The sequence below is a fragment of the Cynocephalus volans genome, chromosome 4, assembly GCF_027409185.1.
Source record: "Cynocephalus volans isolate mCynVol1 chromosome 4, mCynVol1.pri, whole genome shotgun sequence".
In the NCBI taxonomy this organism is placed as follows: Eukaryota; Metazoa; Chordata; class Mammalia; order Dermoptera; family Cynocephalidae; genus Cynocephalus; species Cynocephalus volans.
Window position 1 is genome coordinate 20,435,496 of NC_084463.1, and position 72,089 is coordinate 20,507,584.

The 72,089-nt window shown below is 40.0% G+C and overlaps 1 protein-coding gene and 1 pseudogene across 1 annotated transcript; both read left to right on the plus strand.

Annotated features, from left to right (window-relative positions):
• Positions 1–17,477: 17,477 nt before the first annotated feature.
• Positions 17,478–18,422, plus strand: LOC134375883 (olfactory receptor 10G9-like). The gene has a single exon (XM_063094632.1). It carries the CDS (start codon positions 17,478–17,480, stop codon positions 18,420–18,422), a length of 945 nt encoding a protein of 314 aa, XP_062950702.1.
• A 330-nt stretch (positions 18,423–18,752) lies between these two features.
• On the plus strand, positions 18,753–34,070 carry LOC134375884 (sorting nexin-19-like; annotated as a pseudogene).
• The last annotated feature ends 38,019 nt before the right edge of the window (positions 34,071–72,089 follow it).

Below are 72,089 nucleotides of genomic sequence, written 5' to 3' on the forward strand. Positions count from 1 at the left end.
CTGAGATTTGCTTTGGTGCTTAACTTAGCATCAACCTTCATTAACAAAATAGGGAAATGGAAGAATCTGTTGAGTAGAGGAGATGGCTGTGGAGTAAATGAGGAAGGGAGATACCACGTCCCTGTTATTCAGAACTACTTATTCCAGGCTCTTTATACATCATTACATTTAACACAGAACACCGTAATTTCCACACTGTAATATAGATTCCATGTGCTGTAGACCTAAAATTGAGACAGGTAATGTGTTATACGCCAGGCCGATGCCATTTAAAAGGTGACACCAACAACATCTGACATTTTGGCATTCTCGTCTCATCTACACATCACACCCCACCATCCTATTATTTCTACAATGTAAAGTTTTTAAAAAATAAACTCTACTTATTACAAATGCACAAGTCTTGGCTACAAAATATTGGGAATTGGATGTACTCACAACCCTATCACAATGTAGACTTACTCGTCTCTCCAAAAGATCCCCTCATGCCCTTTCTCAGTCAGTGACCCACGTGCCTAAAGCACTGTTGCTTCTGATTGCTTCACATGAGGTTTGTTTTGCCTGTTCAGGCACTTCGACTTATATGTGGCCATATAGGACATATTCTTTTAGGCTCAGCTTGTCAAACTCAGCGTCATTAATGTAAGATTTATCCGTGTTGCTGTGTGTATCACCAGTTTATTCTTTTCATTGCTTAATAGGATATTATGGCAGGAATACACTATCATTTGTTAGGTTCCACTTTTTGGCTGTTATGAATAAAGCTAGTGTGAACATTCTTGTGTCTTTATGTGAACAAATGTTTTAATTTCTCTTGGGAAAAAATACGTAGGGGTGGGGTTGCTAAGCAATGGAGAGACACATGTTTTGATTTATTAGAAAAGACAAAACTTCCAGTTTGGTTTTATATAACTTTACGTTTCCACTAGCAATGTATGAATGTTCCTGGTGCTCCACATTCTCTTTAATATTTTTGCCAGATTTTTAAATTTTGTTACCTCCATGGGGCTGGGTCCGTGACTGACTTCCTCAGCTGTTTTCTAAATTGTGTCTGCTGTGACTGAAATGTCCACGATGCTTTTATCCCCCCTCATATGTTTTACAGCCAAGTTGAGATGGTGGGAACACCTGAAACATTCCGATGAAAGGACAGGCATTTATTTTATCCAGTGGCCACTCCAATTGGCTTTCTTTGGCTTCCTCACCTCTAAGTACTTGGACTTCTTGTGTGGAGCTTTAATTCCCCAAGAGTAAGTGTTTCAAGGGAGAGGATGAGGTAGCTGCAGGGCATGGACCTGGAAACAAGCACAGTGTCCTTCTACCATATTCTGTTAGTTATGTCAGCGGCAGAGCTCGTCCGGATTGAGGGGACACAGGTGCTCCTGTGAGTGAAACGGGGGACGTGTACATGCCCGTCTTTAACCCTCCATGCAAGTACCTAGTTGTTCCAGCACCATTTCTCAAAAAAGACATTTCTTTCTCTATTGAATTACTTTGACACATTTTATTAAAATTAACTGAGTTATAACACTGTGCGTATTTCTGAATACTAATTTATTCCATTGATCTATGTGTCTAACCTTATGCCCAAACCACTCTATCTTGTTTACTATAGCTTTATAGTAATTCTTGAAATCAGCTTTCCTCTTTTAGCAATGATTTGTAGTATTTGGTATAGAATATTTGCACAACTTTTATTAATTTTTTGGTAATTTTTACATTGTTATGAAAATATTGTTTTAAATTTTATTTTCTAATAGATCACTGCTTAATATACAAATACAATTGAGTTTTGTATGTTAACTTGGTGTCCTGAAACAATGCTAAACTCAAGTAGTATTGTTATTTTTATTTATTTATTTTTATTTTTTAAATGACCGGTAAGGGGATCTCAACCCTTGGCTTGGTGTTGTCAGCACCACGCTCAGCCAGTGAGCTAACCGGCCATCCCTATATAGGATCCGAACCCGTGGCCTTGCTGTTATCAGCACCGCATTCTCCCGAGTGAGACACGGGCTGGCCCTAGTATTGTTATTTTGATACTTTGAATTTCCTATGGTCACAATGATGTAATCTACAAAATCAATTTTACTTTTTCTTTTACAATTCATGTGTCTTTTTGGTTTTTTTTTTTCTCTTTTCTGTGTTATTGTACTGGCTCAGATCTGGAGCACCACTCTAGCCTTGGACACACAGAAATAACTTCCAAAATCCTCTCCTGCCTGGCTGACATCAAGTATATATGACCTTCTGGGTCCCCTTATTCTAAATATGGATTCTATAGATTAACTTGGCCTTGTAGCCTATAGATTTGCAATGTTTCTCTGTCCCTAGTCTCACCTACTGCATTATCTCCCACTGAGCCTACTATCATTCCTAACACCTAACTAAAAATGGGTACCTGAGGTGTGCATCAGACACTTAACAGAGTGGGCCAGACTACCTGGAGCATGCCTTGAGTCTCAAAGGCTTTACATCACTGTTTCGGTTATCATTTAGGAAAAACCAGTGATCAAAACAGCATGTATGTACTCAAATACCAAGACAGAATTTGTCAAATTGTGTAAAAACAAGATGCAGAGATACAAATAACTGGGAAGTAAAATGATAGTACACATGGAGAGCTGGAATGACTGTATTAATATCAAACAAAATAGATTTCAGAACAAGAACTGTTACTAGGAATAAAAAAGACATTGTATAATGACAAAGGGACCAATTCTCCAATACATAAAACCATAAATGTGTATGCACATAAAAACAGAGTATCAAAATACAAAACTGGTAGAAATATAAAAGGAGAAATACACAAATCAGCAGTTACAATTTGAGACATCAACAATCTACAATTTGTAATTGACAGAACATGTACAAAGAAAATCAGTAAACACAGAAGACTTGGAAAACACTATCAAATCAACCTGACCTAATAATGAACAATAACAGAATAGTTCATATAAGATTATACATGTTCTTTTCAGAAGCACACAGAATATTTACCAAGATAGACTGTATACAGGACCATGATAATAAACCTGGCAACTTAAAAAGAATTAATATTACATAAATTATATTCTCAGAACTAAATAAATTAAAACAGAAATCAGTAAAAGTTGTTCATGGAAATTGAACAACCTCCTTCTAAATAGTACGCAGGAAAATTATCTAAATTACCTCTAATATAACTTTATTTTTAGATAGTCATAAAATATAAAAGTAATAATTTAAATTCTTAACCCAAGGATCTTCAGTTTAAGAAAAACTGGGCATTAGACTGAGAATTAATGTGCTTTATCTTTTGAATCAGTGAGAATGACCTTCTGCAAAACGTTAGTTTCCCTATATAAGAAATGCATTTTCAAATATTTTTGCTATGCCTACTTCTTACAATTCTTGGTAAAAATTAATGTGGTGATTTCCATGCCAATCAGAGTAGGCTAGTTCATGCTGAAGAAACAAGCAATTCTAATGTTGTGACCAACATAAAGAAGGGCAATCTGAGCGCTAGGAATGTAAGGCCTTGTGCTGAGGCCCAAGCAGCCAGCATTACCTATTGCACTCAGACGTGTTTACCTAAGCTTGATTTTTCAGAACTGCCAGATCCAGAGAAGAGCATGCTCCAAAAAGCAACATGAAAAATAAAAAGCAACAATGAAAAATAAAAAGCAACAATGAAACTCCTGAGCACAGACCAGTTTCCAGGGCTCCTTTCTGGCTTCAAGAACAGACAGTAAACTGTGGTCCATAGTCATTCAATCCAAACCACACAAGTTTGCATCCTGCATTTGCATAACTGGACCTAAATGAGGAGGTGGGTGGGGAGTTGGCCTGGAACTTAGTCTGTGTAGGATACTCCTTGGTTTTTTGCTCAGAGAGACACTTCAGGTACCTCAGCTGTCTCAGTGTACAGACTTGCATGGCTCCACCTGGCAGGTGCTCATTTGTGGGGGACCTTGGGTTTCTCAGGATTCTACACACCAGAATTCACAAAACTGTGAAAACTCCAGTTCCATCAGGAGCACGTGGTCAGGAAAATGCTTCCCAAACTGCAGAAGCACTTACTGAGTGAACCTTCTCCTTACCTCCTTCCCAAAGGACCTGGGTGCCCTCGGGTCAGGGGGATAGGGAAAGCCTGAGCCCTTCCTGCCATGGTGAGGGTCCTTGTCCTGACCAGAGCCTTTTCTGGAATGTGGGGTTCTCGATGGGTTTAAAGTTTGGTTTCCTTTTCCCTCACCTGGAGGGACAGAAGCACGGGGACTAGGGCCAGACTCACGCTGACCAGGGTAAGGACATTTGGCCACCCAAGGATCTGTGCAGGGGGCAGGGGATGGGGCTGGAGGGAGCCCTGGCCACCACCACCAAGTGTGTTGCCCCTTGGGAAACGGACTGCCACAGGGACCTGGAACTGGCAGCTTCTCAGGCCAGCCCAGGGGACCCTGAGCACCTGTGTTCCTTCTGTCAGGATGACCAGAGTGACCACAGAAGCGTACACAAACTGGTTCGCCCAGTGTTTTATTGAGAAGGTAAGGCTGTGCAGGGACACCCCGGACTGGAGACCCTCCTTCCGCACAGCGCCTGGCTCCCTATGCCTGGGCATTTGGCTCCCCCAGTCCAACCCAGATGACCCCCACCTCACAGGAGACACAGGCATGTCCCCGCTGGGCAGACAGGCCAGGCCCTGCAGAGTCCTGTCCCATGGGAGAAGTCAGGGCTCTAGGCCAGAATCACAGGTGGACCTAGTCGCAACCTGTCCTGGAAGAGCCCTATGAATCCCTGAGCCCTGAGGGAGCCCCTCTTTCCGGGAGACACATCCCTCTGCTATGAGTTCACCCCTTGAGAAGCTGCAGGACCGTGCCTCAGGCAGCCTCATGGAGAATCTCCTCCCCTGCTGGAGGACCCCACAGTACGAAGTGAGGCCGCAGTGGACCGACCTCAGGCCACCAGGGCTCGGCCCAGCCAGGCCTGCATCTCCCATGCCTGCTCTTCGCGAAGATCCCTTTCCACCTATGCCTCAGGATGTGGGATGTTTATGTCCTGGAGGGTGAGCCAGTGATTACAGCCATGGCCTATACCACCATGAAGGTTCATGGAAGTAAGTATGCCTGTTCCCCAGGAAACTCAGGGTGGCAAGCAGAAAGGACAGGACCTGGCTGTGCCAAGGGCAACTGTTTACACTGACCACAAGGCCACAAGACTACCCCACCCCAAAGTGAGCCAGTCATGGAGGGAGGAGAGGTCAGGCCAGGCCAAACGTGGTGGGCTGGAGACAGCAACGTGGGTTTTTCCAGACACCAAGCTCACGCCCTGACATGACACCGAGAGAAGGCAGGAGCAGGGCAGGCACTCCCATGGCCTGGTCTGCTTCTGGCTCTGGCCTCCTGTGCACAGCTGGGACCCAGGTATGGCCTAGGCAGGACCCCACAGCCACCAGGAGGAGGTGACCTGACAGGGAGCAGGATCCAGGCACTGAATCACTTGGGGACGGACCTTTTCTGGCCTGACTCCCACCCCCATGTTTAGAACTCCTCCAGAAACTGCCCCAACATGGCATCCTGGAATTTTTTACTGAAGACCTGTGCAGAGACTGGGCCCTCAGTGATGATGAGGTGCTGAGGCACCTTCGGGCTTCCATGGCAGACCTGCATGGAGCCAAGTGTGGCCTGGTCCCCTCAGGTGGGTACAGCAGTAGGTGCCCTGGTGACTAGCCATTGGGGGCAGTAAATAGTCAGGAGTCCCGGGAACCACCCGCCCTGTCCTGGGGGCTTTCTGCCTCCTCTTCCCCTCCTCTGCTCTAAGCAGCTTCCGAAAGCAAGGCCAGCTGGGCCTCAGGGCAGATGCTGGCCTCAGATGCCTCAGAGACTAGAAGGGGGATGTCGCCATCTGCCACCAGCTCCTCCCCCACACCCTCTAGTTCTTGTTCTCCAAGACCCCCTGGTGGCCACAGCAGCCTTCAGACCTATCTGTTCAAGCAGAAGACCCCACCTGAGAGCAGCAACTGCCCCCCAGAGAGCAGCAGGGCACCCCCTCCCATCCTGAACTCCCACACAACGTCGTCAGGACAACAAGCCCCGAGCCAGACACTGAAAAGAATCGTGTACCAAAGCTCAAAAGGACTCAGGGCGAGGGCACACATGGGACCCTCAGGCCTGAGGCAGTACCTAGAGTTCTGCTGAGTGTGGGAATGGTCCAGTCCTGGCAAGGAGCAGATCGCCCTAGAGAGCAGAGGGGCCAAGTGCCTGGCAGCATCTCCCCCAGTATGGGGAGAGTACCTGTAATTTCCCCAGGTGGGCTGGGCTGGACGAGGCACTGTGGGTTTTTCCAGACACCGAGCCCACCCCCTGACATGACACTGAGAGAAGGCAGGAGCGGGGCAGGCACTCCCATGGCCTGGTCTGCTTCTGCCCCTGGCCTCCTGTGCACAGCTGGGACCCAGGTATTGCCAAGGCAGGACCCCACAGCCACCCAGGAGGAGGTGACCTGACAGGAACAGGGTCCAGGCACTGAATCGCAGTACAGTACCTGTACTTTCTTTTATTTTAACCAGTAATATGCATGATAATTCTAACAAGTCTAATAATTGTCTTCTGTTAAAGTGTCATATGTACCCTTTGACCCAAAGACTTCCTGAAACCATTCAACCTCCATGACAACTTTGCTTGTGGCCATGTGATGTTGATGCTGTTGTTTGATGCCTTTTTATATGTTGTGGGTCAGGTGACAGTTACGGTGTCACCCACTTGAGTTCTGAATCAAGGCTAAAGCCCAGGCCAAGTAGCTATGGGGTGAGGACTTGATGCAGAAAGCCCAAGCCAGCCTGAATCAAATGCCGTGGTGACATCCCAGGGAGTCTGAGGTACCCTGCCAGCTCTCAAGCCTCTGGCTGACCACACCCTTTGCTTTCAGGTTATCAGTCTGCAGAAGCATCCTCAGTGTCAGGCCAGGAAGGCCACACAGCAACCAGGAGCACTCCATGGAGCCTGTCCTGGAAGGTCCAGATAGGCTGTGCATGGAAGCTGACCACGTCTGCTTTCCTTTCAGCGACATCTGAGGAGTTTCCAAGGAAGGTCCTGGGCCCAGAGCTGTTGTCCTCGGCACCCGGTCTTGGCTGACCTCCTGCAGCGTGGAGACTTGCCCCAATGATAGTGGACTGGCCCTCTCTGGCCCACCAGCACAGGTCCAGCAGCTTCAGGAGTCCAAGGCCCAGGGGCAGGAGGGGGCCAGTGCAGAGCCCAGGGCTGCAGGTCTGTCACTGGGGGCTTTGGGAAATCAGGGTCTGACCGGCCTATCCCTGCTCCAGGACAGGCCACCAATAGTATGGTTGCTCCTTTGGTGGAGCTTGTTTCCTAACCACCTCCATGGACCTGGACTTTGCGGGGCTGTGGTTCCCCTGGAACAACTTTGAGCAGGAGCGCTAGATACCTGTCACTTCCACATCAGCCATAGCCACCCCCAGGACCACAGAACAGGCCCAGTCCTGCACCCTATAGAAGCCCAATTACCAGGCCCTGCCTGGTCCACTGAAGGCACACAAGCAAGGCTCAAGTCACCACCCCAGCACGGTGGTTTCTGCATTCTACCTCCTTCTGAAGGCAGGGACACACGCAGTCCCCAAGAAGCTAGGGCAGCACCTGACAAGCTGATCTGCAGCCCCAGATGGCTCCTCAATGAACTAAATTCAATGTCATTGGGGAGGCTGGACATTTATGGGCCACTGAAGAGGAGGTAGAGCCTGGTGTCTTCCCAGCCCCAGCCACCTGGTAATGATCCCCACATTGTCATGCTGGTTGACCTGAGGGACAGATTCCCCCTTAAAGGGCACAAGTATCCCAGAAGGGCCCAGCTGGGACACCTGGGAGGGGAAGGGCACAAGGATTACTATGGGCCCCCAGCAGCCAGGATGACAAGGGGACTGAGCCCCCTGTGGCCCTGACCATTGCTGGAAATTGGGCCAAGGAAGGGCAAAGTCTGCAAGAGCACTGCATGCGTACCTGGGGCCTGCTTATACCCCGTGAGGCCAAGACAGTGTCTACAGGGGACCGGAGGAGCAACCGCCCCACTCCGAGAGGGCACGGCAGGAGGAGGTGTTTTAGTCACCAGCCTCCATCACACAAGGAGGCCCGGAAGGCCAGGCTTCAGAGGCCTGGGTGGTCACCTGGGCACCAAAGGGGAAGAGGCCTGAGGCCAAGCCCAGGGCACTGGGCCCCTGCTTCCAAAATTTGAGAACTCATTCTCCAGGAAACTGTGCAGTCTTGCACCCAGGGGTCCCGGTCCCTAGGTCTGCCTTCCTGGGCAGCTGCAATGCAAGTGCCCAAAAACTCAGGAAATGCTGCCCCATGCAGAGCTAGAAGACTGCAAGGTGGGGATCCGAGTCCCAAGTCAGCTTCACAGTCACCTAGGAAGGACTCTCTCCTGGGACAAGAGAAGCCCTTTGGCCTCATGCCCACCTTTCCTTGTTGGTTACTACAAAACAAATTGGTAGTGGTTACAATGTGCCTGTTTTTGCAGTTCCCAGAGCTCTGTAGGAAGCGCAGGACACTCTGGGGCAGGAGAATGGACAGGGTGGCACAGCCCAGGCCACAGACCAGCTTCTCCCAGCCTCCATGTAAGTGGGCACAATACAGTCTGAGAATGTTGCTTCAGAGAATAGTGAGTAAGATGATGAGAGAGGTGAAAGTCAAGGAAAGACGAACCCTTCCTCTCCACCCCATCTCTTTCCATAGTACAGTTCTGACCTTCTGGCCAAGTAGTAGTGCAACACACCATCCATGGACTGTGGCCCATCTTGTTTTTGTGTGTGTGTGGAATCAGTTCAATCCATTCATCCACAATGACTCCTATCACCAACGAGGCTATGGCCCAAAAGGAGAAGAGCAAGTTCATGGCCTGAATATTTCTACTTGACATATGCACCATTAAGACTGGGGATTTGTAGCTGAGATCACTAGAAATCCCCGCCAATACTTCATGTCTCCCCTGAAATTTGAGTAATCACAGAGAAAGGGCAAAACTGACTTTTAGTGATTGTTGAGGCATTGGCAATGGCAGAAGCTGAAGTAGCCTATGGAACAGAGAAGATAACTCCCACCTTTTGCCACTCCTATATCGGGGCCAGCCTGCTGTCAGGACTGTCAACTGCCACGGAATTATCTGTTGGCTTGACCCTTGACCCTGGGCCTAGTGCGGTGGAAGCACCAAGGGGTCAGAGGTCCTGAGAGAGCTATCAGATATGGAGGTAACTACAGGCCTTGAAAGAAGTTGGACATACATGACTAAAGAGGTCCAGTTTTAGGGTTAGAATCATACGTTCCAGGATTGGTTGACATTAGGCAGGGTTACTGAACGGCAGAAGGATTTTAGGATTCCTGAGATGAGGAGTCATCCAGCTAACTTCACAATAGGGAATGACCATCAAAATATAAGATGTTTCAAAAAACTTGGGTCCTCATTGGAAGAGCCCTGTGATGTTTATTTAGGCAGTCATCCAGGAAATAGACCAGTGCCCGGAAACCAAAGAAATGGCCTCATATACAGAGCTGTTGCTGTCCAGTATAATTTATAAGGCACAGGCGATCATTTCTTGTAAGAATTGCCTTTGAAACTTTGTAGAGAAAACATTTTAAGATTCCTTGAATAGGCAACCATGGCATACACTAGGCTCAGAGCCAGAGAACTTGTTCTGAAATCCAAAAAAATGCCTTTTACTGAACTAAGATGAAAATCACCTCCGAAGGCCTCTCTCTGCCTATTTCTTTAACCTCACACAGGCCACTTCTCTTGGGTCAAAATGGGCTTCTGTCATTGCCTCCAACATGCTATGCTGTCTCTCTTCCAGACCACTCTACACATCTTTTAATGTTATGTTTTCTTTGTCTTTTTCATTTTTTAAAACAATGCTAAACGATAGATTTAATCTTACAGGGGTTTAAATCCTGGCTCTACCACTCAGCAGCTGTGTGGTCTTCGAGATAATAATGTTTCCTACTACATAAGGGTTTTGTAAAGATTAAGTGAGTTTAGAGACATAAAGCACTTGAAAGAGTTCCTGGCACACAGTAAATGACATATAAGTTATTACTATAGTATTAATTTAGGTTATTTGGAAAAGAGATTCGTGTGGGGAGGGAGTTTATCAGGAACCACACCCATAAGTGTTTAAGGGAAACAGGTTTGAGCAGATGCTGAACTGAGATGTAGCTGCAACAGAATAAACCTGAGCTGACCCCACCAGGAGCTCTGGATCTGGGGGGTCCTTCAGAGTCATCCTGAAGAGACAAGGTTCAGTCTTTACACTGGGCAGCAGTTTGTCACTGAATTCAGGCTGCCCCTGAGTGGCATCCCCCTTCTGTCTCAAGGGCAATTCCTAAATCTCCCAGGAACTGCAAGCCCAAGCAGTCGACACTCCTGGTCACGGAGGGACTGAGCTCCCACCCTACACCACTCCTGTGTCAGGGCAGCTCGCCGTTAGTGCTGCCAACTGCCATGGAATTTTCTGTTGACTTTTGACCCTTGACCCTGGGCCTAGTGCAGTAGAAGGACCAGGAGGGGATATAGGAGGCAACTCATTATGTTCTTACATGTTGATAATTTTGTTTCTATGCCATAGACCTTAGAAGTACGATTCTTGTGTTGAAAGATTTACGTCACCTGTTAGTAGGTAGTGCAGGAAATATGCAAAGACGCAGCCATATTAGAGAAAGAGACGGGACATGAGGACACTTGAGAAACAGTCAAAGAAGATATAGTTTCCTGCTGGGAGAGCAGTGGTCAAGGTGCCATTTAATAGGATCTACAACATGGGAGGAAGCACAAGCGTGTGAGGAAGAAGCAGCAAGCACTGGTTCCAGTTAAGATTAGGGCGTCTGTAGGACACACAACCGACAGAAAAAAATTAGTTCTTGAACTTGACAACAGATTGGAAGGTTGTCAGCCTGGGGAGGGCAGTTGAAAGCTAAGTGTGCATGTCCCCATGCAGGAATATCACATAGAATGTGACAAGAGATAGAGAAGGACATTCTGGAGAACGTCAGCATTTATGAGAAAGTGCATAAAAGGAATGGCCGGAGAGATGGTGAAGGAAGCTAATGTTGCTAAGGAATTAAAAAGAGACCATGGTTTTGAGGAGCTACTGAGCCGTGATTTCTAATGCTGCAGCAAAATCAGATTAGGTAGAAGCAGAACACAGGTCACTGAATTTGGCAATTAGAATGTCATTGGTGTTTGGGGCCATAACATTTTCAGCAGAGTGGTGGGAGAAGTGGAAAGAGAAGTAGAAGGGATTTTTGTTGTTTTAAAAACAGGTGACTAGATTTAATAAATAACAATAAAAAGAAAAAGAAAAGTAGAATTTCAGCTTCAAGGGGAAATGTGTACTTTGGGGATAAAAAAAGTACAGAATAGTAAAATGAATCCCCATGTGCCCTTCATTCAGTTTAAATGATCATCCCCTGAATTATTCTGAAACAAATTGCAGACATAATTTTATCTTTAAATACTTGCATGCGTTTCTAAAAAATAAGGATTACTCTATTTCATTTTGTTTGCCATTAATTTACTTTCCCTTCTTTATCTGGCTTATTAGAGACATTAGTTTTGTTCGTCTTTTCAGGGTCCATTTACTTATGTATTTATCCATTTGAAAGTGTTATTTTCGATAACATATTTCACTATCTTAAGCTTTTATCTTCATCATTTCCCTTTTCCTTTTTATTTTATTTTATTTTATTTTTTGTTCTTGTTCTTTAAACATCTTAAAATAGTTTAAAATTCTTCTTTAATTTGCCAGAATTTAAGGCTATGTATTTTTCTCTGGGCACTGAGTGTGCCATGTCTTATACATTTCATATGACTTTTTCTGTTTCTTATAAGACAGTTTTTCATTTTAGTTTTGATTCCACTGTGGATTCATTGTTAATCTTTGAGGGAGTTCCTTATTCCACAATTTTTTTTCGGAATTAACATTTTATTTATTTATATAATCATATGGCTTTTGTTCTTGATTTTGTCTATTCAGTGTATCATGTTTATCGATTTGTGTATGTTGACTTATCTTTGCATCCCAGGCATGAATCCCACTTGACCATGGTGTATAATCTAACTGATGTGCTGCTGTATTCTTTGTTTATATTTTGTTGAGGAGTTTTGTGTCTGTGTTCATCGAGGATACTGGCCTGTAGCTTTCATTTTTTATTGTGTCTTTGTCTAATTTTCAAAACAGGATAATGCTGGCCTCAGAGAATGAGTTTGGGAGCACAGCCTGTGTTTCATTTTTTTGGAATAGGTGGCCTGCATGGATACTCGCTTCACTGAGAAGATAAACATGTGTAATAAATATCCCACCTCCATCTGAATTTCAGTGCAGATGGATGTACATTATAAAAATTCCCAACTATTTTTAGCCATGAAATTTTGTTTCAGTAACTGCATTGCTAAGTATGACATTCTTATGCCATAGGATCTGCAAAATCCAAAAACATTTTCAAAGAGATTTTCAGTTTATCTGCAGTGAATAAAGAAGTGAAAAAAAGCTTTCGAAAGAAATGAGACAACTGCCAACATGCCCAGCTTTTCTTCCCCAGTTTCTCCCTTTTCTTTACTTTTTGGCCATTAAATCATTGCATAACATATTTTATAGTTATGAAAGAAGTTAATGTGAGACCTGTCTGGTTCAGAAAGAGGACGTGTTTTCAGTGGGGGTAGGGAGGCACACAGGAGTTAAGGTCATTGCTACCTAAAAGCCAATTCACGTCTTTTATGGCACCTCACCACTTAGGCTCTTCCCTCTGTTCCAGTCCTGTCCATTTCTTTTCCCATTGCAATATATTTCCTCTGAACTTTACTGCAGCCTAAAATACTTCTGTGCACACATGCACCACACACACACACACACACACACAGTTGGAGGTGAATATAAGGGATACTTGGTAAAACTATGTGTCATTAACATATTTATTCTGCCCACAAACTAATATTTTACCATCATCTTCCTCACAGAGCCTTCTTTTCTCCTCATCAGTTATCTATGTTGGGAATTAGAGGCTGTTACCCCAAAACACGGTGCTTTGACATGCTGGAATAAAGCAGCAGCCTCAGGTCTCTCTGACCTTCCCCCACTCCCTCCTGCTTCTCAGCCCTCTGCCACTCTTCAAAACACAGGATGCAGTTGTTTGGGTCTTTCCTTAAGAGACTGTAAAAGGTGACTGGGTAGAATTCTTCAGGAAATAAGGATGAACGCAATTAGCTATGGGAGAAAATTGTTTATTTAGACCGTGAATATTTCCTCCCAAGTACAGGATAGATATAGGGGCCAAGGAAAATCTTCTTTCACCAAAGAAGAAGACAATTACCTCTGGTCCTTTCCTTGAGCTTTCATATCACAGGAGGAAAGACTGAAGTCTGTCAGCACACCTGGAAGAACTTTTGTCACAGAAAAATTGTCTTCTGTTTCAGTCCCAGTCAGTATTTTGAAGTGAATCATTTACTCATGTTTGTAAAGCAACAAAATATGATTAATAATTATACACTTGGGAAATAATTACATATTCATAGATACTTCTTTGGGAAAATGCCCCTCTAAAATTCTAAACAACAACAACAAAAAAAAAATGGGGCGGGGGAACCTGGATGTTTTAAACCACAATATAGAGATGGTGACAGAGTGACATTGAGCAGAGGAGCACAACAAGTGATGACCAGTCATGGATTCTGGACAATTTTAAGTTGAGAGCAAGCTGTTGTGAGTGTCTCCTGTGGAGGATACCGATATTAATAAAACACGTGTATTTCACAGGGCCTTAGTCCTTAGCTTAGTAGGACCAAAGTCCTTAGCATAGGCTGTAGCATAGTAGGATCATATTCCTTAGCTTTAACAGGACCAAAGTCCTATAGTTTAAGGAATAGCCCAACATTTTAGTAAAATACATAGAAATGCTAAGATTAAAAAAGACCAGAAAACTCTCACAGGACTGAAGACCTTGATGTAGATAAGAGAATTGAAGCACAGCAAAAGTGATTGCTCTGGAGGCAGTTGCCCTTGGTGCAGCTAAACCTAAATGATGGGAAAGTATTTGAGCTAAAAGCTTCACGGTTACTCTGCTAGTTAGTGGTTGGGGGGTGTTCCACATCTTACCCTCAGCTGCTGCTTTGAGTTTCTTGGGGAACTAAGCACTGCCATAGTGATTATCTCATTGTTCCTTTTTGTATGTCACATAGCTTAGTTTTGTGACTCCTTTTGATGGTAAATTGCTTGAACTATTTTAGGTTACAACTGCTTTAATGAACAATTGTCATGTAGCCGGTTTGTTTATGTTTTCACTATGACTGATTAACCACCTGTGTTTCTCCTGTAACTTTCTTGCCTGTTCAATAAAAATGAAGAGAAAACCTGGCTCGGTGCTGTGCCTGGGGTCCTTCTCCCTTGAAGGAACTTTCCCTGGGTGCAGTCACCTTCGGGACTCTCAGTGCTCTGGAGAAATGGGCTCTGAGTAATCCTTTGTGTCTCTGTCACCCTGAGAGAGGTGATGACAGTCTCCCAATTACTGGTGAGGGAAAAGGGTCACTAAGTCCTCCTTCTATCTTCCTGGGTGTAAATATCAGTTCCAGGAAGACATGGGCTCTTTTTAGGAGGGTTCAGATCAAAAACCCATAGGGAAATATGTGCATACTTATGAAAAACCTTCCAGTCATCTCTTGCTGCTGTTTTTGCACTCATCCAGGGAACCTGAGAACCCAAGAGCAATCCCATCCCCTGAGACAGCAAGTCAAGCTCCTACCCACCTAGCCATGTGAGTTTCCATTCCCTGTACCTCACCTAGTTTGGTCCTCGAATAGAAATGGGACACTCTCTCTCAGCATGGCGTATATGTTCTTTCAGTGATATCTTGAAAACTAATCTCTACAGAGCATGTGGAATATGAACAATTTGGGGAAATAATGCAGTGGATTTTTACTACTGAAATGAATCACATACTGTAAGGTGGGTTCTTAGAAAGGTAAATTTCTCCTACTTTCCCACGCTTTCCTTCCTTCCTTTATCTTAAATGTCCATTCATAGCTAAGATACTTGGGAATTGTTAGACTTTGAAATCGGTTAGCTTGTCTCTCAGTAAATAGATGGATAATAATTGAGGGGCTATAAATAGGGAATAAAAGCTACACCACAGACATTCAATCAATCAATGACATCTCCTGTTGAAACTCCTGCCTGATGTCTCAGGCTACCTTGGAATTCACCTGACGAAGATTTTCATAGTTTATCAAATCTGCGTGTGACATCACACTGGTGATTGAGTCTTGCAAACTCAAAATGTCACTTATATTTTTTTCCATTTTGGAGATCTTACATCCATGTTGGTGATTACAATCCTGTCTCTGGTATTTATCTGCATATTTGAAAAATAGAGTGTAAGCCACGTTCCCTAGAGATGAAACACAATTTATCTGGGCTCTGCTAATAGCAGAGATCCTGGTTTCTCGTCTACTAGCCAATCACCTTCACAGACTTTCCCACAGAACAATTAATGACTATCCTGCACTTGACAGTACTTTCTAGCAAGTCAAAAATTGCATTTTTGCCTCAATTTCAATTGTCCAGAATCCCAACGTCCCTTGACATCAAGCCTCGTCACTGGTTCCATTTGTCCTGTCTCAAGTTACGGGTGCTAAATAAGAAACGTAGACTTGACGGTGTTGTCTTCTCCAATAAGAGCATTGCTGGGTTTCTGAGTATAAGGAGTAGGAGAAGGTGGTGGGGAGAAAAACATGATCTAAAGCCAATATTGGAAAATATTTAGATACCACGTAGAGAAGGGCATATGACAGAAACCTGGCCCCTCCCCAGCAGACTGTGGCTGGGAGGGCTCCTATGATCCTCATGTTCCTCGAGCCCCATAAGGGATGGTCAAGTGTAAGAGAAGCAGGGGCAGCACGCATGAGGCTTGGTGTTCTCAGGATCGTGCGGGAGGTTGCAGAGAATCCCACTGTGCAGTTTTGCTGAGATTCTTACCTGCTCTGGAAGACCCAAAAGAAGTGCTTTTAAAAGCAGGTGGTAGTGGGTGTACCAGGGAGAGTACTACAGATGAAATTTTCCACAAAGATCTGGCTTTGAGATAGAGAAGAAGCCTCTAGAAACACGAAGAGAATTTACTTATTCTCTCTCTCTCTGTACCATGAAAAAAGGCAATTCTGTAAAAGTCTGCAGGGCACACTCTTGTGTGATTCACTATCATTTATTGAGCCGTTATCACATGCTCAGCACTGTGCTACATACTTTACATGTATATCTCATTTAGTACTTATAACTTCTCAGTGAGCAGGTGATGTTAGCAATGTCAAGTAACACACGAGGAAGTTGGAGAATGACGTAGGTGCACGGTGGACTTTTGAAACACAGTCGGCCCTCTGTATCCATAGGTTCCACATCCAGGTATTCAACCAAAGGGGAATCAAAAATATATGAAGCAACAATAAAAAATAGAGCATAGCTATTTGCATAATTTTTACATTGTATTAGGTATTATAAATAATATAGAGAGGATCTATAGTATACATGAAGACATGTAGGTTATGCAAATGCTATGCCATTTTTACAAGGGAGTTAAGCATCTATGGATTTTGGTATCCCTGGGGGTCCTCCGTGAATACTGAGAGATGACTGTATTCATTGCTACTGACAAATAAATTCTTGGAATTAATATAATGTTCTAGATAGAATTCCAAATAGTCTCCAGGATTTCCCCTGCATGTGTACATTCCCTGTATAATCACTTCCCCTTGAGTGTGGGTGGGAGCTGTGAATATGATGGGACATCACTCCCTTGATTACATTGTCAACACATAATACTTTGTCACAACAAACTGGAGAGAGATTCTCCTGATGGCTTTGAAGAAGTGAGCTGCCATGCTGTGAGAAGGCCAGGTGGCTGGGACTAGACAGTGGCTTCTAGGAGTTGAGAGTGATAACCCCTGCCAACAACCAGCAAGAAAACACAAACATCAGTCCTACAACCACAAGAAACTGAATTCTGCCAACAACCTTGATAAGCATAGCAGAGGGTCCTGAGCCTCAGATGAGACTGCAGCCTCAGCTGACAACTTGATTAAACCTGGTGAGACCTTGAGCAGTGGGCCCAGCTGACCTGACCCACAGAAAGGGTGAGATAATAAATTTGCCTATTTTGTGCCATGAAGTTTCTGGTAATTTACAATATACTAATAGAAAGCTATTACAATAGGTTTCTCCTACTTTCTTCAGCATATACACGTGTATGTCTATTTGTGTACGTGTGTGTGTGTGTGTGACAGACAGAGACAGAGAGAGAGAGATGCTGAAGTCACTCCATCCCCTTTACTGAAGAAACTTACAAATATAACCATGGGTGATGCAGTTGCCACACAGAGAAGGAATTTGAAATTCTCAATTAAATGTTAAATGCTGGCTGCTTTTATATCCCCATAGGGAGAGGGACCAAGGTTGAGAAGAAATGACAAACGTGAGCTTCGTGACAACGTTCTTTCTCACGGGCCTTCCCCATGCACCAGCGCTGGACACCCCCCTCTTTGGGATCTTCCTGGTGATTTATGTGCTCACCTTGCTGGGGAACCTCCTCATCCTGCTGCTGATCAGGGTGGATTCTCACCTCCACACCCCCATGTACTACTTCCTTGCCAACCTCTCCTTCATTGACATGTGGTTCTCCACTGCCACAGTGCCCAAAATGCTGATGACCTTGGTGTCCCCTGAGGGCAGGGCCATCTCCTTTCACAGTTGCATAGCCCAGCTTTATTTCTTCCACGTGCTGGCGAGCAGCGAGTGTTTCCTCTACACAGTCATGGCCTATGACCGCTACCTGGCCATCAGTTACCCGCTCAGGTACACCAGCATGATGAGTGGGAGAACCTGTGCCCTCCTGGCCACTAGCACTTGGCTCAGTGGCTCTCTGCACTCTGCTGTGCAGACCACATTGACCTTCCATCTGTCCTACTGTGGGCCCAACCAGATCCAGCACTACTTCTGTGATGCACCACCCATCCTCAAGCTGGCCTGTGCAGACACCTCGGCCAACGAGATGGTCATCTTTGTCAACATTGGTGTGGTGGCCTCAGGCTGCTTTGTCCTGATAGTGCTGTCCTATGTGTCCATCGTCTGCTCCATCCTGAGGATCCGCACCTCAGAGGGGAGATGCAGGGCCTCCCAGACCTGTGCCTCCCACTGTATCGTGGTCCTTTGTTTCTTTGTCCCCTGTGTTTTCATTTACCTGAGGCCAGGCTCCAAGGATGCTGTGGGTGGGGTTGTGGCAGTTTTCTACACTGTGCTGACCCCACTTCTCAACCCTGTTGTGTACACACTGAGGAACAAGGAGGTGCAGAAAGCTCTATTGAAACTTAAAGACAAAGTAGCATATTCTCAGGGCAAAGAAACACCATGAAGTAGATATGCTTATTTTTTCAAAATTGGTAATAACATTTAGTTATTTAGTTATTAACATGAAATTTGTTACATATATAGTTCTCAATGTTAAACATTATTCAAAACCACCTGCTTAGGAATATTTCTCTCACATATGTTTTTAAGAATTTTATTTTTATGGACCGTGGTTACTAGAGGTGGGAAAGGGAGAGGGGGGATGATGAGATTTTGGTTATTGGACACAAAACAGCTAGTTAGAAAAAATAAGTTCCTTTTGGTGTACATTTGAGCTAGCCATCTAGAATTAGCAGTAATTTCTGCATGTTATCAAATGGCTAGAAGAGCGGAGATGGAATGTGCTCATAAGAAAGAAATGATTAAGTTTTGTAATGTGAGTATGTTAATTATCACACATTGTATACAGGTATTAATATTCAACTGTGTACTCCACAGATACGTATAATCAATTATGTTTCAATAAAAATAAATGATTGATTAATTAAAAAAATTAAAGTCACAATTATTTTATTTATGATGAACAGGTGTATGTTCTGATCTATCGACTCATTTCTTTGCTATAGGTCTGTTTTACCTTTTGAAAAACTACATATTCCAGTTGTACCTCAGATGCAGAGCCTTAAGTAGTTTATCTAAGGAAGCTGATAATAAGCTTTTACTGTTGGTTTCATGTGTGTACAAACTTCAGAAGTCACAATCATGGAGATAATGTTCAAGGACACCAACAAATATCAGAGGTCATTTATTCATGGCTGCAGCGGTGCAGATGCCTTATTAACTCTTGTAGTGGCTGTGTGTGTGCGTGTCTGTTTACATATGTGAGGGTTTCAAGGTGGCTAATCCATCTCCCCAGTGCATCTTGATCCTGTTAATTGATCTCACATTGAAAAAGTCCTGATTTTCTCTGCCGCAGCCTTTTATCTCTCTAACCAGGACTAGTTCTTGTGCAAGTCCTGCAAATGTTTTAGGTTGGTTAGTGGGTTCAGGAAGAAGTTAACAGTAGTATCTCTACTCTCCACTACACACTCTAACCTTGAATTTCCCTGTTCTATCTAACCAGATGCCCACATTTAGCACAGGACTGCCCTGGGTCCTTTTTCTACAGAGAATGGCAGCCAGTTATGCTGTCCAGATAACGCCTTCTGCTACCATCTTGCAGTGCTGGAAATTCAACTACACCAAACTACAACCTGCTCCAGGGCAGGGACGGCCCACATTACAAGGTGGAGTCAATGGAGTTTTCAATTTATTTTTTATTTTATTTATTTATTTATTTATTTTTTAATTTAATTTTTTTTAAATTTTATTTTGTCGATATACATTGTGGCTGATTATTGCTCCCCATCACCAAAACCTCCCTCCCTTCTCCCTCCCCCCCTCCCCCACAACAATGTCCTTTCTGTTTGCTTGTCGTATCAACTTCAAGTAATTGTGGTTGTTATATCTTCTTCCCCCACCCCGGTTTTGTGTGTGTGTGTGTGTGTGTGTGTGTGTGTGTGTGTGAATTTATATATTAATTTTTAGCTCCCACCAATAAGTGAGAACATGAGACTCTGAACGATAAATGCTGGCGAGGTTGCGGAGAAAAAGGAACTCTCATACATTGCTGGTGGGACTGCAAAATGGTGCAGCCTCTATGGAAAATGGTATGGAGGTTCCTCAAACAATTGCAGATAGATCTACCATACGACCCAGCTATCCCACTGTTGGGAATATACCCAGAGGAATGGAAATCATCAAGTCGAAGGTATACCTGTTCCCCAGTGTTCATCGCAGCACTCTTTACAATAGCCAAGAGTTGGAACCAGCCCAAATGTCCATCATCGGATGAGTGGATACGGAAAATGTGGTACATCTACACAATGGAATACTACTCAGCTATAAAAACGAATGAAATACTGCCATTTGCAACAACATGGATGGACCTTGAGAGAATTATATTAAGTGAAACAAGTCAGGCACAGAAAGAGAAATACCACATGTTCTCACTTATTGGTGGGAACTAAAAATTAATATATCAATTCACACACACACACACACACACACACACACACACACACACACACACAAAAACGGGGGGGGAGAAGATATAACAACCACAATTATTTGAAGTTGATACGACAAGCAAACAGAAAGGACATTGTTGGGGGGGGAGGGAGGAGGGAGGGAGGTTTTGGTGATGGGGAGCAATAATCAGCCACAATGTATATCGACAAAATAAAATTAAAAAAAAAAAATTCAGGAACTTTGTATGTCTTCGGGGGCAGAACATTATCAATAATAGTTGAAATAACAAAGCACATATTTTTGCATAGTTATATCTGTTTTATATATCAATGTAGGATTTTTTAAAGAAAACTACATTTTCCATAGAATATGAAAGGCATCTCATCCACTCTTCTATCTCCACCTGATTTAGATTCTAAACACAATACTTCATCAGACTATATCAGCCCATCTGTTTACTTATGTGCTCCACATTGCACAGTTTTTCAAAAGGGGAAAACAAAAAAAGAATAAAAATTATCAAAATTTATGTTTATATGCTACATAGGTATTTACTCAAAGTTTACATCGTGATTCAATTTTTCTCACACCGTGGGCAAAATTGTTGACAAAAGTATATCTCCTTCCCCTCCTGGATAGAAAAGGGGGAAATTTTCAAAATGGGTGTTATTATCAGTTATTGTTTGCAAAATATTTTTAACAAACTTTATTTTCAGATTTTGGACACCCATACTATCAAAATGTGACCAGGGCACATGCCTACTAAATCGAAAAGGGCATTCTTGAAGCCCTAAAGATTCACCATCACCTTATCCATACAAGTAATTCCCAGTTAGCAGAAGCAGTGGACAGCCATAACGGAATTTTGAAAATGTGTTTGAGATGCGTGCAGAAAGTCTGGAGCAGCCCGATGTCCTTATGACAACACTCAGGGTCAGTAGATGTAATTAGAAGACAGAGATTAATGATAAGGCATGAGACTTTCTATTACTCCTGTAAAAGCAGCCCACTAGCTGTATATCCACATGTTTAAGGATATGTGTTAGAGTATTTCAAAGCATTAATGAAGTGTGCCAACCCAGTCACAGGTGGGCGAAGTTCTAAAGATCAATACACATCAATACCATAATAGGCAGCCTGTTGTATATTAATTAAGCATCACCGATGGAAGCCATACTAAGTTCTGCACAGCACTAAGAGTACAACAGGGATTACTGATACACTTTCCCTGTGTTCAGAGATGTTCATGGTAGACTGCAAGAATTCTTTGCCATTCCAGGTCCACTTCTGTCCAGCTGACATGACTTTAAACTTAACTGAGACTTGTCGAAAAATAGGACAAATCTTGAGCTCATGAAGGCATTCTTCATTTCCCTTACACTGTTTTAAATTCTTAGCATTTCCTTTTGACTCTTAGAGTTTATTTATTTATATTATTAGCATATTCATTATTACAAATCATAATTATTCTCTATGCCTCTTACATGACCAATCACTCCTGAACCCCCATACCTCCCCTACATCTCTAGTATCCTTAGGTTTGTTCTCTCCTTTTGAAAGTTCAAGGTATTATTGTGGTCCTTCCTTCCTTCCTTCCTTCCTTCCTTCCTTCCTTCCTTCCTTCCTTCCTTCCTTCCTTCCTTCTTTCTTTGCACACAGTTATGAGCAAGAACATGCAATATTTCTCATTCTCTGTCTGGCTTATTTCACTTAACGTAATTTTCCCCAGGCTCATCCATGTTGCTACAAATGGCAGAATTTCATGCTTTTTTCTATCTAAGTAGTATTCCATTGTGTATATATACCACATTTTCTTTATCGAGTCATCTGTTGGTGGACACTTAGGTTGGTTCCATATTTGGGCTATTGTAAATAGAGCTGTGGTTAAAATGGGAGTGTAGGTGTCCCTTCAACATGATGATTTCCATTCCTCTGAATATATACCCAGCAGAAGGATTGCTGGGTCATATGGTAGTTCTATCTGTAGTTGTTTGAGGAACCTCCATACTGTTTTCCATAATGGCTATACTAATTTACAGTCCCACCAACAGTGTAGAAGAGTTCCCCTTTCCCCACATCCTCACCAGCATTTGTTATTCTTGGTCTTTTAAATAATGGCCAGTCTAACCAGGGTGAGGATATCTCAATGTGGTTTTGATTTTCATTTCTCTGATGATTAGTGATGTTGAGCATGTTTTCATGTGCTTGTTGGCCATTTGTATGTCTGCCTTGGAAAAATGTCTATTCTTCTTTGTTGCCCATTTTTTAATTGGGTTACTTGTTGTTGTTGTTGTTGTTGTTTTATGGTGTAGTTTTTTGTATTCCTTATATATTTGGGGTATTAATCCCTTGTCAGATGTGTAATATGCAAATATTTTCTCCAATTTTGTCAGTTGTTATTCCACTCTGTTCATTATTTCCTTTGCTGTGCAGAAGCTTTTTAGTTAGCTATAATCCCGTGTGTTTGTTTTTTCTTTTGTTGCTTGTGCTTTTGGAGTCTTATTCATTCAGTCTTTGCCCAGTCCTACTCCCTGGAGTGTTTCCCTTATGTTTTCTTTTAGCAATTTTATAGTTTCAGGTCACATATTTAAGTCTTTGATCTGTTTTGAGTTGATTTTGGTATATGGTGAGAGGTACAGGTCCAGTTTCATTCTTCTGCATATGGATGTCCAATTTGCCCAGCACCATTTATTGAAGAGGCAGTCTTTTACCCAATATATGTACTTGTTTCCTATGTCAAAGATCAGTTGTCTGTAAATATGTGGGTGGATTTTTGGGTATTCTGTTTTGTTCCATTGGTCTGAGTGTCTGTTTGTATGACAGTACCATGTTGTTCTGGTTACTATAGCTTTGTAATATAATTTGAAGTCAGGTAGTGTTATGTCTCTGGCTTTATTTATTTATTTATTTATTTATTTATTTATTTGCTCAGGGTTGCTTTGGCTATTGGGAGTTGCTTGTTGTTCCATATGAATGTTAGGATTGCTTTTTCTATTTCTGTGAATAATATCACTGGCATTTTGATGGAGATTGCATTAAATCTATAGATCACTTTGGGCAATATGAGCATTTTCACCACGTTAATTCTTCCAATCCAAGAGCATGGGATATTTTTCCACTTTTTTGTGTACTCTTTAATTATTTTCAGTAGTGTTTTGTAATTCTCATTGTAGAGATCTTTCTCCTTATTTAAATTGATTTCTAGGTTTTTTTGGTTCTGGTTTTGGTTTGTTTTTTATTTGGAAATTATTGTAAATTGGCTTGCTTTCTTAATTTTTTTTTCTCCTAGTTCATTATTGGAGAATAATATAGCTACTAATTTTGGTGTGTTAATTTTCTGTCCTGCAACATTACTGAAATCATTAATCAGCTCTAAGAGATTTTTGGTAGAGTCTTTAGGTTTTTTCCTATATATAAGATCATGCCTTCTGCAAATAGGGACAGTTTGAGTCCTCTTCCTATCATCTACCAAGTGGTTCCCAAGTCTGTGCTTAAACACCTCCAGGAATACTACTTGTTCCCTTCTGGAGGTAAGTAACCTACCTTCCTAAAACCAAGTAAACAAGATGTTAGTATTTTTAAAAAGAAAGTAAGAAATTAGCAGGGAACAAGTTTGGAAAGAGAGTTCTTAGGGAAGGCCCTATCCATTGGATTTTACTTGCCTTCTCCTTGAATTTCTCTCATTCTGAGTCAAAAAACTACCACCAGGCATAAGCCTGAGTCCTGCACTCTTCCACATGAAATCTTAATCAGCTCTAAGAGATTTTTGGTAGAGTCTTTAGGTTTTTTCCTATATATAAGATCATGCCTTCTGCAAATAGGGACAGTTTGAGTCCTCTTCCTATCTCCAAATAAGTGGGAGCAGGCTTTCCCTGATCTACTGAACGCAGCTGCAGCATGACCTAGCATTTTCAAAAGTTACTTTATGACATTTTCAAGTGAGACAGGATGGAAATAATTAGAAACACACACACTCTCTCTGTCTCTCTCTCTTCTTATAATATAGGCAAGTTTAGAAGTACAGATGTCTGGTCATATAGCTAAGGCTAGCCTCAAAGGATTGGTATAACATTAACATTTTGCCTGCCTTTTTGCTCCCCTAATTCTGGTGTCCCTATGACATATGTCTTTCTCACATGTAAGTGTTGGCTTCTGGTTATTTCATCTTCTATTTATGACATACTCCAACACTGATATTAAGCAAGCTTTTTCCTCATTAGCAGAAAAATTAAGTTGATGGATAGAATTTTCAAATTCATAGTCTTTCTCCATTATTTATTCTTTTTTTTGTTGCTAAATTTCAACACTTCCTACTGTTTACTCTGAGTAAGCATTAGGGAAAGGTAAAGTGAAAAATGAACAATGAAATTAGCCAATTGTTTGTAGTTTGAGATTGGGTTTAGATTTTTATATAGATGTGTAACAATGATTTAAATTGTATATTATTATACTTTGTGATAGTAAAACAGTTGTCAGTTTATATGATAGAAGTCAACATCAGTATTGAATGTTGTCCCTCAAGGAGTGGGGTATTCCACAGAAAGCATTATAACTCCCAGGTGCTCCAGGTTTGAGAGTCCTGTACTGAATTCCGCCTGTCTCTCTTACCTCGGTCTTTCCTTCTCAGTTTGATCTGAGGGACTACTTTGCTCACATCAGCTCATGATGAATATCTCTCCCTCTCTGGTTCTAGAAAATTTTTAAGCAGCAGCCTCAAGTCCTGCCAACAAGGAGGTAGTTTTTTCCATCATTTGCACAAAGCCTAATACTTCAGCCAAACAATAACAATAACCTACTCTTGTAAGAACAAGCACATATCTAGCTCTTCCAGAGTATTGCATTGTAGCTTAACTGCTCTGTGAAAAAGTCTTCCTCTCTACCAAGGTGCAGCTTCCATGCTGTTCAGGGTGTTCACTCTTTGGGAAACATGAAATACAAATCATCTTTTCCCACATAGTAGCCCTGCAAGCATATGAAGGCAGCCGACTTTGACCCCTTCCAACATCTCCAATCTTGACATGATTTCTAATGATACAAGTGATATATACTTATTTAGGAAAAAGTTTTTAGTTTTGCTGTAGGAATAACAATTAGGAAGATTAATCTGCCCAAAGCAAAACAAAAACACATGTATCTTTAATTTATTCCAGGCAAACAAATGGTTTTTGTTCATCTGCTGTTTGGGATTATTTGTTTTTCCCACAACTAATCTAGATAATCACTGGTTGAGTGTAATGGCAAAATGGTTTTCTCCTTACATTATCCAGCCCTGTAGTTTAGGAATAATAGAGGCACTATCGTTTTTATAGGTGTTATGCCTTCTGTTTTTCACTCAGTCTTTGAGATTTGAAAAATAGTTATGTAGCAATTTTTATAAGTAAAGAAAGTGTCTGGGGGAGGAGGCTTTCCAGTGGAAATAGTAGTGGGGAGCAGTGAAACTTTTTTCTGATTTTCTGGACCATATATATTAGGAAGGGTACATCATTACTTAATTCAGCCACCCTTGGAGTTTGAGTTATTCATTACAACTCAGTAGCAATCAGATATAGGAAGTTTGCAACAGAATAGTAATATCTCTCTGCCTTTATCCCTACCTACTCTACTCTTATTGAAGAAGTAGTCATTAAAACCAGAACAGAAGACTGACTAAACCTGGCTAATTCAGTTGATAAATTTGTTCATTCAACAGTATGAGACAGCCCTTAACAGTGAGAACAGCAGCGGCCTGCAGTGGTTGGCCTACCACACTGTGAACCACCGCTACCGGGAGTTCTTGAATCTGCAGACCCGTCTGGAGGAGAAGCCAGATCTACGAAAGTTCATCAAAAGTCAGGAGTTTCCCCAACCACGACTGCCTCTTTGCTTGCTTTTCATTTCTAGCCACCCTGATCGGAGAGCTTGGTGGCCTGTGGATTATGGGGAGGGGTGGAGGAGGAGAATGCAGCATTGAGGTTCTCTGCTCCCCAAGTTTGCTTCAGGAGTTTTGGGTTTTATTGCTGGACAGCACTGATCACGTTCTCTCTGAGGTAGTTCTTCGCTGCTAAGTTTTTTTGTTCTGGAGCCCCATCTAGTTTAAGCCTGTAAAAGAAGTGGTCACATTTCCACTTATGCCCATAAAGTAGTGTGAGGAGTTCAATTAGCAATAGCTAATACTGAGACAAGCTTGAAAATATGTGCCAGGTCCTCTTCCAAGCACTTTACCCATGATAGCTCGTTTAATCCTTATAATAGCTTATGTGTTAGGTACTATCATTATTCTCATTTTAAAGAATAGGAACAAAGTCTCAGAAAGATTATACAACTTGCCTAAGGTTATCATAGTAGGGATTGGAGCCAAAATTTAAACTTGGGCCATGGGACTTCAGAGCCTTTGCTTGTAACCACCTTAGTATATAGCCTGTTAAAATTAATAATGAGAGTAGGTTGTATGTATTATATCCCTGGGATATATTTGGAACTCCTGAAATTTAAAAAAAAAAAGTCCCAGGGAAATATATTCAGTAGTTCTGTTCTCTTTATATGTTTGATGTTTTATGTAGAATAGCTCTGTGAATTTTAAATGAATGAACTTTTGGGGGGGAAGACGTGAAGGGTCCTAAAAAAACTCTTCCCAGACCTTCCATTTGGAAACATGGATAGTGACAGAGTAGAAGCCCGTAAGAGCCTCCTGGGATCATTCCTAAAGGTCAGCATCCTTCTGTTTGGGCCTTGCTCTCATTTTAACTGCCAGACATTTATGCCAAGGTGGAAGGATCTGGGGACTGGAATTTCTCTTTAAAATTCTTCCTATGTTTTACTTTTGCAGCAACTCTGTGCCATTCCTGAAATCGCTAACAGTGAGGAGGTGCAGGAGTTTCTTGCTCTGAACACAGGTGCTCGTATTGTCTTTGTCAAGAAGCCATTCATGGTCTCTAGAATAGACAAGGTATGAGCAGGGCCACTATGCTCAGCTTTATTTTCTATCTGTAAATGTAGAGTATTCATCAGAATGGAGGCAGTGCTTGAAGCTTGAAAAATAAGGGGAGGGGTACAGGAAGGCAGCACGGAGGAGTCAATAAAACATGGACTGGAATTTTCAAGACCAGTTGCCAAGTATTGGTTGGATCATCAATTTGAATCACAATGATTGGCTGTTGGAAAACAGTACCCCTGACACTGTAAGTGTATAAGTGTACACATATCTCCTGGGGGTATCATGATATCGTTATTCTAGTAGAGACATGTAAGTGTAGATCTGTGCCTCCATTAATTGCTGGTGAGAGGCGGGGAGCTTTCTGAAAAGTGAAGGCAGTTTCCAGTGTTGGTCACTCAGGAAAAAAATCCCTAAAACAGGACACTAAGCTAGATTTAGATTGGTGTAGTTATTCTCTGCTGGAGAACAGTGTGGAGAGAGTTGTGCCTTCTGCAAGAGGGTGTCTCAGCAACTGTGGGGATAGTAGAAGAAGGACATTTGTGTAACACAGCAGAGCCTGTAAACCAGCAGTGATTACCAACTGGGTCTCCAGGGCAGAAGTCTGAGGTTTATGTTTATCAAAAGATGGCATGTGTTTTACAAGGTTGGGAAACACTGACTCACTGGCAGAAGAGGGGACTGCCTCTTTTCATCTAGGCTTGGGGGGACAAAATAAAATGGAATTTCAGGTGGTAGATATTAGGAGACATCCACTGTTATGTGGGAAAAGCTGCAAACTAGAAAGGAATCAACTAGGTAAAATCCCGAGAGTTCCCTGCAGATGTGTTCATTCATTAACTCTTTCGACATCTACTTGTCGGATGCGTCTTTTGAGCCAGGCACTATACTGGTTGATGATACAACAGTGGACAGTACAAATGAGGATCCTCCCACAGACGACAGTTCCGTGAGCCTAGAGAGCAAGTTGCATTTTCAAAGTTAATCTACGTCATCTACGTTCACGCCATCCTCTGTGCTCTGTCCCTGGTTCATTCTGCCCTAGTCTCTACTACAGGCTTACTGACCACTTCAGCCTTGCCTCAGCTGTGCCAGCTGGCTCCTTGTGCAGGATTACCATAGGAGGGAGCTAAGGAAGGCATGGTGCTGCTCTGAGCCAGCAGTGCTAAGCAGCAGGAGGCACCCAAGGAAAGTAAATGATTCAATTCCAGATACCTTAATTTTGACCTGAGTGGTTTTTGTTATTCTTTCTGCACCCAAAAAAGAGAAATTGTTTGAATTTACTGGAAAACCCAATTCTTTGCTCTGTATGAATTACTCTGAGCATGTTTATATTATAAATGCCCCTAGACTGTTTATTTTTGATCATCATTTTCAGTCTTCCTTTTCTCCTTATACTTCTATCTATAATACTTCTACTTATTCACATCTCGATGAAGGTGTTATCATTTTGGAAACTAGACATCCCTTTTTCATATAAAAAGAAAAAAATTGAAAAACACTTCACCAGCCTTCAGAACTCCCAGGTTGTTGTTATTCCGCTGTTTGTTTTGGCTTCTTTTCCCGTGGCATTGTTTGTCTTACTCTGTGAGGAAGAAGATTTTGGTGACCACAGAGAAAAGGGAGGTTAGTTATCACTAAGTCATTAGCTGGTGTTTGACTTTCCTGATGGATGAGGCTCTGCTACATAGCTTGGCTCTCTACTCGTGAGATGACTGCTTGTTTGGCAGCTTCTGTCTGGAGATGTTACTGACCTGCACCTCTGACCCCTGCAGATGGTGGTGAGTGCTATTGTGGATACCTTGAAGACTGCATTTCCTCGCTCTGAACCCCAGAGCCCCACAGAGGAGTTGAGTGAGGCCGAGACCGAAAGCAAACCCCAGACAGAAGGCAAGAAGGCTAGCAAGTGAGAAACCCTTCAGCCTCCCAGGGACCCTCCCCCAATTCTCAAGTTGTTCACTAATTTTTACCACCTCCATTTTCAAGCCCTAGAAGAGAGAAGGTGGGTCATACATACTAGTTTTCAGGCAAAGCCAGACCAGGCTCCTCAGTGTTCCACCCAGAGGAGCCCAAGATGCTGTAGCGGCAATACTGCTGAATGTTTGCTCCTGCCATGGGAACCCAGGGCCCATCTGACCAGGAATTTTGACTAGAAGGAAAACCAAAATATGAATATTCTCTTTTCTCATTTTCTGGAAAATTGAGATGTTTCTTTCCTGCTAAGAATTAAGGCTTATTACTGATCTCTGTTTGCCATCATTTCTGGAAATCTTGGCTCAGAAGTTGCTTATACTAGCAACGAATAGGAAAGGGCTACAGTGGAAACCTGCAGCGTCTATTTTAGTAACTGGATGACTGCTGCTACTCTCTCCTGCGCTAGGGTCCCAGTAGCTCCCTGGCAGCTCTCAAAGCCAACATGTGGAAGACAAGGGCACTACACTTAACCCTTACTGGAAATGTCATCTGTATCTGGACGCTTATGAAAAAGCATTGTAGATGTAGTTCAGTGTACAAGTTGCAGTATCTATTAAGAACTGCCAGAATATACATTGTTTGGGGGATTTCAGGGCCAAGTCTTTTCTGGCAGCTCCTAGGGGTAGGTATGGGTGTTCTTCTTTTGATGCATTACCTATTCTTGCCAGCCCTTTGTATGGGGAGAAAGGCCATGAATTACATTCTATTTCTGCTCTTTGTTTCTGTACCAGGTCCAGACTGAGGTTCTCATCCAGTAAAATTGCTCCAGCACTGAGTGTGACTGAAGCACATGACAGGATTCTCTATTGTCTCCAGGAAGGAAATGTGGTAAGAACCAAAGCCCAGAGAATTAAGATCCGGGATGTTGGACCTATAGTTATTAGAGGTGGGGGAGGGGGAGGAAAGATAGTGAGTAATTGGGTAAGAGACACAGAAAGTAATTATGATTTGTAATGATGAACACGCTAATAATATTGATTTGATCATCACATACTATATACAAATACTAGTAGTGAACTCTATACCCCTAAATATGTATAAATAAAAATAATAATAAAAAAATGAATATGTTCTCTTAAAAAAAAAATCTGGGATGTTGATAGGTGTCCTACTAAAGGACTTAACTAACATTTAGATCTCTATTTTTATGCTACAAATATTTTCTCTTGGTGGTTTGGAGTTCCTACCAGTTCTGGGTTGGCAGATTGGCTTCTCAAGAGCATTGGGTTTGAGATAATGGATGACAGGATGAGAAAGCAAGGCAGTTCCTGGAAGAGAACAGATGACTCAAAAATGTGTGCAGAAGTGATAATCCCAGGCAGGCTTGTTTTACTTGAAACACAGGTAAAAAATAAAAACTTGCATAAGTAGTCACAGAGTCAGTGGGTTCTACGAGTGTACCCGTGCTACTTTTGGCAGGGTAGAATTGGGGAGAGGTAGGGTACCGCATTTGCTCCCCTGCTTTCTGCTTTCTTTATGTGATATGCCACTGGCTATTTCTTCAGGAATCAGAGATTCTATCCATGTCTGGGATGGAGTCCTTTATTGACAAACAGACAAAGTTACTGGAAACGCAGCCAGCAGAAGCCCCAGAAAAAGCTACTGAACAAATCCCCAGAGAAAATGTGGACAGTTGCTTGTCAGATGCAGCCATGCCAGCCCAAGATCTAAGTAACAGTGATCCAGGTAAGTGGCAATGTCTCTGCTCCCACAGAGAAAGGAGCCAGGGTGAAGTCCACTTGGGACTTGGGATAGTTGCAGATTTAATTGCTGTTCTGTTCTGCTGAGCAAGCCACGTGCTGAGCTTCAGTTGGAGCTTGTGTACAGAGTGTGAGGTACAAAGATGAGTGGGACACAGTCCCCACAGCTGAGTCGAGCAACAGAACAGGGCACGAACGCAGGGAGTTCTAATCCAGCAGACCCGTGCTTATAATATCAGTATCTTATTGAAGTTATTTTTGGCATGCTTTTGTATATTAGACTGCTGCCTTTTGCTAGAAACTTTCTTCCCTAGGGTGTGACACCACTTTCCTGATTCTCTTTCTGCCTCTCTTGTGGTCCCTTCTCAGTCCACTGTGTTGGCTTCCTTGTCCATCTTCCACAGGTTGATTTTGGCTCCCTGTTTTTACTCTGCACCCTCTCCCTGGGTGATTTCCAGGGATTGTTGGCTTCAACTCTAACACCTGTGCTGATGATGCCTAAACACTGGATATTGTATATCTCCACTTGGATACACCATAGGGCAACTGAAATACAACATATCCAAAATGGAATTTATCTTTTTTTCCAGATATATTCCCTCTGTTTTATTTTCTGCCATGGCAGACGATACTCCCTAGTTACCCAAGGTAGGGCAGGGGAGGAGAGGAGGTGAAGGCTTCACTCCCTCCTTATAAGCATTTGAGGTGGGTGAGTTTGCTTTCCAGGAGAAGAAAGGCAGATGTATTCTACAGAGGAAAAATTTGGAGCTTCTATATATTGATTAGTATGTTTGCTGAACTAGAACTTAAAGGAAGAAACTTTATCAATTTCATCAAGAAAAGGGCCTCTGCTAAGAATAAAAAATCACAAAATCTTGGGTTCAGAAGGGACTCAGGTGTCCTTGAACAAATAATTTGACCTTTGTTCTATGGACCTCAATTTAAGTATGTGAAAAATTGGGTTTACGACCCCATCCCTTCAACATGTGTCTCGCTGGTCAAGTAAATGAAGTGGTATGACAGCCAAAGCATCAGAAAACTAGATTGTGAATAAGATGAGATTAGTGAAACAATACCATTCTGGCCAAAATCAACCCTATACATTTTGACCATCATGTCTCTCAAGTGATAGTTTATACTGCAGCCCTCCTAGCCCCGAGAGACTGGAAATGTTCATATGATGGAAAATTTTCATTTTCTTCAAGAGGACTTGATGGTACCTTGGTTGCTTTATTTTTTATTGCTATGACTAATTGTTACCACACGGTGGCAGCTCAAGGCAAATGCTGAACCTGAGAAAATAGAATTGAGGAAAATGACTGAGGCTCAGGGTGATGCTGTTTCCCAAGGAACGGAATATCCCATCTTTGAACATATGACTAGAAAGCAAACATTACATCAGCTTCCATGCCCTTCTGAAATACACTACAGAAAAAAAAATATGTATTGGATGGGGTTAAAAAGGAAGTATGATTCAGTTCTAGCAGATTCATCCAAACCTGAAATCATTCATATTCTAAAGAGCTGTTGAAGCAAGAGAGCTTGGGCAAGCTAGATCAAAGAATGCACATTGGTCGTAGACTTACAAAGTTATTGTTGATAATTAATTATAATATTAACCAGCAGTAGCATCAGATATCTCAGATTCCTTTTGGAACATTATGTATTCCTGGGGAAGTCTCTTAGGAAGCAAATCAGAAGTGACATGGGACTCCCAAAATACCTTTAAAGAATAGTTTCTTTCTTCCATAAAATACATGTGTTCTGCAAATTTCAGCTTGGCATGGATATAAGCTCATTTGTGGTGCTTCTAGTCTTTGAAACAGGAAAGAAATCAGTAGTTGTCATGACATTTTACCAGAGGTATGGTGCTCTTCCTACAACCACATGTTATCTCAAAATCAAACTGAAGCCTGAATCTCAGCTCAACAGCTCTGTGTGATAGAGGTGCTTTCCAAGCAATGTTTGGGGGCTGGCTGCTTATCTCGATTGGTTAGAGTGCAGTGTTATAACACCAAGATCAAGGGTTCAGATCGCCTTACTGGCCAGCCACCCAACAACAAAAAGAAAGGACAAGGCAAATTCAAAGCAAGGTTTTGCAGGAGGAGGAAGCCCAAATCTTTCCCTAGATCTGCCCACAACATTTCCATGATGCTTTGTGGGGGTGGGTAGAATGCAAGGGTGGGAGAGACTAGGCCTTGCCACTTCTAGTGAGACTCTAGTTGTGAGTTTTACCTGGAATAGAATGTATTCAGCATCCTGGGGAAATATGGAAGAAACAGAAGCTAGATAGGCAAAATAATTACAGTTGTCCCCTAGTATACATGGGGATTGGTTCCAAAATACATTCCTCCTCCCCCCCCCACCCCTGTGGATATTAAAAGCTGTGCATACTCAACTTCCTGATATAAAATGGCATAGTATTTGCATATAACCTACACACATCCTCCCATATACTTTGTCACCTCTACATTACTTATAATACCAAATACAATGCCTACACATCACTTCATTTGCATGGATTCAACATAGTACTCAGCATGTGGCAAATTCAAAATTTGCTTTTTGAAACTTTGTGGAATTTTTTTTTCCCCAGATATTTTTGATCCACAGTTGGTTGAATTCACAGATGTGAAACCCATGAATACAGAGGGCTGACTATATATGCAAAATATTTTTAAAAGATAAAAACATTTACTAGGCAGTATTTCAGAAACAGAAGAGATGTGTAAAGAAATACAAAGCCTATCACTGAGCTTTTTAGATATGAAATAAACATATCTTGATTTGAGTCCAAAGGGATTATAAAAGTACAAGATGATTTATATGAAGGTAGAGAAGACCAGGTGCCACTCAGTGCATTGAAAGGTGTTCCTCAGTATGGGTCTCTTCTGAGTCACTTTTGATGCCATTTTATTCCCTAGGGACGGAGACAGAGTTAGCTGACACAGCCCTGGATCTGCTTCTCTTGCTGCTAACAGAACAGTGGAAATGGCTGTGTACCAAAAACATGCAGAAATTCCTTCGTGTTATCTTCGGGACCCTAGTTCAGAGGTAAGACTGCTGAGTTCTCCTTCACATTAGAGAATCAACTTGCACAGAAGTTGAATATGATCTGATTGGTTTCAAGATGGCGGCGGCTGCGGCGGCTGGCGCGGAGTAGCTGAGGTGGAAAAGGTGGCCACTGGGCCTCAGGCAGCCGGGAAACTTGTGGACCTTCCTCTTGCCATCTCTTAAGGGAGGACCGCTGCTGGTGGCCGGTCGTGGGGGGTGACCGCCACTTTGCCCCCGGCAGGAGAGGCTGCCTCATTTACAGGCAACAGCTTTGAAGTGTGGAGCAGGAAAAGAACTGATTCTTAGCTGCAAAATCGAGTCTTGAAACAGGGAACACGGCGCCAGGGCTGCTGTGGATGCAGCCAGGATCCCGGAGGCCGGGGTCGCGCTGAAGGTGGCCAGCTGCCCTATTCAGGATTCAAGGTTTCAGGCCGGTATTAAAGAAGATTCGTGGGAGCGCCCGAGCCGTGCCACGACTGAACAGCCCGAGGCGGCAGCGGCCGAGAACGGGGAAGGCGGCAAACCAGAGGCAGAGAGTGAGCGCCTGACCTGGCACAACCCTGTGAGTGACCCCTGGACCAGCCCTGTTTGGGGGGCTGACGCCCACCCAGCTCCCGCCTGCATCACCGGGTCACTCACCGCCCCTGGGATGCCTCCATTTTCCCAGGTGCTCGCAGCTCCGCCGGGCTAGGCCGTCACTGAGCCTTCCCACTTGCTTGGCCCGGCGCAGGGCTTTCCGGAGCCTGCGGGCCAGCCTCCCCTCCCACTCCCTCCGCGGTTCTCTGGCGGGTTGGTGGCGGGGGGGCGTCCCCGGCCAGTGTCGGGAGGGCAAGGAAGTACGGGCGGGCCAACTGTCACTCCACCACACCCTGGACTCTGGCCCCCGGTAAACTTCCTGTTACTGGGAGGCAGTTACCATCTCTATGGCCACCAGTTCGGAAAAAAGCCTAACCAATTTCTAGTTGGGAATAGTGTGGTAGGAGAGTTCCCAGGTCCACTTGAACCTGCCGGAGAGCTGGCTGCAGGCGGGCGCTAGACTCAGTTTACACCGGGGGGATACAAAGGTAAACAAGTCCCGAGAAAGATCTACACAGTGGTACAAAGGCACCCAGAGCGACCAGTCGTCTGTGCCTAGCAGAAACCTGGTAGACTTCCTGGGCGAGGCGGTGCCGAGCAGGGTCTTGAAGGCCCAGCTGATAGACGAGGGTTGCAGAAGACACGCCCCAGCCCAGCACAGTGCACACAGAGTGGGGAGACGTGCGGCCAGGGAGGCAGAGACTCGACAGAAACCACACACCCTGTGGGTTCGCCACTGCACGATCCAACAGCCTGGGCCAGAGCACACGGAACAGGGAGAAGTCCTGCACAGGAAGTGAAAGCTCAACAGCGATCACACACCCTGTGGTACGTGATCCACCAGCCCAGCAGAGTCCAAGCTGACCAGAAAGGTGGCTCCCTGGAGAAGCCCAAGACCCGAGGCAACCACACACACAAAGCACTAGAGGCCAACTGAGCAGCCACGGAGGTAGCCATACGAAATTGGCAACCACAGCAACATCCTAGTTAGTCATTAGTCTCAAACCGGAGGACTGTGAAACCCCCTGCCACAATGAATACACACCAAAAAAAAGATACCAGAAATACAAAAAATCAAGAAAGTACACCACCAAAAGTTAATAAATTTCAAACTCTAGATCCTATAGAACAAGAAGCCCTTGAAATGACTGACAAGGAATTTCGAGTGATAATTCTAAGGAAACTGAATGAGATACAAGAAAACACAGCTAGACATCATGAGGAAATAGGAAAAGTATACAGGATCTGAAAGAGGAAATGTACAAAGAAATCAATGTCCTGAAAAAAAAATGTAGCAGAACTTGCTGAACTGAAGAAGTTATTCAGTGAAATAAAGAACACAACGGAGAGTTTAACCAGCAGGCTTGTCGAAGTTGAAGAGAGAACCTCTGAACTTGAAGATGGGCTGTTTGAAATAACACAAGCAGACAAGAAGAAAGAAAAAAGAATCAAGGACATTGAAGAAAATCTGAGAGAGATATCAGACAACCTCAAGTGCTCAAACATCCGAGTCATGGGTATTCCAGAAGGGGAGGAAAATGGAGATTCCATTGAAAACATATTCAACAAAATAGTGGCAGAAAACTTCCCAGGTATAGGAAAAGTCACAGATTTTCAGATCCAGGAAGCTCAACGATCTCCAAACGTATTCAACCCAAAAAGGCCTTCTCCAAGACATGTCATAGTCAAATTGGCAAAACTCAGAGACAAAGAGAGGATCTTAAAAGCTGCAAGAGAGAAGCGTCAAATCACCTATAAGGGAGCCCCAATCAGGCTAACATCAGACTTTTCATCACAAACCCTAAAAGCTAGAAAGGAATGGGATGATATTTTCAAAATACTAAAAGACAAAGATTGCCAGTCAAGAATACTCTACCCTGCAAGGCTATCCTTCGGAAATGAAGGGCAAATAGTATATTTCTCAGACAAACAAAAACTGTGGGAGTTCACTACCACACGACCACCCTTACAAGAAATCCTCAAGGGAGTACTGGGTTTGGTTCCTGAAAAATAACTACCACTGCCATAAAAACCCAAGAAAAATCAATACCCACTAGTATAATAAAAATGGCATCCATGAAGAGAAAACAAGCTAACAAAAACACTATCTACAACCTAAGGAACCAACAAACACAGAAACCAAACAGTAAATCAGAAAGCAAGGAACAAAAGACACCTAAGACAACCAAACAACCAAGAAAATGCTAGGAATAAATCAACACCTTTCAATAACAACTCTTAATGTAAAAGGCTTAAATTCCCCAATCAAAAGACACAGACTGGCTCATTGGATCAAAAAGCAGGACCCAACTATATGCTGCCTACAAGACACCTACCTCACCCATAAAGATTCACACAGACTAAGAGTGAAAGGATGGAAAAAGATTTACCATGCAAACAAAAAAGAAAAATGAGCTGGAGTAGCTATTCTTATATCTGACAAAATAGACTTTAAACTAAAAACCATAAAAAGAGACAACGAGGGACACTACTTAATGATAAAAGGACTGATCTATCAAGAAGACATAACAATCATAAATATGTACGCACCCAATGTTGGAGCAGCCAGATTTATAAAACAAACTCTATTAGACCTAAAGAAGGAAAAAGACACTAATACCATAATAGCAGGGGACCTGAACACCCCACTGTCAATGTTAGACAGATCATCTAGGCAAAGAATCAGTAGAGAAACACAAGATCTAAACAAGACTCTAGACCAATTGGAATTGGCAGATATCTACAGAACATTCCACCCAACAACCTCAGAATATTCATTCTTCTCATCAGCACATGGATCATTCTCCAGGATAGATCACATATTAGGTCACAAATCAAGTCTCAATAAATTCAAAAAAATTGAAATTATCCCATGTATCTTCTCAGACCACAATGGATTAAAACTAGAAATTAATAACAAACGAAACTCTGGAAACTATACAAACACATGGAAATTAAACAGCATTCTACTTAATGACATATGGGTCCAAGAAGAAATCAAGCAGGAAATCAAAAAATTTATTGAAACTAATGAAAACAATGATACATCATACCAAAACCTGTGGGATACTGCAAAAGCAGTATTGAGGGGGAAATTTATTGCATTAAATGCTCACTTCAGAAGAATGGAAAGATGGCAAGTGAACAACCTAACACTTCACCTTAAAGAGCTAGAAAAACAAGAACAATCCAAACCTGAAGTTAGCAGATGGAAAGAAATCATTAAGATCAGAGCAGAACTGAATGAAATTGAAAACCAAAAAACAATTCAAAAGATCAACGAATCAAAAAGTTGGTTTTTTGAAAAGATAAATAAAATTGACAAACCATTAGCATGGCTAACAAAAAAAGAAGAGAGAAGACTCAAATAACAAAATAAGAAATGAAAAAGGCGATATTACAACTGATTCATCTGAAATACAAGGAATCATTCGAGACTACTATAAACAACTATACGCCAACAAATTTGAAAATCTGGAGGAAATGGATAAATTTCTGGACACACACAAGCTCCCAAAACTGAACCGTGAAGACGTAGAAAATTTGAACAGACCAATAACAATAAAGGAGATTGAAGCTGTTATCAGAAGGCTCCCAACAAAGAAAAGCCCAGGACCAGATGGATTCACAGCAGAATTTTACCAAACATTCAAAGAGGAATTGACACCGATTCTTTACAAACTATTCCAAAAGATTGAAACGGACGCAAATCTCCCAAACTCATTCTATGAAGCAAACATCATCCTGATACCAAAACCAGGTAAAGATATAACCAAAAAAGAAAACTACAGGCCGATGTCCTTGATGAATATAGATGCAAAAATCCTCACTAAAATACTAGCAAACAGAATACAGCAACACATACGAAAAATTATTCATCTCGATCAAGTGGGATTCATCCCAGGGATGCAAGGTTGGTTCAACATACGCAAATCAATAAATGTGATACACCATATTAATAAACCCAAACATAAGGACCATATGATCATCTCTAAAGATGCTGAAAAAGCATTTGATAAAGTTCAGCACTCATTCAGGACAAAGACCCTCTATAAGTTAGGTATAGATGTAAAGTATCTCAACATAATTAAAGCGATATATGCCAAACTCACTGCAAATATCATCCTGAATGGGGAAAAGCTGAAAGCTTTTCCTTTAAGAACAGGAACTAGACAAGGATGCCCACTCTCACCACTCCTATTCAACATAGTGTTGGAAGTACTAGCCAGAGCAATCAGAGAAGAGAAGGAAATAAAGGGCATCCAGATTGGAAAAGATGAAGTCAAACTGTCCCTGTTTGCAGATGACATGATCCTATATATCGAACAGCCTAAAACCTCTACAAAAAAACTGCTGGAATTGATAAATGATTTCAGCACACTAGCAGGATACAAAATCAACACACAAAAATCAGTAGCATTTCTTTTCTCCAAAAGTGAACATGCAGAACGAGAAATCAAGAAAGCCTGCCCATTTACAATAGCCACCAAAAAAATAAAATACTTAGGAATTGAGTTAACCAAGGAGGTGAAAAATCTCTATAATGAGAACTACAAACCACTGCTGAGAGAAATTAGAGAGGATACAAGAAGATGGAAAGATATCCCATGCTCTTGGATTGGAAGAATCAACATAGTGAAAATGTCCATACTACCCAAAGTGATATACAAATTCAATGCAATCCCCATCAAAATTCCAAAGACATGTTTCTCAGAAATGGAAAAAACTATCCAGTCATTTATATGGAACAATAAAAGACCACGCATAGCCAAAGCAATGCTGATCAAAAAAAATAAAGCTAGAGGCATAACACTACCTGACTTTAACCTATACTACAAAGCTATAATAACCAAAACAGTATGGTACTGGCATAAAAACAGACACACTGACCAATGGAATAGAATAGAGAATCCAGAAATCAACCCACACACTTACTGCCAGCTGATCTTTGACAAAGGCACCAAGCCTATTCACTGGGGAAGGGACTGCCTCTTCAGCAAATGGTGCTGGGATAACTGGATATCCATATGCAGGAGAATGAAACTAGATCCATACCTCTCACCGTATACTAAAATCAACTCAAAATGGATTAAGGATTTAAATATACACCCTGAAACAATAAAACTTCTTAAAGAAAATATAGGAGAAACACTTCAGGAAATAGGACTGGGCACAGACTTCATGAATATGACCCGAAAAGCACGGGCAACCAAAGGAAAAATAAACAAATGGGATTATATCAAACTAAAAAGCTTCTGCACAGCAAAAGAAACAATTAACAGAGTTAAAAGACAACCAACAGAGTGGGAGAAAATATTTGCAAAATATACATCTGACAAAGGATTAATATCCAGAATATATAAGGAACTCAAACAACTTTACAAGAAGAAAACAAGCAACCCAATTAAAAAATGGGCAAAAGAGCTAAGCAGGCATTTCTCTAAGGAAGATATACAAATGGCCAACAGACATATGAAAAAATGCTCAACATCACTCAGCATCCGGGAAATGCAAATCAAAACCACACTGAGATACCATCTAACCCCAGTTAGGATGGCTAAAATCCAAAAGACTCTGAACGATAAATGCTGGCGAGGTTGCGGAGAAAAAGGAATTCTCATACATTGTTGGTGGGACTGCAAAATGGTGCAGCCTCTGTGGAAAATGGTATGGAGGTTCCTCAAACAATTGCAGATAGGTCTACCATACGACCCAGCTATCCCACTGTTGGGAATATACCCAGAGGAATGGAAATCATCAAGTCGAAGGTATACCTGTTTCCCAATGTTTATCGCAGCACTCTTTACAATAGCCAAGAGTTGGAACCAGCCCAAATGCCCATCATCGGATGAGTGGATACGGAAAATGTGGTACATCTACACAATGGAATACTACTCAGCTATAAAAACGAATGAAATACTGCCATTTGCAACAACATGGATGGACCTTGAGAGAATTATATTAAGTGAAACAAGTCAGGCACAGAAAGAGAAATACCACATGTTCTCATTTATTGGTGGGAGCTAAAAATTAATATATAAATTCACACACACACACACACACACACACACACACACACACAAAACCGGGGGGGGTGAAGTAGATATAACAACCACAATTAGTTGAAGTTGATACGACAAGCAAACAGAAAGGACATTGTTGGGGGGGAGGGGGGGAGGGAGAAGGGAGGGAGGTTTTGGTGATGGGGAGCAATAATCAGCCACAATGTATATCGACAAAATAAAATTTTTAAAAAATAATAATAATAATTTTTTTTTAAAAAAGCATATTTAAAAATAGAGAAAAAAAGCAAATATTAAGATGGTTGCTTTAAACTACTTGAAGTTGATACGACAAGAAAACAGAAAGGACATTGTTGGGGGGGAGGGGGGAGGGAGAAGGGAGGGAGGTTTTGGTGATGGGGAGCAATAATCAGCCACAATGTATATCGACAAAATAAAACTTAAAAAAAAAAAAAAAAAGATGGTTGCTTTAAACACAAATATATCAGTAATTACATGAAATGTAAAAGGACTAAGTACTCCAATTAAAAGTCAAAGATTGGCAGACTGGATAGATAAACAAAACCTAACTAAATGCTGCTTTCAAGAGTCATACTTTCAATAAATATAAGACATGGAAACATTGAAAGTAAAAAGACGGGTCAAGAAATAGCATATGAAAACCAATTGAAATAACACTGGTGTAGCCATATTAATAAGAGACAAAACTTCATTATGACAAATGGATCAATTTCACCAGGAAGAAAAAAATCATTCTAACTTTAGGCATCTAGTAACATAATCTCAAAATATGTAAATCAAAACCTGACAGAACTACAAGGAGAAATGGGCAACTACACAATCACAAAGGGATATTTTTATCAGTAACTAACACAACAAGCAGTGAAAAAAGTAATAGTTTTTGAGGATGTGAAGATCTGAATACTGAACCAATTGGCATATACAAGATAACACACCCAGCACACGAAGGGTACACAGTTATTTTCCAAATATACATGAAACATTTACCAAAGCTCGCCACAGCAAGGTCATAAAGTAAGTTTCAACCCATAAAACTATAATGTTTAAGATAGTGTGGTATTGTTGCAAGAGCATATTAACAAAACAATGTTAGAGAATAGAGAATCTAAAAACAGACACACTCATCTGCAGGCATTTAAATTCTGAAAAAGGTAGCACTGCATAGCACTGGGGAAAGGACAGTCTTTTTCATAAGCCGTGCTAGGTTAGCTGGAAAATCACATGAAAAAATGAAATTTGACTTCTACCTCATGACATAAAATAAAATCGATTCCAGGTAGATTTGAGAGGTGAATGTAAATGGTTAAACAATAAAACTTCTAGAATATGTAATAGGACCATATCCTATAACTTCGGAGTAAGGAAAGATTTCTTAAACTGAACACAAAAAGTACTGTGTAAAGGAAAAGATGGATACATTGATGTAATGTCCATCAAGATACCATGAAAAGAATAAAAAGGCAAGCTACATAGTGGAAAAAATATTTTCAACATATATAGCAAATAAAGGGCAGCAATTCAGAATATATTTTTTTAAATCCTAAAATTAATATATTTTTTAAAAAGACAGAAAATCCTACAGAAAAATGAACAATGGCTTCAACTTTCCTGTATGTACGCATACACAAAAAAGGGATTTCAAGATGGCCAATAAACATATGAAAAGTTCTCAACCTCAAGGAAATGCAAACTAAAACCACTCTCCACCAAGATGACTAAAATTTTTTTTAAAGACTGACATTAACAACTGTGTGAAATAACTGGAACTCTCATTCACTCCCGGTAGGAATGCAATTGCCATAGCCTCCTCTTTGGAAAACTGTTTGGCATTATCTTCTAAACATATGCATACCCTGTGACCCAGCAGTTTTACACACACACACAGATGTGTGTACAGATACACCAAAAAACAGGTATGAGAACACTAACAGTGAAAATAATCAAAATAAGAAATAACCCACATATACAATTGAATAGTACCCAGTGACAAAAGATAGACTATTGTCGCACACAGCGATATGGCAAAATTAATCTATGGCATTAGATGTCAGCATAGGGACAACCTCAGCAAAGGAGAAAAGAGGGGCACATGGGAAGCACCTGCCTTACTAGTAATTTCCTGCTTCTTGAACTGGATGGTGGTAGGTATGTGTGTTCACTTCGGGACAATTTACTGAACTGTATACTTAGGATTGGTGCACTTTCCTGTATGTACAGTATTTCTCAATTAAAAGTTTTAAAAAAGAAAAAAAAAAAAAGATGAACTGCCAAACAAAATGAAACAAAACCAATAACTATTCTGACCAAGCAATTTATCAACCCAAAACTATCAAGTAGTTCTCTTTCAGGGTTTCTGCCATGGTTGCTGTTGGACAGTGGTTTGGAGCTACAGTCATTTCAAAGGCTTCCTAAGACACAGGCATGGAAGGTGATAGTGGATGCTGACTAATACCTCAGCCAGGGCTGTCACCCATAATACATACATTTGGCCTCTCCATGTGGTCTGGGTTTCCTCACAGCATGGTGGCTAAATTTCTAAAGAGAAAGAGCAAGGCAGAAACTGTATCACCTTATAACCTAGCCTCAGAAATCATGTCACTTTCTCAGTCACTTCCACTGCACTCTATTTGTTAAACGTGAGTGACTAAGGCAAGTTTATATTCAAAAGGAAGGAAATTAGACTCTACCTCTAGATGGGAAGAGTATCAGAAGAATTTGTAGATGTGTTTTAAAATCACCACAGTCTGACCCTGCCCACAAATTATTTACATTGTTCTTATAAGCAAAATACACTCATTCCCTCATCCCAAGATCTCCACAAAGTCTCATTTATTACAGCATCAGGCTAAGGCTCCAGGTCCAGGACGTCATCATCTAAAGAAGGTCCAGATACAGATAGGACTCCTTGAGTGTGGTTCCACAAGAACGGATCCTTGAGTACCCATTCCTCATGATATAAAGAGCTATAAATTAAAAAACAAATTGTATGCCTCTACACGTACATATATGCACCATACAATGGTGGAATAGGCATAGGGTAATTGCTATAAACACTGTCCCAAAAAGGGGGAAACAGTAGGTACATAAAAGATCCCGTTCCATAACAACTTTGAAATCCAGTCAATGCTACTAGTTACTTGATTAGGGCTTAGTCCTACTGTCTGGGAATGATACCCTGGGGCTTTTCTCTGCCCTGTGGGTTCTTCCTTCCAGTCTCTGAACTTTCTTTCCTTTTCCATAAAATGTAGCCTGCATCTGCAACTGAGTAGTAGTTTTCTCAACCTGCTTTCTCCCCATAGAAATCTAGGGGTCCAAATACCTCTTCATTTTAGGCTGTCTCTGTCCCTTTTAGTCCAGCTGGCAGTGGTTTCCTCCACTACAGTCTTAAAAACTTTGTGGATTTTCTATGAATCATATTAGAGTTCATGCCATTAGAGCAAAGCATCACCCATAAATCTTGAGATAAACCCCCCTTCTCTACCTTTAAATCTGCTGTGGAATAATGCTCTTAAGAATATTGGAATCTCTATTTAATTCCTATCTAATGAAAGAAGATCTGTGAGGCACACCATTAAAATCTTTATGGGGCCTTTTGTCTGTTTGAAAGAATCTATAAGGCACCACTGTCAATCATTCTGAGGTTTTGACTTCATCTGTAGACTGTGTTTTCCTGACTGCACCCTTGGATTTCATCTTTGCCCACAAGCCATTGCTTAATTTTAGAATCATCTGCCATTTAGAGAGACAGAGAATGAGAAAATAAATTTATTTTTGAACCCAGTAAGTACTGGTTGATTCATATTTAACATCTCCTAATTCAGCCCATCTCTTTTCTCTCCTCATTTGATTTAGGCAGGTAGAAGCCAGGTAGTACCTTTGACCTCTGCCTGCAAATCCCCTTAGGTAGATCATCTGGTTCATGAGACACATTTTCCATTTTCCATATTATTGTAAGCAATGATGTTGTGAAATTTTCTCCACTGTATAACAAGAATATACCTTCCTTCAGCTTCCAATAACATTTACGCCCTCACTGACAGTCTCCTCAATACCCTTTAGGCTTCTGCTAACAGACTTAAGATTCCATCCACTGCCTGGTCCCAAAGCAAATGTCATATTTTTAGGTTATTTTATAGCAATATTTCACTTCCAAGAACTAAAATCTGTGCCAGTTATTGATACTATATAAGAAACTACTCCAAATTTAGTGACTTAAAACAAAAATAATCACATAGTTTATAAATCATGATTCTAACAAAATTTCAATACAAAAGTTTTGGTTGAAACATTTGTTCTATGTATAAAATTGACATTCTATGGGTAAGAGTAGCAATTTTTTAGTACTTCTTAGTTATCACTGAATAGTATTAGAAATGCTTCTGAAAATTAAGAACTGCTAACTTTTACTGAGTGCTACTAAACCGTTCAGTCTCTGATTTTCCAAAGGCAAGCAACATAGGACCAAAGCTGTTGGAAAAGGATTCAGGAGCTCTAGTCTTTCGGACAACGTTCTCTAGACCCTAGTTTCCTCGTCTAAAAAAATGAAAGGCTGGACTGAATATTTCCTAATTCCTTTTCTGTACCTACACTGGATGATCATAAATTAATGAGATTAAATAATAAATGAAGAGTTCTTTTACAGCTGTTCATTAACGAATTTAGAAAGCCTACAAGGCCCTTCCTGGCAACTTTCTGGTCCAGCTCTCGTGTCATCTCCTTCTGCTGCTCCCACCACATGAATTCTGAACTCAGTCATAACCTGAGCCACTTGCAGTTCTTGAGTGATCTATGCTTGTTTTGTTTTCCCCCTTGTCCCGGTGACTTGGTATAAGCTATTCATATTCTCTGGCCACAAGGCCCTCATCTCCCTGGCACACTCTCTTCCTTTTCAAATTTAGACCAAAAGTCCCATTCTCAAAGAATCTGCCCTAACATCTTGAAGTAGAGCACAGCATTTTCTTTCCCCATCTCGCAAATTCTGGTCTGCTGTAAAAGAATGGTCAGACCTTCATGATGTCACATATTATACTGCCACATTTTCTGGCATGCTTCGGTTTTTGTCTGTCTACCCTACTAATGGTGAGACTCTGGAGGGCAGGAACTATAATCTGGTCAGCTCTGTATGCTTAACATATGGGACAGTACCTGGTATACACTAGAAAACCCACATATATTTGCTGAATAAATGCATCTTAACTCTGCCGATAATGTGGCCCATGGAGACACAAATGTCTGTTGAACAGTCATCTTTTAGGACTATACAGATTAACATGTTATAGTATGAGTATTATTACAAGGTACTAAAATGGAGCTAGGCTAATAATTTGGTCTACATGTAACATATTTACTACTCTAAAGTGGGGTGCTCTGGGAGAGGTTAACTATAAGCATAAATTATTAATATTTTTTTAAAAATCTATAATCTTTCCCATCACTAATACTTTGTTAACAACTTTATTGTAATATAATTCATATATCATAAAATCTACCCATTTAAATTGTACAATTTGGTGATTTTTAATACATTCTCAGAGTTGTATAGCTTTTACAACAATCGAATTACAGAACATTTTCATCACCCTCAAAAAGAAACCCTCTCCCTATTAGCAGTCACTCCCTATTGTCCGCTCTCCTAGCCCCTGGCAATGACAACTTTACTTTCTGTCCCTCTGGATTTGTCTATTCTGGACATTTCATGTAAATGGAATCATATGACTGGCTTTTGTGACTGACTTCTTTAATTCGGCATAATGTTTTCAGGGTTCATCCATGTTGTCTTACAATTTTCTCAAAAGAGCTAGAAGAAAAACACATTATCATCACTTCTGAAAATCTCTTCCAAACAGCATAACATGAAAAGGAATCCCTGATTAAAGGAGAAAATACTGAGATTCAGAGGAACTCAGGGCTACTAAAAAGTTATTTTTATTGTTAACTAATTTTATTTGGTATATGTATTAGTACGTTTTGTGTTGCTATAACAGAATGCCTGAAACTGGGTAATTTATAAAGAACAGAGGTTTATTTGGCTTATGGTTTGGAGACAGCTGCATCTGGTGTGGGCCTCGGGCTGCTTCTACTCATGGCAGAAAGAGGCAGGCAGCCAGAGGGTACAAGCAGATCACATGATGAGAGGAAGCACATGAGGAAAGGAGAAAGAGAGGGAGGGAGGAGGTGAGGGGGGAGCAGGAGAGAGAAAGAGAGAGAGAGAGATTGAGAGAGGTACTAGGGTCTTTTAAACAACCAGCTCTTGCAGGAACTAATAGAGCAAGAACTTACTCACTACTCCAACACCCCAGGGAGAACATTAATCTATTCATGATGGATCCATCCCCATGACTCAAACAGCTTCCAGCACTGCCATATTGGGGATCAGATTTCCACATCAGTTTTGGAGGGACAGCATGTCTAAACTCTATCAGTATACCAACAATTTTTTGAAAGACATTCACTAAGAAAGAAAGTCACTAATTGATTTTGTTGAGTTTTTCTTTAATGCAAAAAGGGAGGTCCAAGACTTTGCTGACGGGCATATATCAACACAAAGTGATTTAGTGAATGACAACTGTCCTATTACTTTACTCTATCCACACAGCTAAAATACTAACCAATGTGATGTGTGCTCAATACTACAAACACTGGATTATGCTGGTATAAGGAATCAGGGTAAATATTCTTAGATACAGCTGGAGCTATACAACAGATTTTGAAATTTTTGAAATGAAATTCTTCCCTCTTTCATATGTAAACTCATAAAGCATTAGAGTGTAGAGAAGTTATTTTAACTATAGCAAAGATTATTGAACTAATGACATTCTACTGTTATCCGATTCTAATTATAGCATAAGTCAACTCCAATACTATTAATAACTTTCTTATGGTAGTGAAATAGTGCCACATTAAGTAATGCTTCAAAGAAAAAGTCACAGGCTGTGAGCTGAAGATCTTTGTTATACAAAGGCTATAAGATATGAAAATAATTTCAAATTATTATTCCCAGGGAGGCATTCTACCTATTTTTAATAGTTACAGGAAAATCAGCTTTTCTAAATAAAAAGACTATAATGAAGCTTTTTCTTAGAACTATAAGATTTTACGTTTTATTTTTATTGTTATATACATAGTTTTTAAAAGTTGAATTTTGTTCTGAAAGATTAAACAGTAGAACTATAGATAAATGGGACAGAAAGAAGTTTCTAATGCAAAACGATTTCCCCTATCTGAAATAATTTTATACAGAAAAACTTTTCAGCCAACAGAAATTCAAGCACATTTACATTATGGGTTTTTGGTATGATGGAAAGATTGCCATAGAGGTTTTAGTACGAAAAGACTGAGTTATGAACCATTCACATAGCAAAGCTATTTATTTTAGCTAATAAAACAAAATATTAGATTACAATCCTTGATCTTTCAGATTTGTACACTTCACAAACCTAGTATATATGTTTCTAAAACAATAATACATTTATAACATTGTTTTATTTCAAAGCCTCATAACCTTACGAGCCAATATTAATTTTATCAATGAAGCAACAATAAAACTATAGTAACTTTCCTTTCTTGAAAAAACAGAGAGGCTAAACATTGACTGACTGAAACTCAACACTGCCAAATCTCCTATGGATCACTCCCAAATGTCAAATCCTGACAACATCCTGTTTTACAGGGAAGACTGCTTTCCACATGGTGCAGTCTGAGAAAGACCACAAGGCTTTCCTCAGTGGGTTTAAGCTAGTGGGTTTAAGCATTCCTCCTTGAATAGTGCACTGAATCACTACAGAAGGCCTGCTCGATGACAGGTCCGCTTGCCTCCTTTTTAAAGAGACACATACAACAGGAAAGCTGGATGGGAAAGCGCCTGGCTGCTTTGTCCCTTGTCTGGATAGCCTCTCACTTTCCCACACAGGTAGGCATAAGCACAGACTGCTGCTGCAGGCTCCTGATCTTGCCAAGATGCTGAAACCCACTGGTTTCTGCGGTTGTCCAAGTAGATCCATTTTCTACTGATACTGGTTATGTGCCAGAGCCTAATTAAGCCACTGAGAATTCCAGCTGGTTAATCCTCCTGCACCCACCTAAACTTATTGGCAAAGTACTTCAATATGCTTTCATTTTTCCATCAATAAAGATATATATCAAACTGTTCAAATGTATGGCAGGGTGAGTGTGGGCAGGTGGGTGTAGGTACCCACAGGCTAGTAGTACTCAATACAAGTACTTACTGTAAAGAAAGAGAAGCTTGATTTCTAACTCTCCAAAATATGAGTGGTTTAGTTTTATTAGTTAGGGTTTGAAGAAAAGTGCAAAAGAATTCTACATTTTAATCACGCTTAATCTTAGGGAAATAATTTTCCATTAAAAGAAGAAGAAGAAAAGTATTTGGATCACAATGTCTGTTGTGAATCCTTTTACCATATGAACAAAACATTATAGAGCTTTTGAAATTCCCAGAGCCACTGCTGTTCATTAAAAAAAGAAAGCACCCCTTTAAGATTTAGGTGCTTTATCTTTTAGAAAATGAAAAGATCAAACATAAGACCTTATTTGTAAGCAAGGCAATGGTGTCTTTGGGTCTCTTGCTAAGATCAACAGCAATGAGGATGAATGAGGGGAAGCAGTGACAATGGTCAAAGTGGGTGAAAGGAAGCCTCTGTTGAGGCCAGCCTTCCCTGATTGCAATCTGTAGACCCAAGGCCCATAACTCTGTTTAACTACTATATCCTGAATAAAAAGTTAATTCTACTTTAATGAGAAGCAACTGATGTTACACAATGAGAGGAACACTGAGTAACATAATTGAGCCCATATAATCTGATATCAGAGAAGATTTAAAGATAATTTAAGAATATCTAAATTGGAATTCAGGAGAAATGCAGGAAATCGATTAGTCAGGCTAATTATTTTCTCCTTTTGACCATGGGGTATCCCACTATGCACAGCACATCATTAAGTAATCCTCTCTCATTCTATATTTTCTAGCAACAGACATCTGCTACAGATGTTCAGTTTCCAACTTCCTGTTAACATTGATGCAATTTTCAATGGACCAAAAGAGTAAGAATCACTTTTCAGCTATCCAAGTGCCAAATTCATACTCCCATTTTATACCAGTAAGCTTTTCTACATTCTTGTGCCTCAATTACTTGCACTTACAACTCATATTACTTTATAGGCAAATAACACCAAAATTAACTGCTTTCCCTAAAACTATCACAATGTACAGGAATATTCCTATCTAGTAAAGACAGAAAATTTCACACCTATAGAACACCACAATATGGCCAAAACAAAAGAGTGGCTTAAGTAACTGCTGGCCAAGAGCCACATTCTTTCCAAATCAGGGCTTCTGCAAGATGGCATATGGTTTGTTATTTCTTCCAAATATGAAAAGCCTTTTGAAGTGATTACACTTGGTATCTGTCAAAATAATTCTGTATATGAAACAGCAGCCCTGAAAAATGAAAGAAATATTATTTGTAAAAAAAAGATTTCACTATAAGAATTTGAAAATAGTTTTCATTTCTAAGGATTAATATAGTGACTGGCATGCCATTTGAGTAAATATTATTTTAATTCCATATAGTGTTCCATGTAGAAGATGCCATCTTTACTTGGAACATTAATGTGAAATATTATTTTAAAGCAGAAGGAATAGTTCTTCATTATCGGCCCACATTTTCATAGTAAGAACATATTTAGTATTTAATTTTTTATCACTCCTTTATTTTATTAAATTCAATCACTATGCCATTTTTTCAAAATTGTGCTTGTAGTAAAGATGTTTAAAAAAAAAAAAAGAAGAAGGTATTTAACCTAAACTCCCTGAGGGTAAGAGTTTCTTATTATTCATCACTGTATCTCCGGTACCTAGGAAGCAGAAGGTGATGTTGAATTGCCAGCCTTTGAATAACCAGGACAAGTCCAAAGAGTCCAGTGCAAGGGGGAGAGGGAAGAGGGTTACGGAGAAATTGGTAAAGGGCTACAAAAAATGTTTATGTTGTGTAATGATTTAAAAAATAAAAAAAAAAATTAAAAAAAGAAAAAGAGCCCAGCGCAACCAGCCCCAGCTCATTCTGAGAAGCATGGGCAAAAGGGCAGGGCTAGGCCCTGCTTACAGGACTCTGTTTCAAAAGGCAGGATGATCCAGGCCCCTGGGCAGCCTGAGTGCTTTCTCATCGAGGTCCCAATGGGATTTGTAACTATCCTCTTAGAGAGACACTGCATCCAAACATTCAACAGACAGAAAGTGTTAAAACATGAGAAAAATGTTGAAGTCACAGGGTCTTAAAACTGTCTCCCTCGGGCCGAACCCGTGGCTCACTCGGGAAAGTGCGGTGCTGGGAGTGCGGCGGCACCGCCGCGGGTTCGTATCCTATATGGGGATGGCTGGTGCGCTCACTGGCTGAGCGCGGTTCGGGCGACACCAAGCCAAGGGTTGCGATCCCCTTACCGGTCACACACACACACAAAAAACACAAAAAAACTGTTTCCCTCTATATCCTGTACCAATTCCATTCCCCATATCACTCATAATGCCACTAGTGACAGTGTGAATTAGAAAAAGTAAGACAATAGATTTTTATTTTTATGTGACCGGTAAGGGGATCGTAACCCTTGGCTTGGTGTCGCCCTCACCGCGCTCAGCCAGTGAGCACACCGGCCATCCCTATATAGGATCCAAACCCGCGGCCGTGGCTCACGGCGCTGCTGCACTCGCAGCGCTGCACTCTCCTGAGTGAGCCACAGGGTCGGCCCTAGATTTTTATTTTTAAATTGTACAGAGTGTATCCCCTACTAGGCTTTTAATAAATATTGTTAAATAATGAATTGTAGAGGTGAATGAAAATATAAATGTAAAGTACTCAAGTGGTAAAAGGACTTTCACAGTTGGCTGGAACATATTTCTAAACATTTTTTTTCTCTTACTGATGTAAAAGTGGTTCCTCTCCATAGGACATCGAGGATATGATGTACTAGGGCTAATTTATTCATAACTTTTGCTTCTTAGAATACTGAAACTAGAAAGGATAGACCTTATTAACATAATTGATAACTATAAGCCTCAATTCACTCTGATGTACTTGCCACAACTGGGGAACAGGGACTTCTTGCAAATACCATACTGCACTGGGACAGCACGGCAATGAAACCGTGGATAAAACGCACAGGCAAGCAAGCAAAATTAAGTTATAAGAGGAAGCCCTTTCAAAGTGACTTAGTATGATGATATGATCCTACAGGACAGACATATAAAAATTATCTTTACCTTACACTACTTAAAAATTAAAACTGAAATCAAGATCATTCGTGCTGGAGTCATGGAAAAGTACTGTGTTATCAAAGGAAAACATACTCAAACACCTGTGGCAGAGGCTGTTTCACAGTAATCCACCTTGTTGATATTTTAGTCTTCCTAATCCATTATCTATTTTCAGTTAAAAATCATTAAAGTCCAGCATATAAGAACCTAGACACAGGACAAAAACACCTATTTTTTTTTTCCATGGGGGCAGTAACCAGATGTCAATAGCTGCAGCTGTGACTATATAATTACCTGTTTGCATTAACGTAGACCACAGTTTAGATTTAATAGGTTAGATGACAATGTAGCAAAATGCAATGAGCCTATGATTACCCCTTTCCAAACATTCTCTCACTCGCAACTTCGACCCTGGGAACACAGCAGGCACAGACTTAGGTCAATAAGAAACACTGGCCAGCACAATAGGCCTTGCCTCAAACAGTGCTGTTGACAGACACCAGCACAAAGGAAATGAACAGAGTCCCCCTCAGTTCTCACACAGGACGAAGAATGACTCGGTGTACTGCTGCTCTGGTGCTGTGTTTGTTCAGTGTATACAGCTTTTGTCCTCAGCCACTGTTCACAGCTCAGTGGGGGCTAAAGAGCCCAGGAAGTAAGGGCAGAAGAATGCGCCACACTCTTCCCTGTGGCCAGCAGTTGTATCCACATGCACAGGACAGGTCAAGTGAGAACTGAAAAGTCACTAGATAAAACTCCTTCTACCCCAGCTTTTATGAGCAAAATAACTTTTGAGTTAAAATACAAATAAGGCAAAACAGAAAAGTCACCATTAGTTTGATATTAATACAGTTACTGACTGAATTATTGTTCTTTTGGTTTTTTCTTTTTTGTCATATTTCTCTTATGGCCGCTTATCTAACCTCTTTCAGAGGCTTATGTTAGATGTAAACAGAAATCAGGATTGGCTCAGAGTAGAGAACTAAAGTAATATAGGCCATTCCTCAACAGAGATTGTTGGAATAGGGCCTGAAAGCAGTCAAGGAGGCAAGATCCAGGTGGGGGGCCTGAGGCATCAGCAAGGGCTGGCAGTGACTTTTTTTTTTTAACATGTGTATTAATATATTGTTCCAAGCACATACACATCTCTCTTTATGTCTTACTTTCCAAGGTAATGGGGGCACAACAATACAGAGCTCAAGCCAGGGATAAAATAGAATTCCAAGACAATTCAGTGAAGACTATGGATGTAGTGGATTGAATTATGTCCCCCCAAAACTCAATGAAGCTTGAATTGTATCCCCCAAGTTTTATGTATTAGAAACTTAGCCCCCACTGTGACTGTTAACAGGGTGGGAACTCCTATTATGGTAATTGTAAGGTGGGGCCTTGAAGAGGTGATTGGGTTGTAGGACCATGCAGTAGTGAATGGATTAAAAATAGTGGTGAGGGGCGTGCTTCTGAGGGCTTTAAAAGAAGAGGAGAGCCTGTCTTTCTCTCTCTCTGCTTCCACCATTTTGCAATGTGAGACCCCTGGGTCACTGTTGCCACCACCAGCTGGACTTCAGACTTCCCAGCCCCACAAACTGTAAGCAATAAGTTTCATTTTCTTTATAAATCATCCAGTTTCGAGTATTTTGTTAAAAGCAACATAAACAGACTAAAACAGGAAATTGGTTCCAAGGAGTGAGGTGTTGCTATACAGATAACTGAAAATGTGGATGCACCTTTGGAACTGGGTATTAGGCAAAGGTTGGAGGAGTTTGGAGAATGTAGAAGAAAAGAAAAAGATGAGGAGAAGATTTTAGAGATTGGTTAAATGGTTGTGACAAGAATGCTGATAGAAATATGACTGTAAAGACCATTCTAAGGAGATCTTAGATAGAAATAAGAAGGAGTTTATTGGAAACTGGGGCAAAGATCACCCTTGCTGTAAACTGGCAAGAAACTTGGCTGAATTGGGTCCGTGCCCTAGGACTATGTGGAAGTTGGAATTTAGGAGCTGTGAACCAGAATATCTGGTGGAGGAAATTTCTAAGCAGCAAAGCATTAAGAAAGCTGCATGGCTACTACTTGTAACAGCCTACACTGAATTATGGTGGCAAAGGCATGATGTAAAGCCAGAATTTAAAAGGGAATCAGAGTGTAAAGATTTGGAAAATTTGCAGCCTGGCCATGCAGTAGAGAAGTGGAGAGCTAGAGAAAAATGCAAGGGTGGAGCAGATAAACTGGCTACTAAAGACATTATCTTGGTGATGAGGCAGCCAGATGTTAAGAACCAGGACAATGGGGAAAATGCCCTAAAGGCATTTGAGAAGTCTGGAAGGGTGCCCCACCCATCAGAGGCCCTGAGGCCTAGAAAGACTGAGTTGTCCCGGAGGACAGACCCAGGGTGCAGCTGCCCTCAGGAACCAGCTCCCAGCATCCCAGCTGCTCTATATGGAGCAGCCCCAAATGTGGTTCATGCAGTAGCCCTGGAGAGTAGAAGCCTGAAACCTCAGTGGCATTCATATTGTGTTAAGTCTGCAGGCCAGCAGGACGTGAGAGCAGTGGAGGCGTGGCAGCCTCAACCCAGATTTCAGAGGATGTATGGGAAAGCCTGGGGACCCAGGCAGAGACCTACTGCAGGGGTGGAGCCACCACAGAGGTCATCTACTAGAGCAATGCTGAGCAGGAAAGTGGGGTCAGAGCTCCCAAAGAGAGCTCCCACTAGGGAAATGTCTAGTAGAGTCAAGACAGTGGGGCTGCCGCCAGGACCCCAGAACTGCAGGGCCACTGGTAATGTGCAACATAGGCCTGGAAAAGCTGCAGGCAAGCCTACACCTCACAGAGCTGTGGGAATGAGGCTGCCTGAGGCTTTGGGGGCCCAGATGCCCAATTGTGTCCAGGATGCAAGACTTGGAGTCAAAGAAGATTATTTTGGAGCTTTAAGACACAATGTCTGCCCTGCTGGGTTTCGGACTTGCTTAGAGCCTGTTTCTCCTTTTTTCAGGCCTATTCCTCCCTTTTTGAATGGGAATGTGTACCCAATTTCTGTTCTACCATTGTATCTTGGAAGTAGATCATTTGTTTTTGATTTTTACAGATTCACAGATGGAAAGACTTTTGCTTTTGGTCTCAGATGGGACTTTGGACTTTGGACTTTTAAGTTGGTGCTGGAACAAGCTAAGACTTTTGGGACTGTTGAGATGGAATGATTGTATTTTGTATGTGAGAGGAACATGAGTTTTGGGGGGCCAAGAGCAGAATGATGGAGTTTGGATGTGTTGTCCCCTCCAAAACTCATGTGGAAATATGATCCCCAATGGCAGTGTTGGAAACTGATTGAGTCATGGGGGTGTATCCCTCATGAATAGATTAATGCTCTCCCTGGGGGAGGGGGGATTAAAGAGTGAGTTCTCACTCTACTAGTTCCCACGAGAGCTGGTTGTTTACAGGCCTTGGCACCTCCTCTCCCTCTCTCTTGCTTCCTCTCTCTTTTGCTTCCTCTCACCATGTGATCTGCTTGTACCTGCTGCCATCTGCCTGCCACTTTCTGCCATGAGTAGAAGCAGCCTGAGACCCATGCCAGATGCAGCTGTCTCAGAATCGTAAGCCAAATAAACCTCTGTTCTTTATAAATCACCCAGTCTCAGGTATTCTGTTATAGCAACACAAAATGGACTAATACAATGGACAGCTTCCATTGGCTTCAAATGGTCTGCTTAATACTGACTAAGAAAACCTAGCTAGAGCAAGGTACAAGCTCAAGTGCTGAATGAAATGTCATTTCCCTAAGCCAAAAACATCTTGGAAGAATTGTATCTGTATTTAAGTGTACATGTTTTAGAATTAGGCTGTGTTCACATTCTGGTGCTACTAATTACAAGCTATGTGCTACTAATTACAAGCTATGTGACCTTGTATGAACCCTCTGCATCTTAATTTTCTCATCTGTAAAAGGGATATCCACCTATTTCTTTATTTGAAAAATAATTACTCAGACAATATTACTATCTACTTCACTGGCTGCTGAAAGGATAAAGTAGGTTAATACATGTGAGGTACCTAGAAGAGAACCTGACATCATGTAAGTATTCAATATATGTTAGGTATAAGTGTTAGCCTCTATTGCTGCTATGACCACTGCACGATTCTACAACTGTTAATAACATCACAACCACCACCACCACCCCTACAAAGACAGAACTGCTATATTCACAATTCTAAAGGAAAATTCTTACCAGATAATCAAGATCACTGGTTCTTGAGTCCATGAGGATATTATCCCATTTACCTAAAGGCTGTTTTTAGTGATCTCTAGTAAACAGATGAACTCAAGCTTTATGGATGCTGTATACGTGGCATAGCTATATATAATTCACACAAACCTATTAATATTAAAACTTTAAAAAATGTTTTGATTTAGAATTTTTCCCAAATCTAAATGTACAGCCTAATAATTTTTCTTAGGGGAGAAAAACAATAGCAAACTGCTATTAAAGAACAGTTTGCTATTTTAGGGGCCAGATATTCTTCAGAGTGATTTATCTAAAGTACTATTATTTTTACAGTGAAGAAACTGAGGAACAGAGTATTAAGTAACTTGCTTAAGATTACACTGATAATTAAGCAAACCCAGACAATTTGACTTCAGATCTTGTCATAAATATTACACTATACTGTCTCATTAATATTCCTATGAAAGGATTTATAAGAATGTATTTGCTATGTAGTACTATCCTTATTCTCATATTTAGCAAAGGAAAAAAGTCATTGTCTTAGAAGGTCTAGCATGGAATCCAACCATATATCCACAGTTGCCTCATAAATGATAATATACCATGAATTAAAATATGCTTACAGTATATCCTTTTATCCTTTTTGAATAGGCACTTGCTGACCACATCTAGTCTAGCGGGAGTCAAAAAGTAAAACACTTTGTTTAATGCTTTCATAAATCCTTATCACTTCACAGCCATAATTAGATTCATGCTTATGAATTTTATCTTATATGTTAATTATGTCTGCAATGGTTCTGAGAATACAAAGAAGTTAATTAATGAAAAATAACTGTCTTGAGGATAGATGCTTTAAGCATATAAGCAATTACAAGAAAAAAAAATTCCCACTGTTTCAATAACTGAAAATGCCTTCCTAAGTTTAAATCTCCCAAACTACTGGTCAACGGGACATCAATAAAGCAAGAACACTGTCAGAAGTTTAGTAAAGTTTTGCACTTATTTAAAAGTTCATTCCATATGGCTCTGATTTCATTTATTCTTCAGTGTCTGAACTTGTAAATGTATACAAATATTTAGGAAGGATCTTGATTACAAGTAAATTAAAAGTAAAGATAACAGACTTCTACATCCAGCTGTATGTCAGAACAAGTAAACTGACCAAAGCTTCTGCTAAAAAGAAATAAACATAGTAGTTAAAATACTGAAAACATTTTCTTTAATTGTATTGAGTCAGCAGTTTAGAATTGATTACAGAAAGGCAGAAAAAGAAAACAGAGCTGGAATTCAAAGAATAAACAGAGCACTGAAGCTGGGTTTTACTAATTTGACCTTCTTTTAACATTATTATAGATACAAAGAGTTGCTACATAATGAAAAAAAAAATCCCCAGAACATGAAAATTCCAAACTTGTATGAAAGTAGTAAAACAGCCTCAAACATATAAAAGCAAAAATTAAAAGGATTACTAGCAGAAAAGTAAAGTCCACCATCACAGTGGTTTCATAAACGGAACATTTAAACAAATTGACCAAATACTGGGCAAAAAAAAGAAGTTGGAACATATTTCAAAAATTGAAGTCACTTTCTCTGATCTCAATATGATTATGCTAGAAAACAATAATAAAAATTCTCATTTGTTTGGAAATTTAAAATATATTTCTATAAAACTCATGAGTCAAAGAAGTTATAATGAGACAGAAAGCAGCATGAAAAAGCACATGAAAAATTAGGAGACTTGGTCAAATGGACTATACAACAACATGATACATACTAAATAAGCACTTTAATTCTTATGAATTAATTTATTTAACAGCCTGCAGTTTGTCTGGCTTCAGTGCTTTTCTCAAACATAAAAAGAATTAATTGTACAGTTCATAAACATGTGTGCTATGTATAAAAATATTTTTCCATTATAATAAATTCTGTTCTATCTCACCTGATACTTATTAGAAATCTTCCTTGCCTGGGCTATCCCAAGGTATAACTTTTTTGAGTTAGTTTAACATCTCAGAATTTTCCATCTTGAAAGTATATATTTATGATGCTTTGACTGCACTATATATAGCTTTTTAAAAAAACTGCTGACCAATTGCATACATGCATTTAAAAGCAATCTTGATTCCTGAATAAGTTCCATTTCCTCCATATTCATAAGCTGGTTACTAAACTTGACAAAAATTACTTGCAAAGAGGTAGAACAGTAAAAACAAGAATGCTGAATTGTTTAGAAATGTATTGGATACTCGCTTAGATTTAAAATTTTGTGTTGGGCTGCCCAGAAGCAGGCAAGAAACAGAGCACAACAAGGGCCCAAGGCAGGAGCCTAGGGCAGCATCCCCCACCCTGAAGCAGGCAAGGAGCATGTCAAAAATACCACTTCCACTCATGTGGCCAACCACAGCCACTGACACAGCCATGGCTGCTGCAATAGCAGATCGATGCCACCACAGTAACCACTGCCACCATGCAGGTAGCCTGCCAGATACTCAAATGCAGTGACCCAAGGAGAGTCACCAGAAGAGACCAGAAAAAGAGGACATCTCTCTCCTCAAAGCCCACTCCAGGGTAAAAGAAGAATCAACTGCTCTACCCGATGACCAGACATCAATGTAGAGATACTAGAAATATGAAAATCCAAAAAAATATGTCACCATCAAAAGAACACAGTAATTCTCAAATGCCAGACCCTACAGAGCAGGAAACCCTTGATATGACTGAAAAGGAATTCCAAGCAACAATCTTAAGGAAACTCACTGAGATAGGAGAAGACTCAGTTAGACAACATAATGAAACAAGAAAAAAACAATCCAGGACATTAAGGAGGCAATTTACAAAGAGATTAATACCTTAAAAAGGAATGTAGCAAAATGCATGGAACTGAAAGATTCACTCAATTAAATAAAAAAACACAACCGAGAGCTTCAGTAGCAGGCTAGAACAAGCAGAAGAAAGAATTTCTGATCTTGAAGACAGTCTTTTTGAAATAACCTAAGCAGACGAAAAAAGGATAAAAGAATTCTAAAAATTGAAGAAAATCTAAGAGAGCTAGCAGACAAGTGTACAAACATCCTTAGTACTTTCACAGGATGGTTCAACCATGTAATTTTAGAACATTTCATAACCCCCAAGAGAAATTTCATTTACAGTCACTCTCCATTCCTCCTTCCCCTCCCCCCAGCCCCTGACAAGGACTACTCTACTTTCGGATTCTATCTATATATTTGCCTATTCTTGACATTTCATACACATCGAATCATGTAGTCTTTTGTGACTACAAGCATGGAGAGTGGCTTCTCTCACTTAGCATGATATTTTCAATGTCCATTCATGTAACAGAATTCCATTGTATGAATATACCACATTTTCATTCATCAGTTGATAGACATTTGGGTTGTTTCACATTTCTGGATTTTATGAGTAATGCTATTATAAACATTTTTGTACCAAAAAAAAAAAAAAATTGTGTTAGAACACATCCCACTCTAAAATGCTAATTCTGGTAGTTTTCAATCCAAAGGCCTAAGCTGGACCAAAAACATGAGGCCCTGACCTGTATTTTAAATCATTACATACAAGTATGCTGTCTAAACATCAAACACTTTTCAAAAATGGTAGGCCTGGTATGCCTGGTAGCAAATCCCGGCAGCATATCTTTGACTACAGGCAAGAAAGAGAACGCGAGCAGGAAGTGCTGGTGTGTGGGCACTGACTCTTGGCTCCCAGACATTGAGAAGCCATGAGAGACACAGGCAGTGTGATCTCTTTCTCTCTCTCTCTTCTGACCTCTCTTCTCTCTACATGTCTGTGTGATTCTGTGATTCTTCTTTCCTTGGATCAGCTTTCTCTGTTCTCCAGTCTGCATGGCATATAAACTGGTTACTCAAAGCCCTTGAATGTACAAGTGAAAGCCCTCAACTTGTGAAAAGACTAATTCTCTTTTTCTTCTTCCCAATTTCCAGCTCTAGGGGGTGCTTCCAGCTTGGTTCGGGTGTCTACTCTGATCTAATCAGTTGTGGCCAGGTGGAAAAGGCGACATAGTTTCAACATGACTGCCCACAGACTGCCACTTTGTGGCAAACGGTAGCTAAAGGTGCTGCTGCAAGCAGGAAACAGCACAGGCATATCAGCAAGCAACACATGCTCTCTGATGGAATCCTTGTACCTCTTGTGCCTAGCAGGCAGGTGTCATGTGGGATAACCAAGGTGGAGGGCATTGCCTGGGCTTCAGGTAGGAGACAGAATGCCATTTGGCCTTGGGCGAAGGGGTGGAAGGTGGATTTTCTCAAATAGCAGAAGACTGTACAGCAGAGAAATGTGTGGCCAGAGCTGCCTCAAGAAGCTGACAGGTCACCTTTGAGCTGCCAATTCTAACTCTCATATAATTGGATACATACTGTTTATATTATCTTGAATGCACAGATGTAAATAAGTTAAAGTTAGTATGGCAAGATGATTTTGCTCTTTTCTCAGGTAAAGCATGATTATGCACCAATCCTAACATAATCCTTTATCTCTTCCCTATCTCCTTCCTGCTTATTCTCCTATGGATTCTTACTCTGAATTACTTTTGAGCCAGTCCCTTGCACCATCAACAATGCCACAGGCTTAATTCAAGATTTTATTATCTTTTCTAGATTTTTGCAACAGCCTCCTAATTGATCTCCCTGCCTCCAAATTGCCAATATATTTTGTACGAGCTTCAATCGCCATAATTTCCATTTAAAAGCAAAATCCTGTCTTTATCATGCCCCTGCTTTACTAAGTTCCTCACAGCCTATAGCAAAGGTCTCAAACATGCCTATACATCAGAACCATCGAGATTCCTGGCCCTCATCCTAGACTTTCTGAATCAGAATCTTCTACAGTGTGGGGCTTAGGAATTTGCCTTTTAAACAAACTCCCCACTTGATTCTAAGGTAATCAACTCAGCATCAATATTTGGATCTGCGTGGAGTTCCGGTCAAGATGGCAGAATAGACGGTCCCCAGTGTCACTCTCTCCCACAAATTAACCAATTTACAGCAATAAAAATGTAACATCAGCCAAGCTGGGGCTGCTGGAGCTTAGGGGAAGAGGAAGAGAGACCTACGGAGTTCATGAAGGCAGGAAAAGCCACGATGAGAGAAAGAAAAACTGCTTGGAGTGTTTTGGGCTGCAGCCGCTTTAAGGCTGCAACTGCTGCGTGCATGGAGCAGGAACTGGCAGAAGCCACAGCTGTGTTACAGAACCAATGCTCTACAATACGATGACCAGGCTCCCTGAATGGAACACAGGTCAATTCACAATCTGTTTCCAACCTATCTCATTCTTGTCTCATCCCCTCCAATTTCTTCTTCTCAACCTTTCTCACAACACACTATGCCCTTCCAGACTGCTGGGCATCTATATATATGCTTTCTCCCCTCTCTACTTAGGGAACTTCTACTCATTCTTTAAGAATCAGTTCAATTGTCACCTCTTCTGTGAAACCCTCCTTGACTGCCTCTATCATTTATTCAATCTCGATTATAGAGTTTAAGAGGAAGTCTACTGTGGTAGTTAAGAGCACAGGCTCTGTAACCAGACTGCCAATGTTTGAATCTAAGCTCTGCAAATTACTAATGAATAAGTGAGTAACACAGGGCCTTGGACAAGTAATTCAACCTCTCTGTGCCCTTAGTTGCCTTCACTGTAAAATGTGAATAATAATAGCTTGTATCCAACATATTTTTTTTTTCTTTTTTGTGACTGGTAAGGGGATTGCAACCCTTGGCTTGGTGTCGTCTGCACCGCGCTCAGCCAGTGAGCGCATGGGGCCAGCCCCAACATAATTTTAAGGGTTAATGAGTTAATGCACATAAAGCATTTGTCTGGACCCTAGCAAGTGGTCCGTAAATATTAGCTTCCTGTTTAAAAGTTATTCCTGTCTTTTACACTATGAACCAGTATTATATTAAGCCAATCGATTTAAGAATTTACCTTCTTAGCTGTGGCACAAAAATAAATAAATAATTTGACAACGCAACTTTTTTTCATTTCCTTCTCAGAAGATGGCTGAGGATGAAGACCTAAACCTATTTAGGAACAAAAAGTCATTTATGAGAAAAGGACTTAGATTGCCTTCTTAAGTCATTTGCTAGAAAGGAAGAAACAATCTGGATATCTCAGATATCTATTCGAATTCAAAGAAGAAAGAAAATACTGAGCCTCATTTTGGGCTATTAAAAAATGTATAGAGAATGAACTGAAAAATCTACAAAGAAATTTACAGAACAAAATTTCCATTACAAAGCCAGAATTTTTATATTTCAAGAAATCCTGTAGGCTTTCAAATAAGAAACAGTACAAAACATTTTATGAATCCTGCCTTTTCTCTAATTACTAAAGTAACACCTGAAATGGAAAAGACAGTAATAGAAAAACCTGTTCATCTGCAACAAATGGAAAACAAATTATGGTTATACAAGGTGAAAAGTAAATGGGAAAACTAAATCTGTGCTCAGATGCAAAGTGAGCATCTTCTGTAATGTCACATCATTACTAAATGCACTCTTACCGATTTTTCCTATTTTGTTTCTGAAATATCAGTTATTAAGAAAAGCTTGAAACAAGGTATAGTAACTGGTAACAGGAGTCAGCTCTTCTGCAGAATACATTTCTCCTTGGACCCACTCATTAAACAAATATTTACCGAGCACCTACTATTATACATGCCTGGATACAGCAGTGAACAAAAGAGCCAGTCACACGTAATGCCATTCCTGTAATGCCTGTCATGTGAACCACCTCTATATTCCAACAAGTTCAGCAACACTTTGCACACTTTACCCACTGCCATAAGAAGCATATGGCTCCACCTGCGAATTATCACCATTAGTGACTCCAGAAGATAAAATCTATCTTGCTTCCACATCATCAGATCTCCAGATTATGGGTATTTAACCTAGGTTCACGGATGCCTGATAGTTAATAGGCGTGTTGGGGGAAATCTGTGAACCCCCTAATACTGTATGTAAAATGCATGTATGTACATACATATATAAATTTTCCTAGACAATGTGCTTTCACTGTGCGAGGATACTACAAAAAGTTTGGTGGAAAATACAGTTAAAAGATAATATGAATCTTTTCGGATCCCCACACCAGCCAGCCACCAAAAAAAAGATAATATGAATCTTTCCATCAAGTTTTTGAAGTACCCTCGTATTCTCAAGTAACCCCCAAAAGCATAAACAATCACTGCTCTAAGTGTAGAAAATTCCTTAGCAATTCTGTCCAACTGAAAAGGCTGCTGCCACACACCACTACAGAGGGCACTTGATAAATTCTTTATCTGACATTTTATAGACAATATTCGACAATTTTATTATCAGCAAGTTATGTTTTGCTCATGTAAATTCTGACCTCTAATATCTTGAGTATAAACAATGTAGTCAGTCTGTTAGACAAAGACTTCCAAAAAAACTGTGTATAGAACTTGGGCTCCAGCAACTCTTGGAATATAATCCTTGTGTATTACCAAACCACAGAAAAATAACTCCTTAATTTGTGGTTAGAATAACCACGGCAGAACAACCTGCAGTGGGTGGCATGAAACAATCCCAATTATAAAGTAACCAGGCAAATAATATACTATGTCTCTAAGAGATAAAATGTTATAAATCCAAAACATACATTGCTATAAATAAAGTCAGTGGTTATTTGTCAAGAGACTCTGATTAACATTGCAATGACAAGGGCTACTCTTAGCATGTTTTATAAAGGAGTAAGTAAGGCTATTTGACAGTAGACTCAGTGGCACCACATATATTGTTTGGGCTAAGAAATGAGGTAAACTGCACTGTACAGTAACTTTGGGGAAATGCTGCCTTTAATATAAACAAACAATGGACTTTCCAATAGAAGCCATGATAGGGAGAGGAGGGCAGCAGGATTAGTACTACTAAATCAGCATGCCTGCAATTTGGGAAACCAGTGAATAAGAGCAATCAGTGGGTCTAAACGCATAGTTGTTGACAGTTAATCAGATCATTTTCTCCAAAATATTTTGACTTAAATGTATTTCAAAATGCTACGATTTTACTTAGATTTTAGAGGTTGAGAAGGCTCGTAAAGACCAACCAGACAATAGGGACTGAGGATCAAAGAGGGTGCGTGACTTACTCAAGTTCAAGAAACATAATGGAAAGAAATTAAGTCTTTTACAGAAAAGTTTTTTTAAATTGAAATATAATTCACAAATTATAATTCACCACCTTAAAGTAAACAATTCAATGGTTTTTACTATATTCACTAAATACACTTGTACATCCATCATCACAAATTTTTAATATTTATATCAACCCCAAAAGAAACTGAACCCCTTAGCCATTACTCCCTTCAGTACCCCTCCTGCCCCCCATCCTCCCATCCTAGGCCAGCAGCAACCTACTTCCTGCTGTACATACTTGCCTATTCTGGACATTTCATGTAAATGGGATCATACAACATGAAGTCCTTTGTGACCAGCTTCTTTCACTTGGCATAATGTTTTCAAAATTCAGCCATGTTGTACCAAGTCACAGTATTTTTATTCCTTTTTATGGCTGAATCAATTCCACTGTTAAGGACATACCACATTTTGTTTACCAACCCATCAGTTGATGGACATTTGGATTGTCTCCACCTTTTGATTACCATGAATAATGCTGTTTTGAACATGTGTGCACAAGTCTTTGAGTGGACATATGATTTCATTTCTCTTGGGGATACACCTAAGAGTGGAATTATTGGGTCATATGATAACTGTTTAAGCACGTTAGGGACTGCCAAACTGTTTTCCGAAGTAGTTGTACCATTTTACATTCCCACCCATCGGAAAATTCCTGCTTTTAAAATCACAACAATTAATCAGATAGATCATGAACACAAATTCCTTAATTTCTGCCTGTAAGTAACTGAAGAAAAAAACCCAAGTATTGATAATGTTTTTTAAAAATCACATACTATCAATTCATGAAACTCAGAATCAGAGCTCAGAACACAGAAAAATAGCTTTAAATTGCTATTTTAAAAGAGTTACAGTGTAGTAAATATTCCCTTTAGTATTTAAATCATATCAAAATATTACAGATGGGCTACAGATATATGTCAAACATTTAACAACACTGGAAAATCTTAAATAGGAGGACAAATTGAATTTTCTCAAAAACTAAAATTAGAATCTATCAACAGGTGATGTCTATAATACTTTCTGTCACTAGAAGGAAAAAAGATATTTTTACAATAGAAAATTGACATGTATTCAACAGAGCAAAGTAAGTGCAGTATATTGGTTTGGAATCTTTTATTTGTTTTGGTGGCTACAGTACAGGGATCCAAACCCTTGATCTTGGTGTTATCAGCACCATGCTCTATCCAAGTAAGCTAACTGGCCAGCCCTCAGTATACCAGTTTGGAACAGAAAATGAAAGCAGCTTCTACAATCATACGGTAAATATATTAGTTATTGTCCAAATAACTATTTATGGTAAGCAATTTGGGGAACAACAACTTTATAAACTGTGTAATACACTGTATATTCTGGAGGGCAAGGGGCTCTGCTTCTATTTATTTGTGCGCTTCCTATGTAAGAAGACTGGGGCAAGTTAGTGTCTGTGATTAGTAAGTATGAAGCGGAGGTTAGAGGAGAGTTTGGTCAACCATAACTAACTCCCATAGGTGCTTCTGCCAAGAAGAGAGTCCAGAACTTTGGGAACAGCAGCAGGTAGACAAGAAGCCAAGGGAAAAGTGTGACTAGGAATTGAAAAAGAAAGTAAAGATCCCAAGAAGACACAGTTGGTGGTACACAGAAATCTGAACTTTTATCACATTTCTGCATCAGACATTTTGTCTTTTCTTGCTAGTAGTGGTTACAATCTTCCATAATTATCTTTAGCTTCACCATTACAATCTCTGGACAACCATGGCTGATAAATTTTTCTGACCGTATCCCAAAGTAAGAAACACAGTTTACATCAAGCACCTGCACAAAAAGACTTCTTTCTACATACACACACAACTGTTAATAAGTTTCCCAAAAAGCAATACAGTGTAACTAGTCTTGCTATGTGCAATACATTCTAATATTTCCTGTTTTACTTCACTAAAAAAATAAACTAAGAATACCCTGAAGATTGTGATGCACAGTTTATCTAAGATATATCTCAGAAGAAATGATGACAATATAAACAGCCAAAACTAACTTTGGATATGGGCAGGCAATGACAAATACATCACAAGCATCATATAGCAATTACAAAGAGGCAGAATCAGTTAAAATGCACAGAAATATTTGTTTTACAAACAAAATAAGATAATAAGAGCTATGAATGAATATTAGCAATTATTATTATTATTTTTGGGGGGGAGGGCAATCGGAGTCCTGACTTAATTACAAAATAAATTTTAAATAGTTTAAAATAAATTAAGAATGAAATATAAAACTATAAAATACTGGAAAGAAACATAAGCCAATATTGCCATGGTAGCAATGGCCTTTCTAAATATGACATTTGAGCTAGAAACTATAAAAAAAAATTGTAGAATTGATCATATAATATAAAAATTCTGTATGGCAAAAGTAACTAACAATAAACTGAAGTAATTTTAACAGTGACAACAAAGGTTATAAACTAACAAGAAAGTGATAAATCTAAAAGACTAATAAGCAACTAGAACAGGCCAAGGAAACTGGAATACAAAACTCACTTAAGAAATAAATAAATGGCAAAATGTTCAGCATTGGTAGTCATCAAAAATGTGAATTAAAACGACATAATATTTTTGTCTATTAGATTGGTAAGATGGAAAATGAACTGATACCACATAGTATTGGAGAGAAACCAGTTACTTTGTGGCACTTTGGAAATATGAATAAATCCTAAAAGAATGTTATACTTTCCAGTTCTCCAACTTCAGAGAATTTATCCCAAGGAAATAACTAGATAATCACACCAAGATTTATACACAGAATTGTCACCAAAGTGCTGTTTATATGCTGAAAACCGGTAACAATATCAATATATATCAACAGGGCACTAGTTAAATAAATTATACTAATGGAACGCTAGGCGGTCTTTAACAATTTTTTTTATGATATAGTTAAATGGCCCTGATCTCTGTCTATGGGGTGGGGGGGAGGTTTGGCGGAGGTGGGGGGAGAACCTAGTTATAAAATAGTACTCAAAAATACACGTTTTTTTGTTAAGAATCTTTTTTTACATATATATTAAAATGTTTTCACTAGGGCTAGCCCCGTGGTTCACTTGGGAGAGTGCGGCGCTCCCACCGCGGGGTCGGATCCTATACAGGGATGGCAGGTGCACTCACTGGCTGAGCGCAGTGCGGGCAACACCAAGCCAAGGGTTGCGATCCCCTTACTGGTCACAAAAAAAGAAAAAATGTTTTCACTAGGTGATCTTTATTTTCTTCCTTTAATTTATATGTACTTATATTTTGCAATCAGCTTGATTTACTTTTGATTAAAATGGTATTTTTTTTTAAAGGATGAGGAATTTTAATGATATCAAGAGCTCGTGTACATAGAACAGTAAGACACTATAATTCCAGTAAAGAAACTAAGAAACTGACAATTTACAAAAAAGGAAATACTATTAAATAAATAGATGAAATGTTCAATCTGTTTACATAAGCTTGAAAAATGTTAATAACCTTTAAGCCTAGTTACTTCACTTAATATTTCCTAAGAACATAATCCTAGAAGTCTTATTGACAAAGATATTCACAGCTGTGTCATTTATGAGAGTGTAAAAGTAGAAACAACCTGTCTAATAAAAGGAATGCCTGAAGAAATTATGATATACTCAATGCTATACAATGCATCCTTCACAACAAAAAAATGCTATGCTATAAAATTAAGTGAAAAGCTCAATATTCAAAATTATAGAGTACAATTAAAACCATATACCAACAAAACAAAAATCTGTGTCTAGCTGAAAAGACTGGAAGGAAATGCAACAAAATGACTCATGGAGTAATAAAATTTTTAAATGTAAATATTTAAGGAATTTCCTATAGCTTCTTTACGAAAATGCATTACTTTATCAAGTTGAAACAAAAAAATTAATGTTAAATACAATTTTATTAATTTGACTTCATCACTTAAGAATATTAACTTTGACATCAGAGTGATCAGTATGTAGGATAAATAAATGATTTTAAGGTTTAATCTAAAATGAAGAGACAAATGAAATTAAATAGGTTTGGTTTGGTCAATAAAATATATTTTTAAAATAAACAAAAGAGTATATAGAAAAAAGAATACTTACATCAATTGAAGTTTATGCATTTTCAGTAAATCATAAAATGTTAACGTAAAAGAACACAGTATTTGATATTTTACGATAAATATATAAATACTTTTTTTTCCTACTTTTCTTTTTCTTATAAAAATGCAACTATAAATATTTGCTTGGCTAATTATCCAATTTTAAAAAAATGAACCTGAAAATACAGCTATACACACAGAAATGTAGATAGACTACATCGCAATGTAATTAGTTAAAAATATACACGGTACTTTGAAATTCATCCTAGAAATGTCAACATAACACCTATGTATTAGTTACTGACAGCTTATTGGGTAACAGTAGGCTGTATTTAGCTCAACCTACCTGAATATTACTTGATAACATCACTGATAAAGTGATTTAGTAAAAGAGAAATAAAGTGTGGGCTAAGGTAAACTATGGCTTCTGCTTAATGTTTTTAAATTCTTTTACAAAGGATTATTGTGAAAAAAAGTTGTTGAAATAAAAAAGGTAATACTTAGAGGTATGCTTTCTTTCCTAATAAGCATGGGATTTAAATATTTTTCAAGAATTACAAAGATCAGAATCTGTCCTAAGTGAACAGACTGTTCAAGATGTTATCCTCACGACGCACTGTGGACCGGGTCAGGCTTCAATACAAACTCTGCCATGTACCAGCTTACTGAGTTGGCATAAATTTCACAATTTCTCTAGGTCTGTCTCCTTGCACAAAAAATGTGGACAATGTTGTCTAACTGAGAACATTACTGTTGTCCAACTTAGAATGTTACTGTATTTATCCTTCTTTTCTCTACAAAATTCAATACAATTTACCTCAAATAAATATGTAAATAAAAGACAAAATAGAAGAATAATCTTTGGTTATATGTTTGAGTACCAAATAGAAAATTTGGACTCTGACCTTAATTTCACCCATTCTTCAGCCCATTCCTGTCTCTGAGAAAACAAAACAAATAAATAAATATGCAGTTTCCAAGAATTGTGACATAATTTTATTTTCCAGAAAATGAAATCTGTGGATAATCACCCCTTAGGAAATGAGCATACAGCAAACTCATTTGATATGAGTTAAAACATGAAAATTAGAATGGAAAAAGGCAAAAACTCATTACTTTGATTATGTATTATGGTTTTTTCACCATAAAAAGTTCTAAAATGTTCTCAGAAATTCCCTGAAATAAACATATCTTAGTAGTCGTTTCTAATATAAAAAGTATTCAGTCACTGATTTTTTCTTTTGTTTTATACTTTTATTTGAAGACAGGAAGGAACACATAACCTATTCCTTCAAAATTCAGTCAGCCAAAAAGGGTCCATAACTTTTATTCTGAAAAATACAAAATTTCAAGAAGAAAAACTGTGCCTATGTAGATGGTAGATAATGTTCATTTGAAAGGTTTGTAATATGAATGTCTTTATTCTTTGAGAAGCAGAATTGGAGAATTATGTCTTTGGAGGGAGATGCACCTAGGTTAGAATCCCAGCTTTGCCATTTAACAGTTGTTGGAGCTCAGGCAAAGGGCCAGAGCTCACTGGCTACCTAACACAAGAGTTATTCTCAATCCCCTTCTTCCCTGCAACACTCCACAACGAAAATGTTCAGTGCTGGTTTTTGGAGCCTTAGCTGCAGTGAGGGAGTCGTCCTGTTATACAGGTCTGAAACGTGAACTGAAGTCTGGGAGGGGTTTCTAAAAAGCTTTTGTTTCCCTGATAAAAGGGACAAAGAAGCTAAGCCTGACCACCCCATTCTCCTCCAGCTTGAACACAGATGTGGTGCCTGTGGAACCAGCAGCCTTATTGCACCCATGACCCAGAAGCCTGAGCCTAATGTTGATGTTGAAGCATGAAGGGCTGATGTTGTCGAGCTGCTGAAGCAACTCCAAAAGCCACGAACGTCAAGAATTCTTATGCGAGAACAAAGTCTCTATATGTTTAAGCCACAAGAAGTCAAGTTTTCCACTATTTGCAACTGGCACAAGTCTAAGTGATTTGGGAAGTCACTTAAATTCGCTCAGGTTCATCTTCCTCATCCATTAAGCAGATATGATGATAGTAAGATATGTACATAAAGCACAGTATCTGTCTGACACAGAGAAAATGTTTAATAATGCCAGCTGTTAAGGTGATGGTGATGACCTTACTTAATTCTCACATCAACCGTTTGGGGTAAGTACTATCATTTCATCATTATTAAAGACTAGAAAATGGAGGCTCAAGAAGTTAGGCAACTTGCTCAAGATCACACAATTACTTAGGAGTTGAGCCAGGATTCAAATTCAGAAATCCTTACTTCAGGGCCCATGAGCTTAAACCACTATGAGGCTTAGAAAAGTAACTAAACATAGCAAGAGGTAACAGCTAATAATTGTTAGCTGGAATGATTATGAAGATGTAGACAACAATGAAGACAAGCACAGGTAGAAAATTTCCTAATTTCCAATCCTGGAAAATAGTACATTCTCATTTAATTCAACATTAGTTTTATTTTTCTTCTTAAAATTGAGATGGCTCTCATTTCTCCACTGAAAGAGGAATACTCAAGACTCTTTACTGAGGTAATTTTGTCTCCTTATAACACCAAAGGAAAACTGAAAACATTACATATCAACCGATAATTGAAATACCCTACAGATACCTAAATCATTCTGTGACTCCTGTCTATCAAAAAAGTAAGCAGTGAATATTTATGGTGAACTTACTTACACTCTGCAAGGCACTATGCCAAACATTTAAAAATTATTTTCCCTAGAAGATGTAACATATGTTTCTTTCCTTAAAGTGACTTAAGATCCCCTTGGAGAAAGAAATTCACAAAAATCCTAAAAACTAGGAAGTCGCTCCTGCTGTTATCAGTCATCAACATTGTCATCACCACGATTACTGACATATATAGAACTGATATCACAAACCAGCATACGCCAAGCTTTTCTTTTGAAACGTTTTCCTTCAAACTTCAGATGTTTCCTTCAGTGAAATAAACGAAACAAAGAATTTTAAAAATTCATGCTGAAAGCACAGTATTTGAAAAACAAGCCAAATTCAGGATTAGTTTTTAAATAAACTATATTCAGGAAACAGGCAAGCTAAAACATTTGCAAGTGCAATTAGGAAAAGATTGTTTCTGGAACAGATTTTGAGATTTAAAGAGTTTATGTTTAGCTGTTAACTTTCAAAATAGTTTGGCAAATTTTTCTAGTAAATAAAAAATAAATGTAATGTAAAGGCCAAAACCAAATGGATGGTGAGTAAAATAGAAGTTTTGAGGTAAGGTTAACTGAAGTAAAAATGCTCAGTCTCAAAATATGTACATTTACAGCAATCTATTTTGGAAGCCAAATAATTTCAAATTATATCGTCCACACTGAAAGAGGTATAGCTGTTTTCATTCCATACCATAGCAAATAGTTGGTACCAGCATTTTCATAAGAATACTGCAGATAAAAGAAAATGCTTTCAAGGAAAACACATCAAAGAAAAACTCATTTGCTTAATGAATTCAAAAATGACACAGGCAATAGCATAAAATCCACATGAACATTATAATATGCTCAATCAGTACTAATTAAGGATCTAATTATACCTATTTAATATATAATTTGCATTTTAAAAGGAACTCAGTATTCTATT

Coding starts and splice junctions, on each gene's coding strand:
- LOC134375883 (XM_063094632.1), top strand. CDS start 17,478: ATGACAAACGTGAGCTTCGTGACAACGTTCTTTCTCACGGGCCTTCCC.